General features: G+C 43.2%; 2 protein-coding genes across 9 annotated transcripts in view; both read right to left on the bottom strand.

Annotated features, from left to right (window-relative positions):
• Positions 1-16,005: 16,005 nt before the first annotated feature.
• On the bottom strand, positions 16,006-59,073 carry TRIT1 (tRNA isopentenyltransferase 1). 7 transcript variants are annotated; one of them, XM_078452048.1, is made up of 13 exons: positions 58,760-58,948; positions 33,444-33,584; positions 29,194-29,292; positions 28,335-28,480; positions 25,565-25,707; positions 24,845-24,979; positions 23,712-23,823; positions 23,230-23,342; positions 22,905-22,982; positions 20,007-20,116; positions 19,545-19,662; positions 16,893-17,089; positions 16,006-16,293 (listed from the first exon to the last, which is right to left on the bottom strand). In XM_078452048.1, exons 1-12 carry the CDS (start codon positions 58,931-58,933, stop codon positions 16,920-16,922), a joined length of 1,539 nt encoding a protein of 512 aa, XP_078308174.1. In that variant the 5' UTR covers positions 58,934-58,948; the 3' UTR covers positions 16,006-16,293; positions 16,893-16,919. The 7 variants fall into 7 exon arrangements, 6 of the variants coding, with proteins under 6 accessions (XP_078308174.1, XP_078308175.1, XP_078308176.1 ...); XM_078452049.2 differs by lacking the exon at positions 58,760-58,948 and adding an exon at positions 57,843-58,016; XM_078452050.1 differs by lacking the exon at positions 24,845-24,979.
• Positions 59,074-69,484: 10,411 nt separating this feature from the next.
• Positions 69,485-72,089, bottom strand: part of MYCL (MYCL proto-oncogene, bHLH transcription factor) — a 16,965-nt gene continuing 14,360 nt past the window's right edge. For both annotated transcript variants that reach the window (XM_081796431.1, XM_060626498.2), the window contains one exon: positions 69,485-72,089. This exon is cut by the window's right edge and continues 26 nt beyond it. In XM_081796431.1, the coding sequence (XP_081652557.1) occupies positions 71,517-72,089 (573 nt within the window). In that variant the 3' untranslated portion in view covers positions 69,485-71,516.

Here is a 72,089-nt window from a genome sequence, read left to right as displayed (position 1 = left end):
GCTGTTTGCAATTCTCGGGAGGAGTCTGGCCCAGCCTTGGGTCCCCCCACTGGGCTCTTTCTTACCACGAAGGGTGTTGGAGTCTCTGATCTTTTTTTTTCCCACAAGAGGATCCTTCATCTCCATGTAGATTAGCGAATGTGATTAGATAAACTGGGGAAGGGATGCCCCTATGTAGACAGACAGCTCGCATTAACCATTAACCTACCCCAAACTTCTGAGCTCCGGGCCTTGCTTCCAGCCAGAACATCCGTTTAAACTTTTTCCTGCTTCCTCATTCCACATCCTTATCACCTTACAATCTATTCTCTGCATAGCAGCCGTACTTTTCTTTTAGCATGTAGATCCCACTATATTCTTACCGTGCTAAAAACAGGCACACACACACACACACACACACGCACAATACAAAGCCTAAAACACCACCACCACCACCACAACAAAACCCTCTTCAATTCCTTCCAGTTGCAGTTAGAATAAAATCCTAATTCCTTGGGGCGCCCGGGTGGCTCAGTCGCTTGAGCATCAGACTTTGGCTCAGGTCATGATCTCAGGGCTTGTGAGTTCGAGCCCCGAGTCAGGCTCTGGGCTGACAGCTTGGAACCTGGAGCCTGTCAGATTCTGGGTCTCCCTCTCTCTGCCCCTCCCCTGTTCACACTCTGCTTCTGTGTCTCTCAAAAATAAATAAACATTAAAAAAAATATTTTTTTTTAAACTCCCAATTCCTGGGGCGCCTGGGTGGCGCAGTCGGTTAAGCGTCCGACTTCAGCCAGGTCACGATCTCGCGGTCCGTGAGTTCGAGCCCCGCGTCAGGCTCTGGGCTGATGGCTCGGAGCCTGGAGCCTGTTTCCGATTCTGTGTCTCCCTCTCTCTCTGCCCCTCCCCCGTTCATGCTCTGTCTCTCTCTGTCCCAAAAATAAATAAAAAACGTTGAAAAAAAATTTTTTTAAAAAAATAAACTCCCAATTCCTTATTCTGGCCTACCAGGCCTTACCTGACCTAACCCCTGGCTAATTCTCTATCTTTTACACATGTCTCCCTCGTTCACTCTGCTATAGCTACATTGGCCTTCTTGCTAGTCTTCCAATATGCCAAATTCGCTCCCACCTCAGGACTTTTGCACTTGTTGTTCCCTCTGTCCCATATTTTTCCACAGCTAACTCCACAACATTCTAGACTCAGGTGATGTCATCTCTTCAGAGAGTCTTCCCCAATCGTCCCACCTAGAGTAGCAACGCCTACATCAACACACACATAACTAGTGACTCCCTACCTTCTTTTCTGTTTTTGCTTCGTAGGACTTCCCACTTGTTGAAACTCTCTTAGTTGTTTGCTTACTGGCACATTTTCTTCTCTCTGTAGTAGAACGTAAGCTCTGCGTGAGCAGGGATCTACTCTGTCTTGCTCTTTGATATTTTCCCAGCAGCGGAACTGGCCCTGGCACTCAAGAGATGCCCAAAAAAAAGTGAATCATTTGGTTTCAACGCTCTGCCTCAGAGGTCTGCGGCTCAGCATTTCAGAGCAAAGGCCTTGAAGCCGGACCACCTGGGTTCACCAGCTCCCTCACCTCCTACCTGCATAAACTTGCAGAAGTGGTTGAACTTACTTGTGCACCAGTGTCCCTGTGTGCAAATGGGGAGGATCACAGCACCCACGGTATTGAGGAGTAGCTGAGCTCACACGTGTAAAGGGCTTACAGAATGCTTGCCACAGAATAAGCACCCGACGCGTTTTCATTTTTTTTTTTCTCATTATTAATCGTTAGTTTGAATTCTTAAAACTCATCTCTCATTGCTCCCCCCTCCGTATCTCCTCTTCTATTTTCATACCTTTCTCAATTTCCCCTGTGCTCTGGGAGATCATCTGAAGTCTGTTTTCTGTATTTAGTAAACCCACGGTGTTCATCCTGACATTCAGTTTTTAGTTCAAGAGACACACTTTTTTTATGTCTATTTATTTATTTTGAGAGAGAGAGAGAGGGAGAGGGGAAAGAGAGAAAGCACATACTGCGGAGGGGCAGGGAGAGAGGGAGAGAGAGAATCCCGACTGGCTCCTTGCTGTCAGCACAGAGCTCAATGCGGGACTCGTTCCTATGACCTTGAGATCAGGACCTGGGCTGAAATCACAAGTCCAACGCTTAACCCACTGAGCCATCCAGGCGCCTGGAGCCACACTTTCAATCTCTCCCTCATCCTTCCTTATCTCAGATTACTCCATTTGCAGGTTGGCTGTTTCGAAGTTAATGATGTACTCTCTCTTTGAAGCTTACTGAAATATCCATCAGGTATGCCTACGTTTTCTTCTGTTCCTTGAGTAGGTCTTTTTCTAAGGTAGGTAGCTCCTCTAAATCTTCAGAGAAATGATAGATCACACTCTCTGCAACTGCAGAATATTTCTTATTTGTCCTTATGGAGCATCCTGGTTTGCCCAGAGTGAGGGGTTTCCCAGGACATGGGCTTTCGGTGGTAACACCACAAAAGTCCCAAACAAACTGGACGAGTGGGTCACCCTACCTCCAGCTGTGGAAAGCATCAAGAAGGCTGCTCTGTCGTATTGGTACAGACATTCCTTCAACTCGTTCTTTTTTATTTATTTTCATATCTTATCTTTTCAAGTAACCTCTAGACCCAACATGGGGCTCAAACTCACGACCTCGAGATCAAGTCTCACGCTCTACCAACTGAGCCAGTCAGGCACCCCACCTCCAAATCTTTCACAAAGGGAGGAAACCATTTTCTAGTACTTGCCACTGCTAATCCCTTCCAAGTAGCATTTAAGTCTGGGAAAGTCTGTCAGCAATAAAGGAAAAGAACCTCATTCAACCCTAAACTTCCTCCAGCAGCCACCCCGTCTCCTTCCTTCCGTTCATTACTTGAGGAGAACACCCTCACTACGGCCGCTCTCCTCTTACTCCTCAAACCACTTAGATATGGCTTCCATTTTCCAACCATCAGCTGAGCCCTCTCTTACCAACATTAACACGATGACATCCTCATCACTAAAATCCACCGAATGCTTCTCATTCCTTATCAGACATGGCTTCTCTACACATTCTTCCCTACTGACTCCTCCCCTCTCAAAGCTCTTTCCACGGCCTCCATGATCCCAGCCTCCTGGTTTCTCCCTGCTCTCTCACTATGCCTCCGTTTCTGATACAAGCTCTCTTCCACGATTGTCGATGTTCCGCCAACTCTGTTCTAGACTTTTCTCTTCTCCCTACACACCCAGTGACTTCATCTTCCACAGCTTCAAATACCATCAATGCTGATGACTTAGAGATCTTTATCTCCAGCCCAGAATTCTCACTGGGCTCAACCTGAATATCCGGCTCCTTACTACTTTCCATTAGGCTTCTCCGCAGACACTTCAATCTCAACAAGTCCCAAAGTGAACTCATCCTCTGCCCGAGGCCCAGTCCTGCCCTGCCTCCGGTGCCCTCCATCTTGGCCAAAGGAACCACCATCAATCAACCGCTTGGGTGAGAAACCCGAGCGGGCCTTATTCCTGACCCCTAACCTCTCCCTCACCACCAATATTTAACCAAACATCAAGTCCCATAAATTCTACCTGCTGTACTTTGCCATCTGTCTGCCTCTTGGCTGTCTCCAGCCAATTCATTCTCTGAATGGCCCCAGACTCACCTCTCCAGTAAACACATCTGATGTTGTTATCTCAGGGTTAAGGGTTTACAGGGCCCTCTATGACCTGGTTCCTACAGAACTCTCCAGCCTTTTTCCCCTAACACTCCCCTACCTGGCTCACTCCCATTACTTTTTCTGCTGTTTTCTTAGATGCCATTTCCCCAGAAAGCCTTCCTAGGCCTCTGACCGGGGTCAGGTACAATCACGTGTGTTTCCTGAACATTGCTCTAATAGTATTTGTCACACCCATGGAAATGGCATGGAAGACTAGAACTCTCTGAAGACAGGAACTGTCTTGTTTGCTGATACATCTCTAGCACCTAGAATGGTGAACAGCAAGCAATCGTTGTCTGTTGAATAAATCAACAAACAGATGTTCCTGATTCTGAAGCTCTTATTTATTAGATGAGGCTCCCAATGACCCTTACTTGCCTTCCTGTTAGTTCAGCTCGTCCGCCTGAAGAAAGTATTGTGCACCTACTGTGAAAAAAAACACAACTACTTTGTTGGAGTGCTCCTTCAAAACAGCTAGAAGCGGCCTGATTCGAGAAAGGGCACGACCCCTAAGCCAGAGACCGGGGTTCCAGTCAGCTCTGCTACTATTGGTGCTCCTGTGGGTGACCCGCTTAACTCCCTGGGCCTTGATTTCCCCATCTGCGAAATCAAGTGGCTAATCTAGATCAGTGGTTTTCAAAAGTGTGTTCTACAGAGGAAAAGACTTGAGTCAGAGGGTCCAGAGGTCCCTGTGACCCGCCAAGACCCCAAGCCACTCTGCTTCGATCTATGTTAGGTATTAGGAGATTGGGTAAGGTTGCTACTTGATTGGGGTGGGGGGGGGGGGGAGGATCCATGGCCAAAGCAAGTTTGAAAACAATAGAACCAGATGATCCCTGAATTCCATGCACCCTTTACATGCTGACATTTAAAACAACAGAAAGCCAGGAGTGTTATTATCAAGAAGGTAGTTCATATGAAGATTCCGTGAAAGTTTGGGGAGGGTGGGCTGGCCTTTCCACCTGCTGTCAGGAGACCACTGGTTTTCATGCAGCTCTACCTCACTAGACACATCGAGTAGGACACAGAGGCATCTGCGAAGCCACCAATAACAGTTATACAAAGGTCTTTATCCCTCAATCCCCAAACATGAACCAGGAAGCTCAGGCAGAAGGCATAGGGCCTAAATGATTTCCTTTAAATCTCGCTTCAGATGGCTCATCACCCCACGTCTGGTGACTCAGGGGCTGGTCCAGCCGCACACCCGAGAATGCACTGTCCCCGGGCCTTGCAGAGACTGGGCCTTCCTTTTGTGTGGCAAGTACTCAGCCATCAGCATGTGCCACTGAGGGCTATACTAGATTCAGGGTGTCCCCTAATATGCCACTTGTTGGCTCTGGGTCGCAGTAATGGACACCTGTTGTTGGGTCCACTCGGCATCAATCTCCCACCCCCCCCCCCTTCTTAAAAGCTGTCTTTCCTGCAGCCCCATTCTTTCTAGTCACATAGTTTTTTCTGCTTTTGTTTTTTTTTTTAAGAATTTATGTCATTTTTTTAAGTTTGTTTATGTATTTTGAGAGAGAGAGGATCCAGGCAAGGCTCCTCACTGCCAGCACAGAGCCCGATGCAGGGCTCGAACTCATGAAACTGTGAGATCATGACCTGAGCCAAAACCAAGAGTCAGACGCTTACCTGAGCCCCCCAGGCGCCCCGAGATTTTAAGTGACCTCTACACCCAACATGGGGCTCAAAGTTACAACCCTGAGATCAAGAGTCACACGCTCTGCCGACTGAACCAGCCAGGTGCCACACTAGTCATAGCGTTCTACAGGGAGTTGCCATGTTCTTAGGTGACCGGCTCTCCTGCTGAAATCTGGGGGAACAGCAGAATTCAGTTCTGCTGGGAGTCCTCCCTTGGGATTTTTTTTTTAATGTTTATTTCTTTATTTTATTTTATCTTTTTTTAATGTTTATTTATTTTTGACAGAGAGAGAGAGAGACAGACAGACAGACAGAGCATGAGTGGGGGAGGGACAGAGAGAGGGAGACACAGAATCTGAACCAGGCTCCAGGCTCCGAGCTGTCAGCGCAGAGCCTGACGCAGGGCTCGAACTCATGGACAGCGAGATCATGACCTGAGCCGAAGTCGGATGCTCAACCGACTAAGCCACCCAGGCGCCCCTAATGTTTATTTCTTTTGTGGGGGGGCGGGGCAGAGAGAGAGGGAGACACAGAATCTGAAGCAGGCTGTGAGATCATGACCTGAGTGAAGTCGGACCGAGCCACCCAGGTGCCCTCTCCCTTGGAATTTTAAGCTTGAGAGTCAGCTCCGCTTCTTTGCTGGGGGGGAAAGCTTGAAGATGCGACGTGTGGCAGCTTCCAGTGACCATCTGAAGAAAACTTGTTTGCATGGAGAAAAAAAAGAAGTCAACACGCAGAGAAGAGAAAGGGGTAGAGTCAGGGCTGACGGTGTGGGGTCCCTGACGGCAGCGGCTCCTGATGCCCGGCTGTATCTGAGGTGCACTTCAAAGGGGGCTCCTTGTTCGACTTGTCCTTCCATGCGCCAATAAATCTTCCTTTATATCTAAATTAATTCAAATTGGCCCTTAGTCCCTTATGACTGACTGACCCCAACTCTACATTAAGTCACTTAAATAGCATGAGTCTGTTACCTCCTTGCAGAACCTACATCAAAGATTTTTAGCAAGGACTAAGGAGGTACACAACTTTGTTAAAACCCGGGGCGCCTGGGTGGCTCAGTCGGCTGAGCGTCTGACTTCGGCTCAGGCCATGATCTCACTGCTCGCGAGTTCGAGCCCCACGTGGGGCTCTGTGCTGACAGCTTGGAACCTGGAACCTGCTTCGGATTCTGTCTTCGTCTCTCTGCCCCTCCCCTGCTCACGCTCTGTCTCTGTCTCTCTCTCTCAAATATTAAAAAAAAAAAACATACATAACACCATACTGAGCTATAAATCTGTAAGAAGTGACTAGGACATGTCTGATGATAATAGCAAGTGCTGCCCAGGTGGAGTTTCGACTTAGCATAAGATCACCCTTGCTGCTAGGAAAAAAGTGTCTGCCTGACTAGAAGGCAATAACTCAGTAGTGGATACTCACTGCTTGTCTCTCTAGTTGTGCTCCCCTCCCACCCCACACACCCTGCTTCTTGGAATCACTCCACCACCACTCCATCCATTTGGTTTCCATGGGAACTGCCCTATTCTTTTCAAAACTGCATCCCTAGCCTAGTTGATGGACCTCAGGATAAGCACCAGACCCAATCTAGGCTAATGAATCCCTTTCCTGGGACTCTTCTTTTTTTTTTTTTTTAAAGACATTTATTTGGGGTGCTTGAGTGTCTTAGTTCGCTAGGCATCTGACTCTTGATTTTGGCTCAGGTCATGATCTCACGGTTCATGGGTTCAAGCCCTGCATTGGGCTCTATGCTGACAGCAGGGAGCCTGCTTAGGATTCTCTCTTTCTCTCTGACCCTCCCCCTCTTGGGCTCTCCCTGTCAAAATAAATATCTTTAAAAATGGGTATTTATTGATTTAAGTAATCTCCACATCCAACATGGGGCTCAAACTCACAACCCCAAGATCAAGAGTTGCACGCTCAGTTCTGACTGAGGCACCCTTCTTTTTTTTTAATTGTGGTAACATAAAATCTATGATCTTAAACCATTTTCTTCTTTTTTTTTTTTTTAATGTTTACTTATTCTTGAAAGAGAGAGTGTGTTGGGGCGCCTGGGTGGCTTGGTCGGTTGAGTGTCCGACTTCGGCTCAGGTCATGATCTCGCGGTCCGTGAGTTCGAGCCCCGCGTCGGGCTCTGTGCTGACTGCTCAGAGCCTGGAGCCTGGTTCAGATTCTGTGTCTCCCTCTCTCTCTGCCCCTCCCCTGTTCATGCTGTGTCTCTCTCTGTCTCAAAAATAAATAAACGTTAAAAAAAAAAAAAAAGAAAGAAAGAGAGAGTGTGAGCAGGGAAGGGACAGAAAGAGACAGAGAATCCGAAGCAGGCTCTGTGTTGTCAGCGTAGAGCCTGATGAGGGGCTCAAACTCACAAACTGTGAGATCATGACCTAAGCTGAAGCCGGACACTTAACTGACTGAACCACCCAGGCGCCCTTGATCGTAAGCCATTTTCCAACATTCAGTTCAGCAGTGCTGAGCATGTCACACTCTTGCACAACCAATTTCTAGAACTTTCCCATCTTACAAACTTGCAACCCTGTACCCATTAAACAACTCCACATTTCCTCCTCTCTCCAGGCCCTGACAACCACCATTCTCCTCTCTACTGTGAATTTGACTACTTTAGATACCTCAGATAAGTGGAATAATATACTGTTTGTTCCTTTTTTGGGGCACCTGGGTGGCTCAGCTGGTTGATCGACTCTTGATTTCGGCTCAGGTCTTGATCTCACAGTTTGTGAGATCGAGTCCCGAGTTGGGCTCTGTGCTGACAGGGAGGAGCCTGCTTAGGATTCTCTCTCTCTCTCTCTCTCTGCCCCACCGCCCCCTCAATAAATAAATGAATGAATAAATTAGGAGCCATCCTAATGGGTGTAAGATGTCCTGGCACTTTTGAACTTAGAGAAAGAGTGGGCACAATCTCTGATGTAAAAGCCCTAAGCGGTAAAGCTCAGGTGCTCCTGGCAACCTTGATTTCTCTCCCGCCATGTAGAGAAGGCCTGTGTGCAGGGAGACAGGAGTCTCCACAGCATCAGATTAGGTAGCACTGGTAACGCCTGGGGCTTTTCTGTCTTCGAATCTGAGAAGACACCTAAGTAAATTTATCACCGAGTCACCTTTTTTGCTTCAGTTAGAGTCTGGCTGATTTCATTTGTGACCGTGAGTCTTAACTAAAATAAGCAGCTTAGCAGAAGAGTTGCTTCTGCAGGAATCCTGTCTGCTTTTTCTTTTCTTGATTCCTTCTTAGAACTAGTTGGGATATAAATAATTTGTGCGTTTAAAAAGCCCTAGGGATGCCTGGCTGGCTCAGTCAGGGGAGCATGTGACTCTTGATCTCGGGGTTGTGAGTTCAAGCCCCACGTTGGGTGTAGAGATTATTTAAAAAATAATAATAAAATCTTAAAATAAATAGCCCTAAAGGAATGCCCTTAGAGAAGGAGCGCAGTGGTTAGAGCACGGGTTTGGAGTCAGCCCAAACTGGCTTCAAATCCTGGCCTAACAAATGTTGCCAGCAGCAGGCCCTCTTGGAAGTGCCAGGGATAAGGCAGTGAACAATGGACAAAACCCCTGCCTTCACAGAGCTTTCTTTCTAGAACTCAAACTCATGACCCCAAGGGCCAGACAGGCTTTAAGTACTTTACAAACTCAGCAGATAACCGTGTGTCCACTATGTGCCAGCCACCAGTGAGCAAAATTAATATATATGCCTGTTTATAAAATGGGGGATAATTACCTTGTCCATCTTTAATTTTATTAAAAAAAATGTTTTCTTAATGTTTATTTATTTATTGAGAGAGAGAGAGTGTGTGTGTGTGAGAGAGGGCACATGTGGGGGAAGGGCAGAGGGAGAGAGAGAGACAGAGAATCCCAAGCAGGCTCTGCACTGTCAGCACAGTGCCTGACGTGGGACTCGATCCCACGAATCGTGAGATCATGACCTGAGCCAAAGTCAAGCGTCAGGAGCTCAGCTGACTGAGCCACCCAGGCGCCCTGCTTGTCCATTTGTTTTAAGGAATCACGATAAGGTATGCGTGTGCTTAACACACAATGCCTGACACACAACAAGAACTCAATGAAAAGCAGCCATGTTTATGATCGGACACGAAGTCGTGCCTTGCAGGAACTAGCCTCAATATCCACTGGGAACCCAATGTATGTCCCACATCTGTCTCAAAATAGGACTGACATCTTGCCAGAATTGACTCTCCAATCAGAGCCAGAGATGGAATGTGCTGTGGCAGAGTAAGGTGGTGAAAGAATGTGGTGGGTATAGAGGCACCTGGGTGGCCCCCGGTGAAGCATCCGACTCTTGATTTAGGCCCAGGCCTTCATCTCACGGTTCATGGGTTCCAGCCCCACATCAGCTCCACACTATTAGCGTGGAGCCTGCTTGGGATTCTCTCTCTCCCCTCTCCCCCTCCCCCTGCCCCACTCGTTTTCTTTCTCTCTCTCAAAAATAAATAAACTTAAAAAATAAAAATAAATTTTAAAAAGACTATGGTGGGTAAGAATACAGACTTTGGAGCCACCCACCTAGTTTCAAACCCCAGCTGGCCCTCAGGAAAATCACTTAACTCTTTCGTTCAGTTTCTTCAATTGCAAAATAGGGCTAATAACAACAGTGACCCTATTCCGTCACAGAGCTGCTGTGAGGGCTAAATGAGTTCTTTGTAAAGTACTTAAAGCCTGTCTGGCCCTTGGGGTCATGAGTTTGAGGCCTACATTGGCCAGAGATGAAAGAAAGAAAGAAAGAAAGAAAGAAAGAAAAAAAGAAAGAAGAGAGAGAGAAAGAAAGAAAGAAGAGAGAGAGAGAGAGAAAGAAAGAAAGAGAGAGAAAGAAAGAAGAGAGAGAGAGAAAGAAGAAAGAAAGAAAGAAAGAAGAATGAGAGAGGAAGAAGAAAGAAAGAAAGAAAGAAAGAAAGAAAGAAAGAAAGAAAGAAGAGAGAGAAGAAAGAAAGAAAGAAAGAAAGAAAGACAAACCTGCTATGAAAACCCAGAAGAAGGAGAAACTAAGCCTCCTGAGAGATGCCAACGAAGCTTTGTCTAAGGAGAGGATATCCTATTTGGGTCTTCAAAGATGTATAGGAGCTCATTTTCCCAAGATCACAGAGACAATATGTCAGATAGGAAAGTGTTCAGCTGCAAGTAAAAAGCAGCAGAAAAGAGCATTTCAGATGAAGAACACAGTTCAAGTAAATGAGCTAACCCATGAAGAAATCATATGCGTTAAAAAACAATAGGGGCACCTGGCTGGCTCAGTCCACACAGCGTTTGACTCTTGATCTCGAGGTCGTGAGATTGAGCCCCACAATTGGCTGTAGAGTTTACTTAAAACAATTTTTTTTTTATTAAAAAAACAGGCAAACAACAACAACTAATCGCTGGTTGGGTGACAGATAATGCCTGAGGCACTGTTTTTGGCCATTAGCATTATCGGCCACTAAATTAATCAGTTTTGAGTCAGAGCTTGACCTGACAACTTCCGGGAACCAACACTTGAGTAGCATTAACAATTTTTCCACAGTGAAGCAAATAAATCCAATTTATACCTACCATTTACTGGACACTGTATTGCCCAGCAAATGGCAACAACTATGCTGTTTTCAAAAGGACTTCATTTAAACCTCACGATGTCTTCTGGAATGGAGCTAATAACTCCATTTTATATATGAAGAAGCCCAGGCTGCTTGAGCCATTTTCCAAAGGTCACAGAGACAATATATTAGATAGCAAAGAGCTCAGCTGCAGGTACAAATAGCAGTTTCTTTTTTTCCACGTAAAAAGAAGTCTAGAAGTAGCGACAGCCCGTAGTTGGCTTATTTCACAATGTCACCCAAACCCTATCATTCCTCCCCACCATCTTGAGTGTTGGCCATTGGCCCTCCGCGGCTCAGCCTCTTTCCTTACGCTTTTTTCAACCTGTCTTTAAAAATCTCACCAGCCAAGATTTTTGTCAAGCTTTACTTTTTTTGGAAATAGTTCAGCAGTCAGCTCATACAGCTCATTGACCTCACAGATGGGTAAATAGAGAGATTTGCCCCCAGCAAGATATCAGAGCTAATTAGTTACACCAGCCTGGAGTCCGGTGCTCTTTCCACGATAACAAGTATGTGTTTAGTGGAGACTGCAACTTGCCCACCCAAATCTGCTCTCCCATTTTTTTCTTGGCACACGGCTTGACTACATGTCTCAGCGGCCGTTGCAGGTAGTGTAGACGGCCATATGACTAAGCTCTTGCCAGCGAAAAGTGTGAAGCCTGCGTGCCACTGCAGGGTGTAGGCCTTAGGGTTTCGGGTGTCTCCTCTACGCTCTTTTTCCCCTTCTCACTGCCTGCAACCAGTGATGACCCAGTTTCAATCACGCAGGTGATGACAATGGCCCCCCTGAGGATGGAAAAGCAACACGATATAAGGAACCCGTGTCCTTGAATGACTGCTGGGAGCACGGCTGCCCCACTGACCCGGATGGTGCACTTCAGAAATGTTACGTGAGAGTTGTTCATGTGAAAAAGAAACAAACTTCTCTGTTCTTTAAGCCGCCGCATTGTTGAGTCTCTTTGTTAGAGCAGCTTAGCCTTTTATTCTAACCAGTACAATCATGCAGCTTCCTTTGTACGTATTCACGGTAGTTTTACAAGTGACCAGTTAGCCATCTTTTTAGAACAGAGCCCTAACCGCCCAAGCAGGTGATAATCAAATGATGAAAATTCTTTCCTGTGGCTACCAACTCAAGTTTTCTTCATCCTGGTTAAAGGCTATTTAATGATTAAAGCAGATCATTTATGTAGAGAACCACTTAGCTTTTATCCTTTCATGCGCTTAAGTCAACCAATATTTGACGTTTTAGATGTTGGGAATATATAGACAGGTTACTACATTCATAAAAGCTTGCCTTCTAGTGTTTTTTGTTTTGTTTCTAATGTTGTGCTGTGTTTTAAGCGGAAAAATCCTCTTTGTGGGAACTGAGGCTAAGAATACAAAGAGTTACTGAGGGTTACAAAGGATCAAACCGTGTAGACGGAACGGTTTCCTTGCTTAGTCTTGAAAACCAAGCAAAATATTTTAAATCTTTTTTAATGTTTATTTTTGAGAGAGAGACAGAGTGTGAGTGAGGGAGGGGCAGAGAGAGAGGGAGACACAGAATCCGAAGCAGGCCCTGGGCTCTGAGCGGTCAGCACAGGGCCCGACGTGGGGCTTGAACTCACGAACCACAAGATCATGACCTGAGCCGAAGTCAGACGCTTAACGGACCGAGCCACCCAGGCGCCCCATCAAGCAAAATATTGTAAAGACTAAGAATCCAGCTCCCTTTTCAGAGTATTTCCTACCGCTTCAAAGCAGCATTGCCTAAACTACAAGAAGTGTGAATCCTTGCCAAGATTTTTACTTTATGCGTCAATTTTATCTCAATAAAACCAGGGAAAAACTTTTTACCAACAGAGGTAGATGGACCTAATAGCTTGCTGAGTGTTGGAATTAATTATCAAAGCCATTTAGATAGCACTGCTGTGGACTGGGGACTCTTGAGCACCTGAACTAAATGGCTCTGCTTGTCTGGGGATCAGCTGAGGCCAGATGGTACAAAATGGCATTCCTCATCCTCCCTCCGGGCTGAACAAATAGCCCAGGGCTAGTCTCCGTGGTTCCTTCCAGCTCTCAAATGAGATCTGGAATGAGACTTGGTAGTAGTGAGAGAGGAGAGGGAAGCTGAAGTTTGTCCTGCTGTGACAATGGAACATCCATGTTTGGGGCCTCAGTTTCCCCATGTGCACAAGAAGGTGCCAAGGATCCTTTCATCTCTACACTTAGGACAATCACTAGGAGGAACTACTTTCCTTCCCTACACTCAACAGCAAAGTCATTCAGAAGGTAGCAGGCGGAGAAGGGGAAATCTACCCGAGTGCAGTGCCTCAGACCAGGGCACCAGGCTGATTTCCCGGGAGTGTTCCTCTTCCCTGAGCTCTCTCCTGATGGGGAAGGAGTTCCGTCCGGCTGAATTTATAGTTTCTAAGAATAGGGACAGTGGGCACAACCTCAGCGCCTTAAACGTCGTAGGTACTTCATAAATATTAGGCACTTGGATGTTTTCTTTCAAGAAATTCCTTATTTCCGATTGCCATAGAGATAGCAATGAGTTCCACCAGGTACTTCATTCAGATGAAAGGATTAAAGGCTTTTTGAGGTAGGATTATGAAAACTAGTTTTTCCTGCTTCTCCACTGAAACTTTTAAAGCTTTAAAATATATTTAGCAACTTGAGTGAAGTGCATTTCAGTGACTAAGGCTCCTCCTAAAAACAGCTAGCTTAACAGTGCTGTGAAGGCCTCACCTGGATTCCAGCTCCGGGGCTGGCTGGCTGTGCTCCTGTGCTGAGCCCCTTCCCCCACGGGTAATGGGAAGAGAAATAGCATCCCCCACCCCACCCCACCCCAGGGCTGTGTGAGAAGAGAAAGTATATAAAGCTTGGTCTTGCTTGACCCACAGTCAAGTATTCATCACCACTTCCAGTGGGGACATGTGGCTTCCTGCCTTGTTAGCTCCTGAAGTAGCTAATAAAAAACTGATTGGGAAAATTATACTATGTTCATTTAGTGTAAAGAACAACATGGGGTGGGGCGCCGGGGTGGCTCAGGTCATGATCTTGCAGTCTGTGAGTTCGAGCCCCGCGTCCGGCTCTGTGCTGACAGCCTGGAGCCTCTTCGGATTCTGTGTCTCCTTCTCTCTCTGCCCCTCCCCCGCTTGCGCTCTGTCTCTCCCAAAACCATTTTTAAAAATTCAAAAAAAAAAAAAAAAAAAAAAGGAACATGGGGTGGATACAAAGATAATTTCTTGGACTATAAAAAACTATTGAAATTCAAAGCAGTTAAAAATGGGTAAAGCTCAATAAAACTCAAGGGGCCCAAGGATATCCCACAGAGTGGGCAAGGAGGGAGAAGAGAAGCTGCCCAAGTCACGTGGAGAACCCCCGCTTTTCCAGGTCGCGCGCTACCATATCTGCAGGCCTGGGCTGACTCCTGCCCTAGTGTCCTGCTGTGCCACACCACGTGCCTCAGCACATGCCTTCCCCCAACACACGCGCACACTCCCCCGCACCAAGGCAGGGGCCGGCGGGGAGGTCCTCAGATTAGATTACTTGCTCTTACAGCAAGTGTCCTTTGTGTACACCCGCTGTAATTCTGTGATTATTTCATCAGTGTGGACCTGGATCACCCCTGTACCTCCTGAGTCTAGCAAAGCACCAAGCTTTGGGACATAGTAAGTCCCAGGGAACCTGCTGGCTGAAGGAATGGGCTGGCCATACCTCAAGAATTCCTCAGAGGCTGGTCTGGGCCTAAACACTGGCATCTGAATGAAGTTCAGTATACAAGGTAGGTGAACCCTGCTGGGGGTTAACTGGGGAACTCTCGGGTAGGTGGTTACGGCCCCAAACAAGAGACCTGCCAACAGCAGCAGGAGAAATCCATGCACACCCGGATATTGCCAGCAGGTAAGGTGACACATGAAGACAGTATGTGCTAAATGCTATCTTTTTGGGTAAGGGGAGGAAGAAAAGAATATATATTTGTATCTATTCATTTTTGCATTAAAAAAACTCGAGAGCTATAAGAAACTAATAAAGTAATTATGGATTGGGGGAGAAGGGGATAGAGACGGGAGTGAGATTTCTCAATGAATGTTTTTTTATACCATTTTAATTTTGGAACAAAATTTAGTGAAAAAGTTAAAACTTTTAAAAATTGTTAGAAGGGGGGGAAAAGGTAGGTGAGGCTATGGAGTTCAGCACTGTTTAAAAAAGTCAATCAAGTTCAATAGTTCTTTACCTTCTCCTCCTGTGGAGGAGAGTTAGCACATGGCTAACCAAGACTTGCTTTTTTTTTTTTTTTTAAGTTTATTTATGTTGGGGGGGGGGGGCGGTGGGGGAGAGAGGGAAGGGCAGAGAGAGGGAGAGAGAGAATCCCAAGCAGGCTCCACACTGTCAGTGCAGAGCCAGACACGGGGCTCAAAACTCACGAACTATGAGATCATGACCTGAGCTGAGATCGAGAGTTGGACACTTAACCGACTGAGCCACACAGCCACCCCAAGAACTGCTTTTAAGGTCCAGCAGAAATGCTCCTTCTTTCACCACCCCTTCCCCTCCTAAGTGCAATTCTACACACCTCTTATGGCCTTTAGATATTCTCTTCCCTAGACTGGTTGTTTGTACAGTATGAACAAAGCTCCCTGAAAGCAAGAATGACGTCTCATTTTATCTCTGTATTCCCTCTAGCCTCACATATGGCAGATTCTTAACAAATAAAATATTACTTGAGTGGAGTTACTGCTTAATGGATACGCCTTGTTTGGGGTGATGAAAAAGTTTTAGAAACAGAGGTGACTGTTTTATAGCATTGTGAACATAATCAATGTTGCTGAACTGTAAACACAAACATACTTAATTTTATACTAAATACATACATATACTCAACGTTGCTGGAAATCACAAATCTTCAATAAAAGACCCTCTCCAGAGGTCTTCCAGGAATATACTAAGTGCTCAATAAACATTTGCTAAATAATGAATAGACAGCACGAACATATGAAAGATGTCAAGACTGAGAAAAGGCTATCATGTTGATAACACAGCCTACTGTGTATAAACTAGACATGGAATATACATTTTTTAAGCACTAAAGAGACTCTTGGGAACTTTTTCTTTATTTAACTTTCAAAAAATATATAGACTCCTAAGCCAATAGAAAGACAGTAGTGACAGTAATTATCACCAGGAAGAGTGCAACAAATGTTGAAGTCTTTAGTTTTCAAGCACCACATCACGACCACCTCCTTCTCTCCTTCTCTGTGGAATTCCAAGAACTGGTCAAGTTCACTTAATCTTCTCACTGGGGCTGGTCCTTTCCTGCCATTCACTCAAATCCAGAACTCCTGATCTGTGGCTCACAAGACTTCCTTCATCTATAAAAGTATCTGGAAAGGAGATATTTTTAGCCAGAGTCAGGGACATAAAAACTTCTTTCTAAAGGGATATAGGGAATTCAGTGTTCATTACCAGAAAGATCCTCAAGTATAAAAAAGTACAATCTGCACCTCTTTTAAAAATAGAACCTTTAAGGTTAAAAGGGGAAAAAAAATCCCTTCCCAAAATCATCATTACCAGACACACCAGCCAAACAAGAAGCTAACAAGACCTGCTGTTTCCATGACAGAGAACGTGAGACTTTAAAACTACACCACAGGGGCGCCTGGGTGGCTCAGTAGGTTGAGCGAACGACTTCGGCTCAGGTCACGATCTCGCCCCGAGTCGAGCCCCGAGTCGGGCTCTGGGCTGACAGCTCAGAGCCTGGAGCCTGTTTCAGATTCTGTGTCTCCCTCTCTCTGACCCTCCCCCGTTCATACTCTGTTTCTCTCTGTCTCAAAAATAAATAAACGTTAAAAAAAAAAAATTAAAAAAACAAAAACAAAAACTACACCACAGAAGAAAAAAAATGGTGGGGGCTTTCTGCATAGCACTCCTCAGCCCAGACGGGGACACAGACATAACCCTCCCTCCTGAACTGGATCCCTACCTGTGCAAAGGCTCCGGGACATGTCTCTTAAACACTGGATTTCAGCTCTTTCTCATTCTGCTCTGGGGATCCTTTCTCTTTAAGCTCTTTGTCACAGTCTGGAGAAATACTCTGATTTTCTATTGCAGTGACAGCATCTGAGTCCAATCTTCTTCTTTTCTTCAGCTGGTGCAAGTGGGATTTGGATTTTATATGTGCTGAGACAAAACAATAACAACAACAAAAAAAACAATTCATTAGAACTTTCTAAATTTTTTTTTAAGGTTTATTTATTTTTGGGAGACAGAGCAGGCATGGGGGAGGGGCAGAGAGCGAGGGAGACAACAGAATCTGAAGCAGGCTCCAGGCTCTGAGCTGTCAGTACAGAGCCCAATACGGAGCTTGAACTTGCGAACCCCAAGATCATGACCTCGTGACCGGAGCCGAAGTTGGATGCTTAACCAACTGAGCCACCCAGGTGCCCCTCCTTAGAACTTTCTAGAATCAATCCTAGAAGCATAAGAATTAACTATACAATCCTTTTCTTTAACAATAACAGGATCAACACATGTGCTGGTATAGCTGCTTAGCATTTTTAAGGGAAGCATCAAGCATACCCTGCTGGGTCCTTTATTTACATCACTAATCCTCACAGCAATCTTGCAGGACGGTATTATTCAGCTCATTTGATACAGGACGAAACTGAAGTTCACAGAGGACTTACATTTTGTCCAAGGACACATAGCAGGTAAGTTCTTCGGCTCATCTATAGCTCAAAAAGAGCCCCAATTTTCCAGATTCGGGGCTGTAGATGCACTTTTCCAGCATGGGGCTTCCTGTTACAGATACATTACCTTTCCACTCACTCAGCTAAAAATGCCAAATCCGGGTCCTTGTCTGCATCAGCCCCCGAGCACCCAGAGCTGTCCTTTCCACTTCTTCCCTGCTCACACACGTTGCCCTCCTGGTCTGACATCCCCATGCCTGGGTCAGATAAGCCATTCGAATGACTAACTCACAAGCCTCACATTCTCCAAGCACACAATGCTCCAGAGAGATAACGGGAAGCATTCTTCTCTGACGATCCCTTTGGAGAGTCCATAGAAGCAGTAAAGCTGAAAGGCCACTGCTTCCTGGTATCAATCTCTGACCTCTCACCCCAAAGACTGTTCCCACCCTCTAACTAACTCATACAACCTTCTTTTTATTTTTTCTTTTTCAAGGAAATCTTATTTGGAAGCATTTGAAAAGAAGATGACTAGATTAAATGCTCTTTGATATATATTAAAAACATCATTTTAAAGGTTTTGGAGCAAAAAAAAAAAAGTAAAGAAGAGGTTAGAAGTCAAAGAAAAGTTTATGTGGGGGAAAAAGTCAGCTTTATTCTCCAGCTAGAGCCTAAGGCAAAAAAAGTGGGGGGAGGCGGGCTTCTGGCCTGGCTCTCCACGGCAGCAGGGGATGGGAGCAAGGACTTGACAGATGGCACTATAGAAGGGCTCACACAAGCTAAGCTCACAAAAGGCTCACAAATGTTGCTTCTTTAAGGCTATCCCTGAAGGACATTCGACAAATCGAACCACTAAGTTTCCTTTAGAAAAAACAATCAGACACTCTCTTTCTCTTCCCCTTTCATCATTATAAACCAACGACAATCGAGGCTTCTTCTGCCGCTTGAGCAAATCACAGCCATCCCCAGTCTCTGACAATGGCGTTCATTTTGCCAGCGTTACCAGTTAATAGAAGTAATCATTCTGTTGGTTGGAATGAGGAGAAAACCCCATTTCTATGAGAACCCCATGCAAGGCAGTACTCAGAACAGAAGGATTCCAGCCACTGGGTATAGTACAAGCCCTACTGTGCTCAAAAGGAGTGAGCTTTAAACCAGTTTCCAAATACAGTGTGAGCTGAAGGCTTGGAGGCCCCGGGCCTTTGTGGGCTCTGACCGGAGGACCAGAGGAATCGGACAGGGGAGTGCGGGTGTGAATCTGTGGCAGAGGTGGATCCAGGCTCTGAGAGGGAAAGAGAGCTTTAGGGCAGGGCCGCCGCTGGGTGGTCATGAGTGCCTTGAAAGAAGACAGCACCCTTTGATCACCGATCACCATCTTTATCCGTGTGGGACAGTCAGCTGCCACCACTCCTCTCAACACTCTCCATCACAGGCTCAGCATCACCACAGCTTCAACACAATACCCTAACAGTTACCAAAGAGACCCTGCTTGCAAAGGGTGTACTCAGGAGGAGCACGTCCTCCCGCCTCCCCACAGCTGGCTCTGCGTCTGGGTCTCCTGGGTGAGTTGGCTGGCTTCCCTTATACTCCTACCTCACCCGCACTGAGGTCTAAACATGAAGGGCCCAGAAACTCCTAGGAGGTAGGATCAGGAAAGTCAAAGGAGCTCTGGAAAGTTAACTGCAGTCCCCTCAGTATAAAATATCTACTCTAGCTGAAGTTGGAGGGCATACGACCTTCCTTTAAAATTCAGAATACACAGATAACTCTCCCACAGATATGGGAAAGTGTCCATGAAATTTGAGTACTTAGGCTCTTAGAGGAATCTGGCCGTCCCTTTATTAATAAGCAGACCCCAGCATTCAACCTACCAAAGACCTTAAATTGCATGAAGTCACTGTGAACCACCCTTAACAGATGTCTCCATGCCCTTCCCCAGACTCTACCTGCCCATTCACGGTCCCCAATGATGATTCGATCACAGAGGTCACACATGTGATAACTTCTCTTGTTCTCCATTTCATTGCATGGCATCTTTACTGGAGCAGCTAGAGGCTTGTGGCCCTGAAAGAACGGGGTTGGGGGAGTGGGGGAGTGGGGGAGATGGGGGGAAAAGCAACTGAATCAAAGAGATTTGGATGTTATTCTCTGATATTAAGGGGAGTGGGATTTTCCCAAGATTCCTTTTTCTCATTCCAGAGAGCAGGTAGATATGACGGACAGATTTTAGCAACAACCTTTCTAAATGTGAAAGCAGAAACACAGCCTCCAGGGATCTAAAAGCAGCTAGCGCTTCTGCTCTATTCCATGGAAAAGAAAACTTGGTTCCCTGACATACCAACAAAGGTGCCAGCTGAGGAAAGCCCTCTGAAAGCCAGAAAAAAGGCAGTACTGTGATTAATAATCACCTGGATGAAACTCTGCACGATTTCAAGAGCAGGTTCAAGAACAGATTCCTCCCACTTCGAGACATCAGATACTTCTAAGCCATAGACTGGGGGGACACTGGGACCAGGTCCTAATAATGACAAAGAGAAGACGTGACAGGTCAGCCTCTGACACCCAATCCATTCTGCGCCCAGGACTCCAGAATCCTCAAGAGAAATATATGGAGCCAAAGGAATAAACATGCTGACCATGCCATTCATTCTAACCAGAAATATGAACAAACAGCTACATGCAATTCAAAAATGACCTAGAAGGCTCACTGATCTGTAGTCAACAAGTCTAGCTGTATAATCCAGACTTCCAGAGACAGGATCTTCCAGATCAGTCAGAAAAACAGAATGGAGTAATAGCTCTAGTGATATAAAGACAGCACGTCACAGGAGTAAATAAACTAACAGCTTGAAGTAAATGCCTGTTCTAAGTTCCCTATCATCTTACAGTGATGTTGCTCTTGTGGCAAGAGAGTTCAAAGCTTTCTTGAGGAACAGGCACTAGTCTCGGGTTTGTATATATTCCCTCAGCAGTACGGCATTCATGAAACTCATTGACACCATACCGATAATCGGGGACCGGGAACAGAAGAATTATCAGCCAATGAGCCACTAAATCTGAGAACTAGAAAGCCTTGAAATTGAACTAGTTGAGCCCCTTTCTTTTAGGAAACAGATCTACAGGAGTATTCAAGAAAACATCCTTTGGTAAACACTTCTGAATGGAGAGGAGACTGGAGACTGCCTAGGGTACAGCTACAGGCGTTTCATCCACTGGAGCCAACCATGTTAGGTCTCCACTGGTAGCCTCCCCTATCTATAGACACACTACATTGCCTTCCACCGCTAGGTTAAGTCAGTTGCCTAAAGGCAAAGAGCATCTCCCCATGGACAAAAACATCAAAGTCCTTAGGATGCCAACGGCTGGCAGGTGCTGGCCTTTTGATTGTGCCAACCACAAATAAGATTCTTCATAAAATGGCCTGGGCTGCACCTGCCACCACACGGAAAGGTGAGACCAGGAGGGTGCAGGCAGCATCCACAGCACACCTGGCCTTGGCTAAGCTCTGCACCTGTTTTCAGGCCACTCTATATTTTCCTTTCCCCTCTGAGTCCTTTGTTGGGCTTCTGTGCCCTGTCTAAGCACCTTTCAACAAGTTCTCGGCTCCCAGCTGCTATTTCTGGCTTGGGTCCAAGGCCAAGTTGGGGCGGGGAAGTCCCTCTGGCTTCTTGCCAGAACCATATCCCCGCAGACTAGCCCTGGCCAATCACACTCAGCTCCTGGTTTACAAGGCAGCTGCGCCTTTCACTCTAGCACCAGGACTGTGCCGACATACACATGAATGAGGAATGGGCAGATGATGCTCTGGGCCATCAATCCCTCCGGACTCAGAGATGGGGGAGTTACTGTGGCTTTACCACAGGAGGAAGTTTCAAATCATTACAAAAAAAACATCTTTTGTTACAGATTAATTGTTAGCCCTGGGGAGAAGAGAAGCTGCATTAGAAATCTGTAGTAGTGAGTGTCCGTTGACGCAATTCAATTTCAATTTTAGCTGAAGCAAAGAATTCACCTATCTAAAAGGTCATGCAGAGAAAACAGGGTAAGGAGAAGGAAGTATATAGAGCTTGATGGTGCCAGAACTATGCTAGAGAGGTCTGGCAGAGAGCAAGAGCAGGAGAAAGAACTGTAGCGATCGGTGGTCAACAACATGGACCAAGGTGCTTGTGTTCAGAGACACTAAAGAGCAGAGCGGAGGCCTCAGCTGTCCTTATCTATAACTGAAAGCAGAAGTCTAATGGCAAAAGGTAAACGGGATGATTGAGAAGCATATTTAAAAAGTACCTATAAGATAGAGTTGGTGTTTCACTGGTATTCAATCTCTTTTAAATCAATCTCCATTTGGCTCATAACCACACCATTTCTTACCTGAGGCCCAATACCAATGCTGTCTAGCTAAAGTTATAGCTACAGGAAACAAGAAGAGTGCTATGAAGTACAGTGTGTGTGTGTGGGGGGGGGGGGGGGGGGTCAGGCCTGCATTCAATACAGCTTATTCAGCTGGCAGGTTTTTGGCAAGATATTTAACTTCTCGAAGCCTCCATTTCCTTATCTGCAAAAATAAAAGAATAACACCTATCCCGCAGGCTCAGAAATATATGTATAGCACCAAATTTAGCGTCAAGGACACAGAATAGGGTCAAATAAACAAGAATTTCCTTCCCTGTTCCTTAAAAGTGCTCTTCAACTGAAGCTAAGGCTGCAGCATTCTAAAGCACCACGTACCTGAAAATGAAGGCGATGCAGGGAGAGCTGGTGACGGTCTGACTCTACACTGCTCGTCTGGCCTAAGAACCATTTTTCTTTTTCTTTTTTTTAAAGTTTATTTATTTCTTGTAATCTCTACACCCAACATGGGGCCCAAACTCACGACCCCGAGATCAAGAGTCACATGCTCTTCTGACTGAGCCAGCTGGGTGCCCCAGAACCATTTTAATTAGGAGAGTGTTCCTATAGAAAGCTGACTGCACTTCAGGTACAAAATGTGAAGCTAAAATCAACCCTGAGCACTGACTCTGCTAAGATGTTGCTATTATGCTCTTGCCTGTTTTGCAGTCAACACCCATATGTTCAAGGTGTAAGGCGGAACACATGGGAAACACATCTTTCCTCACTGGAAAGATTTAATTTGTTCTCTGAGACATTACAAAAAAGTATCCCTAGACAGTCATTTATGCGGTGGACCCTCCCCCAGATCAGGTCCCCAAGTCTTAGAACAGGTCCAGAAACTAAAGTTCCTTTTCCGGGCGAGGTGAGGACATCTATTGGAAACAGACCCAGGGGATAAGGAAAAACATGAGACTTACTATTCAAAAAGCGGTTTTTAACCCATCGGTTTTGCTTCCGGGCATATCTCTTGGTCACCTGTTTCAGAGACTCAATACCTGAAAGGCAAAGTAGATCTAAGAACCTGTAAGTTCTCACCCAGATGAAAGGCAAGCCCTCCCAGCCCAGAAGAAGAGAAAATGAACCATAGCAGCACACTGGAAGACACCTGGTAGACAAGAATCTCAGTTCTGAGTTGAAGGCCATTTGGGACTCTTCTGGCCTCAGCTCTTTCTCAGACCATACCAGCAGGATACTGTGGCACCCAAGGATGTCCAAGGCTAGGTTTAATGGAGGAATTCACACCTTTCTTTAGGAGCTGGTTACTGGTCTCTGGTGTGCATTTTCCCTCAGTGACCAGGTACTCATGAAATTCCTTGAAGCCAATGGATTGGAAGATACCATGTTGATAGTCCTGCCTGGGAATAGGAGAGCATCAGCAGATGAGCCATTGCATCTGAGAGCTAGCAGGGGCCTTGGAGAGGATCTAGCCATTTCATCTCATAGATGAGAAACCGAGATCCTGCCTCTCTAACCACCTTCCTCCACCCCACCCCGACCCGCACCAGCTCCCTGGTTAATTCCCTTGAAAATTAACTCCCGAGAATGTCTGACAGATTAGAAAGTGCAACTGTTAACAAGTACACCAAACCTCCTTCCAACAAACCTTGCCAATGCCAAGGACAAAGGCTAATAATAAACAAGTAGATCCAAAGCCAGTACATTTATGGTCTTTTGACCATAAGCAAGGGATGGAGAGTAGGTCAAAGTAATAGCCAAATCCTCACCTGTTTTCTGCAACTTTCTTCTGATTATAGCGCCTGTGAAAGTCTCTTAGTTCATCCAAGAGCCCAGCAGCAAGCATGTCATCCACTCTCTTATCCAAGCGCTCATCTAGAACTTCAATCAAATTAGCCCATCAACCAGCAAGTCTGTCACAGGTGCCCACTAGACACTTACACGATGAATGGACGGGCTGCCACGAAGAAGAACATTTGTTCAAGTGGAAGAAAGGGTTCACACTCCAAAGATTATAGAATAATTCATATTATTTTTATCATACTTAAGACTCTGCACTTCAATAAAACAGCCAGAATGAAGCACGTGTCTTATTATATAAAGAGAAGCATACAATTATAGCTATTAGGAAGGACAAATATTTTATTATGGAATGTGTATTCATTGTTTACTTTAGAGGCAGCTGTGAGACCCCTGGTTTACTCTTCTTACTTTTTTCCATTATATTTGTTACTCTAACTTGGTGTTATTTCACATTTAAGAACTTTCAGATAACACCTTGGGTAGGAACAAAAACTTTAATCCAAGCCCATCCGAGGTACACTGTGAACTACTGAGCCAGACAAAGGAGCAAAGGGTAAGGGGTCATAATCATTCAGATGTGGAGGTCAAAGACAGCTTCACTATGAGTCAGATTCCATTATTTTATGCTGAACTGCAATACAGGTTTTAATTTTTAAAAATCCATTAAATATTATCTTTTTCTATAAACTTGCACCTGAGATTAATTTAACCACAAATTTTCATCATTTCCATCATGCTCTACATTATCTGCCATTGCTACTTCTCAGCCTGCAGTAACAGTAACCTTTTTTCCTATCTTCCTAAAAAGTTTGCATTTATTAAGGACTTATCACATGTTAAGCACATTCTGAGCACTTTGTGTGTATTATTTCATCTAATCTTCAATGAAGATGTATGTATTACTACTATTATTTTATTATCATTATTTCTACTTTACAGAATAGAAAACTGAGGCACAGGAAGGTACACTAACTTGCCTTAAAATTCACATAGCCAGAAGATGGTGGAGCAGGGATCTGAATCCAGTCTGGCTCAGAGACTGTGCTTTTAATCGCTACACTATACTGTTCACATATACTAGACCTAGCTCATAGGTTACCTTTAAAAATGGGTCCCTGGATGCCCCCAGAAGAGTGCTCATCATCCCTTATCTGTGGCCTCACAGCACTTTCTAGCCCAGCATTTATCACAATGTAGGATCTAGCTTGTTTGCACCCCGCTGGACTGGGAGCTCCTAAAAAACAGGCACTGTCTCATATTCATCTCTGAAATCCAAGTACTCTGCAGTGTACTTGACATTTCATTGAAAGCTTACTGAATGCTAGCTGGATGAAGTTAGTACTATCACAGGGCATGATCATCTTTAGCAAAAGAAAAGGAAACAAAACAAAAGAAACCCCATAATCAGGCTAGCTAACTGACTATCATACCCATTTCTCAGGCCTGCTGCTTCTAGAATAATCAGTGATACAACCTCCATCCAGCCAATCCAGGGAGTCAGACCTCCTACTACAGAGCCTTCCTTCTCTTTCTCTTCAGACCTTCCCTGGATGGCAGTCTCGTACTCACGCCACCATCTCATCTTATCCAGCCTCGCTATCTTAGCCTACTGCCAGCGCTATCCTTCTTTCCATTCCAGACAGACACCCAGGGGAAGGGAACAAAGTACCTCATTAAGTCAATGAATAATGGTAATTAAATGAATAGCTAACACTTGTTTAGTGCTTATTACGAGCCACTCATGGTTCTAAGTATTTTCTACATAGTAATATAATAAGCTCTATCTCAGATGGACTCTAAGGCATCAAAGGGCTTTTACCTGTCTGGTCAGCATGAAGCCAGAGGATGCAAAGGTTAGGGAACTTCAGAGGGCCTCCAAGGGGACCACCACCTTCCTCTGAGTGTTGACGATGAAGAAATTCACTATGAGAGATTCCCGTTTCTTCAAACACTTGCAAGCTCCTAAGTCATTTAAAAGGGGGGAGGGCACACCCATAAAAACCATTAGAAAATACTGATTCTCAAGTGAAACAAGGAAAGAGGCTATTTATTACAGAACACTTTCATTGCATAAGCTCCCAAAGCCATGCAGGAATCCTGGGACTCCTGGGTGGCTCAGTCGGTTAAGCATCCATCTTCGGCTCAGGTCATGATCTTGCGGTTGATGAGTCTGAGCCCCGAGTCTGGCTCTGTGCTGACAGCTCAGAGCCTGGAGCCTGCTTCAGATTCTGCGTTTCCCTCTTTCTGGCCCTCCCCCCACTCATGCTCTGTCTCTCTCTCTCTCTCTCAAAAATAAATAAACATTAAAAATATTTTAAAAAAAGAAACAATGCTAAAGAAAACTTAGGATAAAGTAAGAATAATACTATTCTTCCAAACATACTAAATTAACTCTTCTGAAATCAGTTAGGTTCAGAAACAACAGGCTTCTTCTACACAGATAGAATGGGACTCACTCACCCTCAGGTAAGCAGTAAAAGAGCTTATTTGGGAGACTGTTACAAGCCAACAAGCCCAGTCTCGCTGGGATGCCTTTCCCACAGTTACAAAAGTATGTTGTATATCCAGCTCATCAACTTTCTTTTTAAATACGTCTAAAGTTAATGAAGAACACGTCTAACTAATTTAGTACTCTACTAGCACAAAGATCATTGAAGAAAGAACTCACATGCTTATTCTTAAGCTACCATCCAGCCTGTCCGTATCTATTATGTTATGCAGCACTAAGTAATTTAACTCTCAAATTTATACTCTACCACTCTGGGTGATTGCAACATATTAGCTTGAAAGTGATCCTTCCCTTCCTGACCCAATTCTACTTGTGTGAAATTCTAACACAAGAATAGAGACCCCTTGCCTTTCCATACCATGGTCACTCAAAGAGGACTTATGAGGGAAAATATGTAGTAACAGATAATCTCACTTAGCTGGAGATTAGAATATAGTCTCAAACTAAAAGATGAAAAGTCTTCCAGTCCTCTCTAAAGAAGAGACTCTAGAGCTCTTGATTAGAACCTATTGACTCTTACTAAGACACAATTCTCAACTCATTACTAGTTTAGAAGTAGCAAAATGAGGAGACGTGATAAGAAAACTGATTAATAAAAGGAGAGGATAATAAAGACCAACCTCTAGGATTATGTCATAAAATAATATAAAAATGAATGTTCATCATAATATTTCCGTTTTCCAAAAATGTTTGAAAGATTTCTATTAAAATGCTTTAAAATAAAATGTTTGGATACTGAAAGTATAAACTTCATTTATCTAGAATGTGCATTACCAAGGGAGCAAAAACCTTAGATATTACAATGATGTGTGACACTTCAAGGGGTACCATACCTGAAGAAATATTATTCTTTAGTATTGAATTTCATGGAGGGCAGGGAGGCACAATTAGAAAAAAATTTCTAAAAAAGCTCTAGATGTGTTGGGAGTGGTAGGAGATAATGAAAAAAGGATTAACACTGATCTAGGGGTGCCTGGGTGGCTCAGCCGGTTAAGCATCTGACTCTTGATTTTGGCTCAGGTAAAGACCTCAGTTTGTGAGATCAAGCCCCATGTTAGGCTCTATGCTGACAGTGCAAAGCCTGCTTGGGATTCTCTCTCTCCCTCTCTCTCTGCCGCTCCCCTGCTTGCGCATGCACACGTGTGCATGCACGCTCTCTCAAATTAAATTAAAAAACATTTTGGGGGCACCTGGGTGGCTCAGTCAGTTAAGCGTCCGACTTCGGCTCAGGTCATGATCTCGCGGTTTGTGAGTTCGAGTCCTGCATCGGGCTCTGTGCTGACAGCTCAGAGCCTGGAGCCTGCTTCAGATTCTGTGTCTCCCTCTCTCTCTGCCCCTTCCCACTCACGCTCTATCTCTGTCTCTTAGAAATAAATAAATGTAAAAAAAAAAATTTTTTTTTTAATTAAAAAACATTTTTAAAAATCCCTATCAATACCATATGTTGTTATATTTAATCTGTATAACCAATCATCCATATAGTAGGTCCTTCGTTAGATCCTCTACCCTGTCAGATATGGTATCATTTCCAACACTGCAAAAAAAATAAACCTAACACGTGAAGCTGCAATTTCAAAACAACCTAAGAAAACATGACCTTATGAGTTCATTCACCACCTCTCTCTTTCCTTCAAGAAAGCCTCCATATGTAAAGGTGAGCTGGTCCAGGAGATGGTTTATAAAATCCACCTCCCACTGGGAAAGCTGCTGGGGCAAAACTCAGCATTGCACAATTAATTATGAAACTCAAATCACAATGTAAACCAATTGCATGCCAGAAAAAATTTACATGAAAACTGCTATACAAGGGGAGATCAAATAGAAAATGAAGCACGATTACATAGGCCCTAGGGAAAACTCTATTGTACTATACATTTTAAATTAACAACAAAGTTGGGTGCAATTATTTATTGAGGGAGGGGAACTGAGGCAGTAACTGGGGGCCTCACAAACTGTGAGCTGGAACACACCAATCTCCACCAACTGCTGTTGCCAAAGCCCTCTCATTACCCAGGCACACGGAACGACTCACTGCCCAATTCCAGAGGGATTCAAAGTCAGTGGGCCCAGGCTTTCTTACCGGGCCACTTTGCGCTTGTCATGTGGGTGCAGCTTGGCAGCCATTTCTGGGTCCACCTGGCTTAAGCGTTTGTGGAGTGCATGGCCATCCTCCTTTTCAAGCTCTACTTTCCGGTCAGTCACTTTCTCAGTGTCCATCTCCTGGGGCTATTAAAAGAAGATCTACAAGTAAATTTAATTTAACAGTTCAACAAGCACTGAGACAGTGTGTGTGTCAGGCACCTTGCTGGGAGTTGAGAATACAGAATAGAGAGAAATCAGAAGGTCCTGGCATATAGTGAGACAAAGACCATATAACAGAAAATTCCGATACACTGTGGTAGTGTTGTGAGGCTACAGCAAACAAAAGAGGACTTACTGCCTAGGGAAGTATTCAGGTACCTGCTTCCTCATCAGAAGTATAAACAGGAACCAGGGCTAACGCATCTGTATTAACATATCCATGAGTCTAGTCTTCTCAGCAAATGACCAGAGTGGACCAGAATTGCCTGCACATTACAGTTTGCAAAGTTCCACCCTATGCAATAGCATCTCCATTAGAAAGGTTAGTGTTGGACATCTCTCTGACATATAGATTGTTACAGCCAAGAAATGCTGAGTCAGACTGATGTACTGTTAACTTACATGGAGATGCTAATTAATCCACAGAGAAGCATTTTTCCCACACACAGCCCTTACCCTCAGGCCACACCCCGCAGGAGCACACTTCACATATGGAGGTTGCACTTGCTTCAGAATATTAAGTAAGAAAATTAAGTCGCTGAGTATAAGAAATAAGCAAAAGTCAACCTTCCTCCCACTAAAATTAGCTGGCAAGAGGAACCCATTTCCTCAGTGACTTACAAGTGAACTAAACATACCTTAGTACTGACAAGAACTTTCCAGAGCAGAGCCTCAATGTAATAATTCGTTCCTCCCACGACAATAGGAATTTTGTCTCGGGCAAATATATCTTCAATGTGAACGTTAAGAAAGATTATCACAATATTTAATATCAAGAAGAGCATCCTGACTCACCTGAGAAGGAGGGTATTAGCAAGAAACCACACTCATTTATTCGTCTGGAGAACAGAGGGGAAAGGGTGGAAACCAAGATGAATGGATATCAGTCTTCACTGTTTCCCATGAGTTCTCAGAAGCATTTCCTATTAGTTCTAGAGGGTCTTGCATAAACCGGAGACAAATGCATGATGGTAATTCCTTCCAGTGCTAAAAATGTTTAGGCCTTGCTGCTAAAATTCAAAGCTTGCTTGGTATTCCAAATCAGTTTAATGAACACAAGCCCAAGGGCTCTCAGAGAACCGAGTGTCAGCTGCTCAGGAAGCCACCAAGGTGACGCCCATGGTGTGACTTTACCTTCTAAGGCAAAATACAAGCTGGTTTCTCTAAGCCATGGTTCTTGGACTCAGTCCCCACCATTATGTGGTAGTAATGCACATTTTGGCCACTTGAGATTCCACCAGATAAACTGAAAAGCATGGGTTCCAAAGATAAATAGATTTCAATGACCAGCTCCAACTCTCTGGCAAGTTACTCAGTTTTCTCACCTGTAAAATTCTCCAGAATTCTTCAGAGCATTAAATGTGACAAGGCATATAAATCCCCTACCACAATGCCTGAAATATTTGCTTTCAATTGAGTAAGTACTGAATTTACTTGAGCCTCTATTGTTTTTATATCCCTGCTACTTTGAATTCTTCTTTAGAATCTCTGTTGAGCAGATAATTATCTGCTTTATGAAGGGCTTTGCTTCTAAGGATAATTGATAAAGAGACTTTCAACCTAGACAAAGACTCATTTACATGCTTCTTCCCCCTGCCAGCCTGTCTGTGGGCACAGAGATAGATGACCTCTTTTCTATCAGAGGCCCACTAACCCCGAAGAGGCTGGGGTGGGGTGGGAAGAAAGCTGTTACCGATCAAGGATCATAAAGAAGAAACACTGTCTATTTGTTTTTTAAAAGAGAAATTCTATATTCCGCCTTTAAGCATAGGGAGCACACAATTACATAGTAACTGTAATAAAAATTCAAATATATAACATGATTAACAAAGGGAAAGGGAGCAAGGAAAGTAAAAAGAGAAGGGTAAAATGGTGAGATGCCAAAAAAAAGAGTGGAAAAGAGGGAGGGACATGGGATAGGTGACATTTGGTGGGGAAAGGTTTGACTTGTTTGCCCAAGCCATGAAACAATTGTGATTCTGGGCAAAACCCTTCTCCTCTCTGGGCCTCAGTATCTAATATCTTCACCTGCCCAATCAAGAAAGCTAACTAAGGGGGCACCTGGGTGGCTCAGTACGTTGGGCATCCGACTTCAGCTCAGGTACTGATCTCATGGTTTGTGGGTTCGAGCCCTGCGTCTGGTTTTGGGCCGACAGGTCAGAGTCTGGAGCCTGCTTCAGATTCTGTGTCTCCCTCTCTCTCTGCCCCCCACCCCTCCACTTATGCTCAGTCTCTCTCTCTCAAAAATAAATAAATAAAAACATTAAAAAAAAAAAAAAAGAAAGAAAGCTAACTAAGAATACTTCTTAAAGTACTTTCAGTTCTGACATTCTGTTTCTAAGTTCTTACCTTAACTCAGAAATCTCCATTCCTGTAAGTGATGTGATTAAGTCATCCCATGCTGCCCTATATGAAAACTCCATTTTCTATCAGTTCTTTCTGAACCAAACTGTCTTAAAGCAACAATGGACATTTGGTGATATGTTTTAATTTGCCAAGGGCTTTCATATACATTATCTCATCTGATACAATTGCCTTGTAAAGCAGGTAGAGCAAGAATTATTATCTGCATTTTAATCTCTGCCTATTTGATAGGCAAAAAAATATGATTTCATTATTTTGATTTGCATGGCCTTAACAGCAAGGGTAAGCCCTTTGTCATGTTTACCATTATTTATGCTTCTTCCTTTGTGAATTACTACTAAGGCCCTTTAAGTATTTTTCGTATTGATCCATAGGCGTTTTTTATAGGGGCGTCTGGGTGGCTCAGTCAGTTGAGCGTCCAACTCTTGGTTTCTTGGCTCAGGTCATGATCTCATGTGTCGGGCTCTGTGCTGACAACGCAGAACCTGCTGGGGATCCTCTCTCCCTGTCTCTGCTTGGGATTCTGTCTCTCTCAAAAAATAAACTTAAAAAAAAATGGCTAAGTGGGAAGTTTTGTGTGTACTTTAACACAACAAGGGAAAAAATTAAGTTAAAAAGTCCATTAGGGGCACCTGGGTGGCTCAGTTGGTTAAGCAGCCGACTTCAGCTTGGGTCATGATCTCACAGTTTTGAGCCCCACAACAGGATCTGCACCATCAGTACCTGCTTGGGATTGTCTCTTTCTCCTTCTTCCCAACTTGTACTCTCTCTCTCTCTCAAAATAAACAGACTTTTTAAAAAATCCATTAAAAAAATGTTTTTTAAAGACTAGATATCTACAAAGTCCTTCCCTACTGTGTGTAGTTAAAATCACATAAGTACTCAATTATATATTATCCCATTTGTTTTAAAGTTTCATTAAGAATACACATATTTAGGGGCGCCTGGGTGGCTCAGTCGGTTAAGCGTCCGACTTCAGCTCAGGTCACGATCTCATGGTCCGTGAGTTCAAGCCCCGCGTCGGGCTCTGGGCTGATGGCTCAGAGCCTGGAGCCTGCTTCCGATTCTGTGTCTCCCTCTCTCTCTGCCCCTCCCCCATTCATGCTCTGTCTCTCTCTGTCTCAAAAATAAATAAACGTTAAAAAAAATTAAAAAAAAAAAAAAAAAAAAAAAAAGAATACACATATTTAACTCTGAAATCCATCTGCAATTTATGTCATATATAATGAGGTTGTGATTTTATTTTTTTCCAAAATAATTAGCTGTCCTAGAAATAATTATTTTTTTGATGTTTATTTTGGAGAGAGAGAGAGAACACATGTGCACAAGCAGGGGAAGGGCAGAGAGAGAGGGGGACAGAGGATCTGAACAGCAGAGAGCCGGATGCGGGGCTCCAACTCAAGAACTGTGAGATCGTGACCTAAGCCAAAGTCAGACGCTTAACCAACTAGGTCACCTAGGCACCCCAAGTCCTGGGAATAATTATTAACTGCTGCTTTATTTTTCCGCTGTTCTAAAATGCCACCTTGATCATAAGCTAAGTATGGACATTGATTTGAATTTGTATTCTGCGTTTTCTCTATTCTGTGCCATAAGACTGTCTAGTGTAAGTTCCATGCTATTATAATTATTATGAATTTTCATTATGTTTTAATATCTAGCAGTCCAAATATATTTTTTAAAGTAATCTCTATGCCCAGCATAGGGCTTGATTGAACTTGTGATCCCCGAGATCAAGAGTCTCATGCTCTACCGGCTGAGCCTGCCAGGAGCCCCATCTGGCAGTCCAAATATTAAAGGCAGTCTAAAGAGTTAAAATACAAGGGCAGTTCCCTTATACTAGTCTTTTCAAAAATTTATTGGCGTTAAAACTAATGTAACACTATATGTTAACTATATTGGAATTAAAATTAAAAAAGTAAAAGATCACTGATCACAGAAAAAAAAAAATTAGAAAAATTAGAAAAAAAAAAATTATTGGTGTTTTGCAGTCCTCCCTCACCCAACAATCCCTATTAAATTCTAACTGTAACTCCATTATATTTATAAACTGATTTTGTAACCTCATTTAAAGGGTGGGAAACTGAAGCTCCGTGGGGTAAATGCTCTCTACCCAATAAAATCCACTTGGTCCAAAGAGGTAGTTCTGGGACTAGAACACAGATTTTCTGGTTCCTAAATCAGTGTTCTTGCCACTAAAACAGCTTCTCAAATTTTAACATGCCTATGAATCACCTGGGATTCTCGTTAAATGCAGATTCTGATTCAACAGGTCTGGAGTGAGGACCAAATTCAGCATTTCTAATAAGTGCCCAAGGGATGCTAAATGCTGCAGTCTGAAGACAAGGTTCTGAGTAGCAAGGGCATTGTATCTTTCAATCCATATAGTTCAGATGGGGATGCTACCTATGGGTTGTTAGGTCTTGGGTGCCCCTGTTTAGAAGAAACTGTCACTGAAAAGAAAACTTTCTGGCTTGGGCTGCCTTGCACCCACAAGCCTAGCTGCTGTCTTTCCTAAGGATATCAGAGCAGTTGCCTTGTTCCTGAAGTCCACAACTGTGTAATTTGTCACAAGAGGATCCACAAAGCTGATCATGTGGTGCTGGCACATTCTCTGCTCTTGGGCAGAAACCTTGTTGGTGATGATGTCTAAGCCTTCATAAACCTAGGGGAAAGAAAATTAGCATGAGATAGTCACCTGCTTCCATAAAAGGCACATTTGAGGTAGGAATGGTGATCCGTACCTCCCTCCAGCCAAACACGTGACTGATGCAAAGCACCGGAATAGATGTGCTCTAAGCATTTGTGTTCAGGGCATAGGGGACCCACCCAAGAAACCCAGGACAAAGGTAGCGGGAGAAAACAAAACACTGGCTTTCTTATCAAATAGTGGCAATTAGTTTAAACTTAAAGATAAAAAGTGTATGTAAATCAGTGCTCAAGTGAGAACTAATTCTGCAAGATTAACTGGAAGTTCTTTAGGCCTGAACTTTAAGCATTTAAAAATGGGCAGGTTGTTTTATTTATTTTACTTATCATAAGTCTCCAGAAAGGTAACATTTTGCATTGCTCATAGTTCTACTTCAAATGCTTAGATATTTCTTGGATTAAAATGCTCTGAAACATTTCTAGGATTTGTATAGCATTGGCTCCATTTGTGAAGAAGTGGCCTATTTACAAAGATACATATAAAACACACACATACACACTTTGAAGTCAGAACCCCTAATACTGCTACACTCTAGTGGAAACATTGTGATCTAACCAAATTACTGCTTCAGGGGGCCAGCATATACAGTCTAAATACTCAAAGGCAATATCCTGTCTGTAAGCTCTTGATCTGCCAATTCAACTAAAAAGTTCAAATGTACTTTTTCTAAATGCAAGGTCTCGGAGTGCAGATCTGAAAATACTAGTTTGAAAATAGGGATGAATGCTTTGAGATTAAATGTTCTCTCTGTAATCACTGATTCTACAGGGAGCATTGAATGAACAAATAATAAGTTCCATAGAGCCCACAAAGATGTTAAAAGCATTTTTTATCTCACATTTCCCTTTACTTACATGGGTGTCGATTAAGTACAGCACAGTATAATGGTTAGGAGGAAGGACGCTGGCGCCAGGCTGCCTCAGATCAATTCCTAGCTCTGCCACTTACCAGCTATTTGTACCAGTGGAGTAGTCAGTTACTAACTTCTCTGTGCCTCAATCCCTCATCAGTAAAATGAGGATAATAATGTCTATCTCGTGGGGTTGTTGCATGGATTAAGTGAGTTAATACATGCAAAGCACTTAGTTTTTGCCTAACTTTGCAGATGCTATGAAGGGTTATTATATTACTACCTGTATTACAACAACTACTATCACAACAGAAGGATAATGGGAAATAAATTTAGTGTTATTATTTATCTCTCTGAAGCCTCTTTGCTGGTAGCTACTGAGGTTTTTTACCCAACAGGGACAGAAGCTATCTTCAGGTAAAATAAAATTGTTAATTAGTAAAATAGTGCACATAAGACATATAAAGAGCCACCAGGAAAGAATCAGCTCTGCCTTTAACTCATTTAATCTGTGCCCGACAACAAACTTGCATTCTTACACCTGAATACTGGTGGAATCTTAGATCACAGGGTGTTCTCTCTGTGTATCTTGAGCAAGACTTCCTTCTGATGTTACAAAGTGCTATAGGATATACCCTACACCGCAGTCTTCTGCACAAATTAAGAAGACTACAGGAGAAAAGGAGTTAACAATTGCGTGTTCCTCTCCCTCTTTTCCCACAAACTTTAGCTGGCTCTGTTGCATTCCAAATGACCCAATCAACGTGAAAGAACTCAAACAGCAACAACTTGATTTTGCCAGTGGAAGATTTCTGAACCCTGTAAGTGGATTCTCGTTTTTAACATTGAGATTAATGTTAAGGAAATTATCGCTGCAAATGCAAAATTACCATCCCCAACTTACAAAAAAACCAAAATGTAAATATCCCTACCAGCATGTTCTATCCGACATATAGATAAATTTGTAGATAAATTTTCATCCCCCCCCCCCACTTTTCTTTAAATTTTAAAGAGAAACCGAGCACAAGAGGGGAGAGGGGCAGAGGGAGAGAGAATCTTTAAGCAGGCTCCACACTCAGCGCAGAGCCTGACATGGGGCTCAATCCCACAACCCTGGGATCGTGACCTGAGACAAAATCAAGAGGCAGCCACTCAACTGACTGAGCCACCTAGATATCTGGTAAATTGTCATTTTGAGTCTCGTCTTTAAGGGTATCTTCTAGAACTCCTTAAAATAGTAAGCTTAAACAAATAAACACATCAACATAAATCAAACAGAAGGTAACCCCAGAATGAGGCTCACCTTATTTTAAAGGAAGTAGACTACTACACTATTTATGGTATATGCAAATGCCAACAAATATCAGAAAGAAGTACTCATGGTTTAAGGAAAGACTTCTTGCTCACAGAGTTAACAAACTAAAAACTGTAATTCATACAAAAGTACTACATCTTGGTTACCAATGTGAATTGTCATCTTTGAGTGATTTGTCAACTTTTGTTTCCCATACCATCAGACTAAAAGAAACTGGGCATAAAGATATGGGTGGTACTAAACAGGTATCTGATAATAAAAGGATTGTTAATGTTTAGGTATCATATGGCTTTATGGTTTTGTGTTTTGTTTTGCTTTGTTTTGTTTTGTTAAAAAGGAGAAAATAAAAAAGGAGTCACTGGGGCGCCTGGGTGGCTCAGTTGGTTAAGTGTCCGACTCTCAGTTTTGGCTCAAATCATAATCTCGCAGTTTGTGGGTTTGAGCCCACATCAGGAAAGAACAGAGCCGGTTTGGGATTCTCTATCTCTCCTGTCTCTCAGCCCCTCCCCAGCTTACTCCCTCTCTCAAAAAAAAATAAATAAACTTAAAAAAAAAAAAGGAGTCTTTAACTTTGAGGTATACAGTATACTGAAGTACTTATGAATGGAAGTATATATATTTTTTAAAGAAATGAGAGCTGATCCAAGGTTATATCAATAATGATGTTGCTTCACTCTTCCATTCTAATATGACTTCTTTTGACAGTTAGCGATGTGCTGTTAAAGTTGAGCTTACAAATGACTGTGCAACTTGTGATCACAGCTACTGTGTATTTTTTTCATTTTACCCCTGAATAAATTTTTAATAAGCAAGAAGGCAAGGGTAGATGAAGGGCATATGTAAAGTACATCTATAGCTGCACTGCATGAGAGCAAAAATGACGCTGAAAAGACATTTGTTAATAATGACACAAGAATTACGATCACTGGGGTGCCTGGCTGGCTCAGTCATTAGAGCATCTGATTCTTGATCTCGGGGTCGTGAGTTCGAGCCCCACATTGGGTAGAGATTACTTTAGAAAAGAATTATGATCACGAAATGAAAGGGAGAACAATGATGCAAGTAAAATTTGCAGTAACATTCATAACATTAAAATTTTATCTTTATTTTCTGTTTTTAACCATAGGACAAAAAAAAGAAAGTATATGACAACTGGGATCTACATTCCAATAATGGTGGAAGAGGGATAGACTAAATGAAACAAGATTGGCCAAGTGTTCCTAACTTACTGAAGCTAGGTGACAGACACACAGAAGTTCAACTGGTACTCATTCTATTTTTTTTATATGTTGGAAAACTTCCCTAACAAAAAGTTCCTATAAAAAAATCTGGATGCACTTCATACACAGAGATAGCTATTATCAAAAAACAAAAAATAACAAATGTTGGTGAAGATGTAGAGATATTAGAACCCCTGTGTACTGTTGGTGGGGATGTAAAATGACATAGCTGTGGATGGAAAACAGTACGGTGATTCACCAAAACATAAAAAATAGAGGGACACTGGCTGACTCAGTCTGTAGAGCATGTGACACTTGATCTCAAGGTTGTGAGTTCAAGCCCCACAGTGAGTGTAGATTACTAAAAAATAAAATCTTAAAAACAACACATAAAAAAATAGAATTACCATATTATCTAGCAACTCCACTTCTAGGTATGTACCCCAAAGAACTGAAAGCAGGGAGCTGAACAGGTATTTATACACCCATGTCTATAATAGCAGCATCAATCACTGAGGCCAAAAGGTAGAAGCAACCCAACAGTCCACCATGAATGAATGGATAAATAAAATGTGTTATTCCATTATTATTCAGCCCTAAAAGGGAAGGAAATTCTGACACATACTATAACATGGATGAACCTTAAAGATATTATGATAAGTAAAATAACTCAGTAACAAAAAGCCAAATATTGTATGATTCTACTTACATGATGTAACTAAACTAGTAAAAATTCAGAGGCAAAAAGTAGAATGGTGGTTGCCAGGTGCTGGGGCAGAGAACAATGAAGAGTCCATATAAAACGGGTACAGGGGCGCCTGGGTGGCTCAGTCAGTTGAGTGTCTCAGGGTTCACGGGTTCGAGCCTTGCACTGGGCTCTGTGCTGACAGCTCAGAGCCTGGAGCTTGCTTCCAATTCTGTCTCTCTCTCTCTCTCTCTCTGTCCCTCCCCCACTCATTCTCTCTCTCTCTCTCTCTCTCTCTCTCTGTCTCTCAAAAATAAATAAATGTTTTTTAAAAAAATTTTTTACTTAAAAAAAATGGGTACAGAATTTCAGTTGGGAAGATGAAAAAGATCTGGAGATAGAGGGTGAAGGTTGCAGAACAATGTGAATGTGCTTAATGCATGGTAAAATGGTACATTTTATGTCATGTATATTTTACCACAATAACAACGAAAGACTTGGATGACAGATTTTCAGCACAATGAGAAAACAGTGAATATCTGCAATGAAATGAAATTTTCAAACATTTGCTGAATTTTTCAATTCTTTTAAATATACACCCAGAAGTGGAATTGCTGGATCAAATCACAATTTTCAAAACTATTGAGAGGACTGGTAACGTTCTATTTCTTGAACTGAGTTGTGGTTACACAGGTATTTTCACTTTTTAAATTTTTTTATGTTTCATTTTTTTGAGAGAGAGAGAGAGAAAGAGAGAGCAAGCTGGGGCAACAGGGAGCAAGGCAGCAAACTCACCAACTGTGAGATCGTGACCTGAGCTGAAACCAAGAGTCGACGCTTAACTGACTGAGCCACCCAAGCACCCCTACACAGGTATTTTCACTTTTTGTACACTTACGAATTATGCATTTAAGATTTTACTTTTAAGTAATCTCTACACACAACAGGGGGCTTGAACGCATAATCCTGAGATAAAGAGTCACATGCTCCACCAACTGAGCCAGCCAGGTGCCCCATGAATGATGCATTTTAGGGCATACATTGCTTATCAATTAAAATCATACCACCCAGCCAAAAAGCAAAAACACAGCAACATTTTACACATTGGCACTAAGGATAAATATCTAAACAAATTTAGAAACCAATCAATTTTTGTAAACGTCACATTTGGTCCATACAGATATTTATATTGCAAATGCCCCAACTGGGCTTATTTTATTACCTGCCCACAAAACAACATTCCACCAGGGTAAGTTAGGTTTGTAGCTGATTGCTTTACATTTCACCTATTTTCCAGCTTCAATTACAGTTTCAGTGTGACTTTGCCTATAGAACAGGCAGCCCTGGGTGCTAAGAAGAGCTTAAAGGGTTTGTGTTATCTTTTAAAGGCAGTATGCCACTCCGTTCCATCTCCTACTCTCCCAGAAGACACCTGTGATCTGTGTACACAGAAATGACTGGATAAAATGCTTCTCTCTGCACAAATCAGATTCTGTCAATACTAAGGAGGCTCTGGCCTCTTTGTGAGGTCTGATAGCTGAAATATTCTGAAAAATCCCAGGTTTAACCTACTTAGCCAATTATCAACATAACTGACTTATCTCTGCAAACATTTACTGAGTCTATTATGTGCCAGGTAATCTGCAAGATGTTAGGCATGCAAAGAAGATTAAGAAAGGGTCCCTGTCCTCAAGGAGTCCAGGCTAGCAGAAACAGAGATACAAGTAACTGTACTATAAAGACATACGTGATTTAAAGTTTCTAAGAGACATTAAAGTGTGACTGTACCATCTTCTTTAAATATCATAACCAGCAAACATTTAATGTTCTAGGTATTTAACTGGATACTACAAGGAAATATGAGCTCACACAGCAAAAAATTATCCCAACCCAAAATGTCAACAGTCCTGAAGTTGAGAAACCCTGGTCCAAAGAAATTTCACCATGGAGAAACTCCCCAAAATCCCTGGGTAGTTTTGGTTTAGGTCAGGATATCACGGTTTCATGGGTTTGAGCCCCTCATCAGGCTCTGTACTGACAGCGTGGAGTCTGCCTGGGATTCTCTCTCTCCGTCTCTCTCTGCCCCTCCCACCCTTGTGTTATCTTTGTCTCTCTCAAAATAAATAATAAACATAAGAAAAAAAATCTGAAGCACAGAGAGGTTGCATAGCTAGTAAGTAGTGGGGCTAGGACTTAAAATCCAGGCAACTTGGCTCCAACCCTTTAGGGTTTTTATGCTCTAGGGTGGCCCTAATAAGTGTGTTAATCAGCAAGATCCTGGACACTGGGCAGATTGTGGAGCTCTGTCTGAGTTCAGGTTGGCTATGATGCCCCAACATAGCTGTTTATAAGCAAAATGAAAAGCTGCCCTCCTTGTTTGGTTTCTTCCTCATAAGTTATCTTCCCCCTTTTAACTTCATTTCCTTCCCAATCCAAATTAGATCCTGAAATCCTTCAATCGCTTTCCTGGCTCTATCACCAAAAGTTGATTTTCCTTTTTGATTAAAAGAATTTGAATTTGGGGCACCTGGGTGGTTCAGTCGGTTGAGCATCCGACTTCGGCTTAGGTCATGATCTCGCGGTTCGTGAGTTCGAGCCCCGCGTTGGGCTCTGTGCTGACCGCTCAGAGCCTGGAGCCTGCTTCAGATTCTGTGTCTCGCTCTCTCTCTGCCCCTCCCCTGCTCATGCTCTGTCTCTTTCTGTCTCAAAAATAAAGAAAACATTAAAAAAAAAATTTTTTTTAAAGATTTTGAATTTGATTATTCAAATGAAGAGATGTGGAAAAGTAGAGAAAAGGTCAAATCTCTTGCCTAACTTCCTTCCCTCCCTCCCTCTCCCTCCCTCCCTCTCTCTTCCTCTCTTTCTTAGTAGGCTTCACACCCAGCACGGAGCCCAATGTAGGGCTTGAACTCACAACCCTGAGATCAAGACCTGAGCTGAAATCAAAAGTCAGACACTTAACCACCGACTGAGCCACCCAGGCACCCTATTTAACTTTTCTTTCTTAATAAAAGGATAACTTCTTAAAAAATGTACACTTTATTAAGAAAGAATGAATTAGCTGCAGGAACATGGCAGGCAACTACTCCTTTTAGCTTTGCTTGGCAGAAGTTCAACTGCAGACATGCTGACTAAATCAGACAGATTAAGACGCTCAGAAAGTGGGAGAACCTGTACCTGATGTGTTCAGTCTAGTGAGAGGAGTGGTTTGGAATTTGTAGTGCAGATAGAGACTTTTGGTCCTCCAATGGCTATCTCTATTTAAGGGAAAAGGAACTACAATCATAATACAAGGCCATGCTTCTCAAACTGAGAGGTGCATACATAATAAGTACACTATGCATTCTTCTTAAGCACCAGATCTTCCTAATTGGTAAAAAGAACGTAAAACATGAATTTTTACATCTAAATAAATGCAGACAGGGGCACCTGGGTGGCTCAGTAGATTGAGCATCCGAGTCTTGATTTCTTTGCCTCAGGTCATGATCTCGTGGTTCGTGACTTCAAGCCCCACATCGGACTCCGTGCTGACAGTGCGGAGCCTGCTTGGGATTCTCTCTCTCTCTCTCTCTCTCTCTCTCTCTCTCTCTGCCCTTCCCCACTCGTCCCTCTCAATAAATAAATAAATGTTTAAGTAAATAGATAAATAAATGCAGACAGCCTGCTTGGGATATTCTCTCTCTCTCTCTCTCTCTCTGCCCTTCCCCACTCATCCCTCTCAATAAATAAATAAATGTTTAAGTAAATAGATAAATAAATGCAGACAGATCAGGGCAGAGAATGCAAAACTGGCATACTTTAAAGTTAAGATACTTTTGGGGCGCCTGGGTGGCTCAGTCAGTTAAGCAGCCGACTTCGGCTCAGGTCACGATCTCGCGGTCCGTGAGTTCGAGCCCTGCGTCAGGCTCTGTGCTGACAGCTCAGAGCCTGGAGCCTGTTTCAGATTCTGTGTCTCCCTCTCTCTGACCCTCCCCCGTTCATGCTTTGTCTCTCTCTGTCTCAAAAATAAATAAACGTAAAAAAAAAAAAAGTTAACATACTTTTAACATACTTTAAAGTTGAAGTATGAGAAACTCCGCAACGGAGAGCCTCTGCAGTGGCTGCTTAGACGTCCACCTGCAAGCCCTGGCAAAGCATGGATGTAAGGAAATTCCGAGATCATCTACCCGGTCCGATCACCTGAAATTTTATACTTGAGAATACAGAGGCTCAGGGAGCTCCTCTGCATATATAATTGGCTGGCAATAGAGACACGACTAAAGCCTAGATGCTCTGCCCATAACACAAGCTGTTTCTGCTGCCTCTCGTGAAGAGTTTTTATTCCCATTTGACTCTAGTCTGTTTGCTTGATTGAAGTAATGAATTCCTACTAAGGTGAAATTAAATTCCAGAAACTGAGAAGACAGTTTCCATACACTGAACCCCTTCAAGGTTTTGAAGAGTAAATATGATAGAAAGCTGAAAATATAAACAAAGACGATGCCATGTGACCATAATGCTGGGACAGAAACAAAAGGGCTCTTTTGAGAAGATAAAATCAATAATAAAGCTCTTCTTGTGGCCAATTTTACAGCCTCCAGATTGGCCCGCTTTTGATAGTTTCAGTGAGATTTTATTTTAAGATACCTGAGATAGAGCATATATTATTTGGAGGTCTGTATCTAAGTTAGGGAAAGCCAACAGTGTATGACGGAGCCAGAAGCACGGGTTCAAATTCTGACTCCACTACCCAACTTCATTTCGCAGGTTATTTAAGTATCTTAGTTTTCCTTGCCTCAAGTATCCTAATCTATAAAATGGGAATAATAATAATAATAATAGTACCTACACTCCTCACTATGTTATTCTGGAGATTAGAGTTAATATAGATGAAATATTTAGAATAATGGCAGGCAAATGGTAATAAGCACTATAGAAGTGCTTGGTATTATCTATATTTAATTGGTGGTGATTAAACAAGATTTTTCTTGGTGTTTCGAGGTGAGACCCCTGGCTAGGGTTTGAAAGAAGCGAACCACAAAATACCAGAGCTAAAAGGAGCTTTAGACACCATGACAGACAGGGGAGCCTGTGTGGCTCAGCTGGTTAAGTGTCCAACTCTATTTCAGCTCAGGTCATGATCTTGGGATTCATGGGGATCAAGCCTGGCTTCAGGGTCTGTGCTGACAGTGTGAAGCCTGCTTGGGATTCTCTCCCTCCCTCCCTCCCTCTCTCTCTCTCTCTCTCTCTCTCTCTGCCCCTCTCACACACAAGCATGCCCACTCTTTCTCTCAAAACAAATAAAAAATAAATAAAATAGACACTGACAGACACCGTATGACCCACAAAGCCTAAAATATTTACTAACTGGACCTTAACAGAAAAAGTCTGCCCACTCCTGATCTGATCTAATCAGTCCCCCCTCACTAATATAGCCAAAGAGGAAACTAAAGCCCAGAGAGGGCAGTATCTTGTCCCAGGTTATAAGTACAGCGAGTTAGTGGCAAAGCTGAGACTAAAACCCAGTTTTCTCAGTAAATAAAACTGCCTGCTAGGCTAAATACGCTAAATGAAGACCTCAGAGTAAAGACAGACTATAAATTAGGAAACATTTGCCTATTAGGCAAATCATCTAAATCTAATTCTAATCAATACACACTTTCTGAATACTATAAGCCTGAGCATCAATGTTTTTTAATGCTACCCAGGTGATTACACTGTGCACCTGGGAGTGAGAACCACCGTTACAAGTTATGATGCTAGGCACTAGCAAGATGTAAACCAAAAAAAAAGGAAAGTAAGGAAACTGGGTAGTGGGGTAGCTAACCAAAAGTACCCACCTGGACAACACAGAATCCCGTATTCCATCTGTAATTATGTATGTAGGGGACTGCAAGGAAAGAGCAACAGGCATGCTGAAGGCAAGGAGGCCTGAGTATACCTTCATTTACACCAGAGCATCAACAATACTTTTTGTTCACATCTGTAAGTTCCAACAGTTCAATACATTATAAATCTATTATAACATTCTCATTTTTTTTTTAAAGTAGACTCGGGGCACCTGGATGGCTCAATCAGTTAAGTGTCTGACTTCAGCTCAGGTCATGGTCTCACTGTTCATGAGTTGGAGCCCCGTACTGGGCTCTGTGCTGACAGCTCAGAGTCTGGAGCCTGCTTCAGATTCCGTGTCTCTCTGTCTCTCTCTCTCTCTCTGTCTCTCTCTCTCTCTCTCTGCCCCTCCCTGGCTCACGCTCTGCCTCTCTCTCTCTTTCTCTCTCTCTCTCTCTCTCAAAAATAAATAAACATTTTTAAAAGTTTTTAAATCTTTAAGAAAAAATAATAAAGTAGGCTCTATGTGCAACGTGGGACTTGAACTCATGACCCAGAGAGCAAGAGTCCATGTTCTACTGACTGGGCTAGCCGGGTGCCCCTATAATATTCTCTTTCTAAAAGAATGTTAAAACCAACATGTACTCACAAAAAGTATGAGAACATACAAACCTAAAACATTTATTATGACCCCAAAAAATCACACAAGTCAAAAGACAAATTACCAACTGAAAAAAATACTTCCAATACATGAGACTGCATAAAGGATTCAAACTTACAATACACAAAAAACTCTTAAAAACCAATAAACACAAAAATGAAAACCATTATATAGAAGTGGGCATAACAGGTATGAGCAAGGAATTAAAACAAGCAATACACAAATGACCAATGCACCCTTGAAAAGACAATTAAACAAAGAAATGAAATCAAAATGAAATTCATTTGTTTACCAAACTATAATAATGAAAAGATAGGTAATACACAGAATTGCAAGGGTGAACAAAAATAGACATACCACTGATACAAACTTTCTTCAAACCAAAAGTCTGGCAATATGTATCAAAATGTAATGTGTGCCAACCAGCAACAAAAAGACAACCAACCCAATTTAAAAATGAACACAAGAGGCGCCTGGGTGGCTCAGTCAGCTGAGTGTCCTACTTCAGCTCAGGTCACGATCTCACGGTTCGTGGGTTCAAGCCCCACATCCGGCTCTGTGCTGACAGCTCAGAGCCTAGAGCCTGCTTGGGATTCTGTGTCTCCCTCTCTCTCTGCCTCTCCCCCACTCATACTCTCTCTCATCTCAAAAATAAACATTAAAAAAAAAAAAAAAAAATGAACACAAGACCTAAATAGATATCTTTTCCAAAGAAGATATTACACAAATGGCCACTAAGAAAATGTAAATCAAAACTGTAAAGTGATACCACTTTCACACCCACTAGGATGCTAGAATTTTTTTTTTTTAAGGAAAATTTTATTAAAAAGGAAAAGGGCGCCTGGATGGCTCAATCGTTTGAGCGTCCAACTCCTGATTTTGGCTAGGTCATGATTTCACCGTCATGAGACTAAGCCCCATGTTGAGCTCAGCATGGAGTGCAAAGCCTGCTTAGGATTCTCTCTCTCTGCCTCTCCCCAGCTTGTGCCCTCTCTGTCTCAAAATAAACAAACCTAAAAAAAATAATAAAAGTTAAAAATAATTTTTTAAAAGGAAAAATAACAAGTATTGGAGACAAGGTAGAGAAATTGATACCCTTACACATTGCTGGTGGGAATGTAAAATAATATAGCCATTGTGTAAAAACAGTTTGGCAATTCCTCAAAAAGGTAGACATAGAATTACCATGACCCAGCAATTCTACTCCTAGGTATTACCCAAAAATAACTAAGAACAGATAATCAAACAAATACATGTACATATACATACAAGTTCACAGTAGCACTATTCATAATAGCCTAAGGTACTAATGCCCATCAATAGATGGGACAAATTGTGATCTATACATACAAAGGAAAATTATTCAACCATAAAAAGGAACAAATTACCAATACATGCTAACAGATTATATGACTGCATTTATATGAAATATCCGGAATAGGTAAAATCTATAGGGACAGAAAGCAGACAAGTATTTGCCAGGAGCTGGGAGGGAAGGGAAAATGGGCAAGTAACTGCTTAATGGGTATGGGGTTTTCTTTTGGGGTGGTGGAAATATTTTGGAACTAGACAGAGGGTATGGTTGTACACCACTGTGAATATACCAAATGACACTGAATCATTCACTTTAAAGATTTGATTTTTTAAGTAATCTATACACCCAACATGGGGCTCAAACTCACAACCCCGAGATCAAGAGTCACATGCTCTACTGACTGAGCCAGCCAGATGCCCCAGAATCATTCACTTTAAAATGGCTGATGCTGGGCACCTGTGTGGTTCAGATGTTTAAACGTCTGACTCTTGATTTTGGCCCAGGTCATGATTTCACGGTTCATGAGATCGAGCCCCACATCCGGCTCTGCACTGACAGAGCAGAGCCTACTTGAGATTCTCTTTCTCCCACTCTCTCTGCCCCTCTCCCATGTGTGTGCTCTCTCCCGCAAAATAAATGAACTTTAAAAAACAAAAAACAATTTAAAATGGCTGACGTCATATGAATTTTCCCTCAATGAGAAAAATAATATAACCTCTAATAACCTCAGAAAATTGGGAGGAAAAAAAGAGGTAATGTTTACATCTTACCCAGTATTTCCATTCTAGGAATTTATCCTGAAAAAGGAATCACACAGTCCAAAAAGATGTATGTGTAAAGATGTTCATCTCAGCATCATTTATTATAGCAAAAAACAACCCTTTAAATGTCCTTCAGTAGAAACCTCATTAATTATGATACATCTATAAAACAGACTTACACAGATGGGGTGCCTGGGTGGCTCAGTCACTTAAGCACCTGACTCTTGATTTCAGTTCAGGTCATGATCTCATGGTTTATGGCATCGAGCCCCACATTGGGCTCCGTGCTGAAAGCGTGAAGCCTGCTTGAGATTCTCTCTCTCTCCCTCTCTCTCTGCCCCTCCTGTGCTTGTGCTCTCTCAAAATAAAAAAAAAATAAATAAATTAAAAAAAAAATAGACTACCTGGAGATTAAAAACAACCAAGTAGAAAGTTGGAAGGCTTACACTATCCAATTTCAAGACTTATTATAATGCCACTGTAATCAAGACAATGCAATATTGGCAAAAGAAGAGACACATAGATGAATGGAACAGAACACAGCCCAGAAATAGACCCGCACAAATATAAACTGGCTTTTGACAGAAGTACAAAGGCAATTTAATGGAGAAAGGATAGCCTTTCAAAATCAGTGCTGGCACAACTGGATGTCCATAATATCATACCTTATACAAAAATTTATTCAGAACAGCTCACAAACCTACATGTAAAATGCAAAACTATACAATTTTTCTTTAAATAATACTTCTCTTAAAAATGGTGAGGGGCGCCTGGGTGGCTCAGTTGGTAAAGCTTCTGACTTTGGCTCAGGCCATGATCTTGCGGTTCGTGAGTTCAAGTCCTGCGTCCGGCTCTGTGCTGACAGCTCAGAGCCTGGAGTCTGCTTCAGATTCTATGTATCCCCCTCTCTCTGCCCCTTCCCCATGCTCTTTCACTAGCTCTCGCTCTCTCTCAAAAATAAATAAAACATTTAAAACTTTTTTAAAAAATGGCAAGAAAATCTGCATGACCTTGGGGTTGCCAATGAGTTTTTAGGGTAGGAAACCAAAGACACAATCCATAAAAGAAAAAAAAAACTGGACTTTGTGAAAATTTAAAACTTTTGTTCTGTCAAAGACAGTGAAGAAAATGAAAAACAAATAAGCCACAGAGCAGGAGAAAATACTGGCAAATAACAAATCTAATAAAGAATTTGTACCCAGGATATATAAAGAACTCTTAAAAGTCAAGAATAAGACAAACACATCCACCAAAAAATCTGACAAACACTTCAAAGACACACCGATGGCAAATAAGCATATGAAAAGATGCTCAACATCATTAGCCTTTAGGGAAATGTAAATTGACCACCCTGAGATACCAGTACATACCTATTAGAATTGCTAAAATTAAAAAAAAAAAAAAAAAAGACAATAGCAAATCCTGGGGAGGATACAGAGGAACAGAAATTCTCATTCACTGCTGGTAGGAATGCAAAATGGCACAGCCATTTTGGAAAATCCTTTAAGGGCTTCCTATAAAGTTAAACCATCGGCACATGAATGTTTATAACAGCTTTCTTTATAAGTGCTAAAAACTGGCAATTCAGATGTCCTCTCTTAGGTGAATGGGCATACTATGGTACATCCATACAATGGAATGACACTTAGCAATAAAGAGTAATGGACTTGGGAGATTTAAAAGGTACTTTTTGCTAGGTGAAAAAGTCAGACCCCAAAGGCTGCATATTGTATGATTCCATGTACATTACATTCCAGAAAAGGCAAAAAACAAGGGGATGGAAAACAGATCAGTGGTTGTTGAAAGGTGGGGTAGGTAGAAGAGCTGACTACAAAGAGGCCATACAAGAAAATGTTTAGAGTGACGGAACTGTTTAGTACGGTACTGTGATGGTGGATACCTGACTGTGCATTTGTCAAAACCCATAAAACTGTACTCAACAAAGAATGCACTTTACTGTATGCAATTTAAAAAAACAAAACAGGGGCGCCTGGGTGGCTCAGTCGGTTGGGCGGCCGACTTCAGCTCAGGTCACGATCTCGCGCTCCGTGAGTTCGAGCCCCACGTCGGGCTCTGGGCTGATGGCTCGGAGCCTGGAGCCTGCTTCCGATTCTGTGTCTCCCTCTCTCTCTGCCTCTCCCCCGTTCATGCTCTGTCTCTCTCTGTCTCAAAAATAAATAAAAAACGTTAAAAAAAATTTTTTTTTAAATAATAAAATAAAATAAAAAAACAAAACAAAAAAACAACTTCTGGGGAACCCAGGATAGAATGCAGACTGCAATAAATGAATCTACCTGTGTTACAAATGCACAGCATTACCTCACTGAAGGGCAGTGGAGGGGGAAAAAAAGGAGCTTACCTAAATAACTGTGTATAACATTATGACTAGATACTATAGGCTAAAATGAACAAAAAGAACCGTACACAAACATTATACCTAATTGGTAAATTGTTGGGGCGGCTGGGTGGCTCAGTCAGTTGGGGCATCTGACTTTGGCTCAGGTCGTGATCTCACAGTTTGTGAGTTCGAGCCCCGCGTGGGGCTCTGTCCTGTGGGACTTTGTCCTGAAAGCTTGAGCATGGAGCCTGCTTCAGATTCTGTGTCTCCCTCTCTCTCTGCCCCTCCCCCAGTCGTGCTCTGTCTCTCTCTCTCAAAAATAAATAAACATTAAAAAAATTTTTTAACTGGTAAGTTTCTTACATAAGTAAAAAAAAAAAAGTACTGAAACTACTTTACAGGTTGCATAAATAAATAAATTATAGCCAAAGAGAAGCCAAATTTCTTACTCTCTGAGAAAGAGAACACAAATAGAGAACATTGGGATGGATCCTGTGGTGCCAGAGTAGAGTCAGAGATATTTGTATAAACACATGTTTATTTTCATATATATGTAGACAGATACAGATATAAACATAGATATTTGTGTATACAAGGATTAGTGTACATAAGCATGTTTCCTAGCTTTTTCCACCAAAGAGACAAGAAACAATGATATCCCAATAGCAACAAACACACCCAGCATCCAGATTTTGGTTTCATTTTTTTTTTTATTAAAAAAAAATTTTAATGTTTATTTTTAAGAGAGAGCGAGACAGTGGGAGAGGGGCAGACAGAGAGACACACATACACACACACAGGATCTGAAGCAAACTCCAGGCTCTGAGCTGTCAGCACAGAGCCTGACCGAGAGGCTTGAACTCACGAACCCGTGAGATCATGACCTAAGCCGAAGTTGGACGCCTAACCAACTGAACCACCCAGGAGCCCCAGATTTTGGTTTCTAAATACCATTCACACAAAAAAACAAACAAAAGAAAAGAAAAACATTCACCAATAAAAGGAATCAGGGCTCCTTGGGAAAATGGCTGATTCTAGGGCTGGGGCAAGACAAACATAAGCTGGGAGCATCTTGCAGTGCCAGAAAGGAAGTACTAAACAAACAAACATGGAGGCATGCCAAAGGACACAGAGTCAATATGAAAGAGCGCTCAATAACCAAAGTTGGAATAATCTGAGCAACAAAACAACACTGTATTGGATTATAACCCAAAGAATAAAATAAATATCCATACTGATACAAGTAAATGATGTAAATAAGTGAGGAAAAAGGACAAATCATTCCACAAAAATTACAACTCATAAAAGTAGAAGGAATGAAGTAAATTATCATAGTAACTGCAGCAGGAATGATCAACTGACAAATCCTAAAATTAGTGAGTGAAACTTTAAGGAAAAACAGGGCATCTGAATTGTCTCAAAGTATCTCCTCTAAAATATTTATTAATTATTGTGGTGCTTTTAACATACATCCACACATTCTTGGATATTCCTCCCTTCAGGAGGTAGAGATTAAATCCCCTCCCCTTCAATGTGGGCTGGACTTAGCAAGTCATTTCTAACAAATGGGGCTTCACAGTGGCAAAATCTGGCAGATGCAACCCAAACCAAACAATCAAGGTTAACGTTAACAGCACCAGAAACAAGTCATGTTGACATCATACCCTGATAGGATGTAATGAGAAGGGTATGCTTTCCCCAAACCCGTAATGCCAGTGTAATCATGAGAAACCCAAATTAAGAAGCATTCTACAAAACAGCTGACAAGTACCCTTCAACAGTTTTGAAGTCATAGACTGGAAGAGTCTGAGAAACTGTCACAGATTGGAGGAACCTAAACAGACACGAAAATGAAATGCAAAGTGGGACCCTAGATGGGATCCTGAAACAGAATAAGGACATTAGTAGATAACTAGTGAGAACCAAGTAAGGTCTACAGTTAACAGTACTGTACCTATGTCAATTTCTTAGTGTTGGCAAATGTACCATGATGATGCAAGATGTTAATTTTAGGAGAAGACAGGTAAAGGGTATACAAGAACTCTACTATCTTTGAAACTCTTGTGTAAATCTATAATTACTTCAAAATTTAACAACCAATAAAGTAGAACAGGGTTTCTTAACCTCAGTACAATATATTACTATTTTGGGCCAAATAAATCTTTGTTGTGAGGAGCTGTTTTATGCAAAGTAGGATGTTTGGCAGCATTCCTGGTCTCTACCCAATATATGTCAGGGACCAACCTCCCCAGTTGTTACAACCAAAAATGTTTCCAGAAATTGCAAATGTCCCCTGGGGGGCAAAATGACCCCATATTGAGACCACTGATGTACAGTTGTGTAACATTAACACATAAAGTTATCCATAACATACTGCTAAGAGTGGGGGGAGAGCAGGACACAGAAGAATAGCAAATGTATGAGTCAATTTATGTAGAAACATACACACATAAATGGAACCTTCAGGACATTATGCTAAATGAAACAAGCCAGTCACAAAAGAGACAAATATTATATGATTCCATTTATATGAGGTACGTAAGAGCAGTCAAAATCATAGACATAGAACGTGAAATGGTGGTTACCAAGGGCTAGGAGGAAAGAGGAACGGAGAGGTACTGTTTAACGAATACAGAGTTTCAGTTTTATAAGACAAAAAGTTATGGAGATAGATGGTGTGATTATGGTTACACAGCATTATGAACGTACTTAATACCATTAAGCTGTACAGTTAAAAATGGTTAAGATGAAGGTATCTGGCTGGGTCAGTTGGCCAAGAATGTGACTTTTAATCTCCAGGTCGTGAGTTCAAAAGCCCAATGTTGGCCGTAGAGGTTCTTTTAGTTAAAAAAAAAAAAAAAAATGGTTAAGGTGGTAAATTTTATGTGTATGTTACCACAGTAAAATTGGGAATAAAAACAAAAAAAACACATAAGCACATTTGCAAAAATACACAAATGTCTGAAAGGATGTGCACCAGCATATTAAAATGTTGAACCTTTGATGCCAAGACTATGGTGACACTTCCTTTGTACTTTTCTGTTATTTGGATTTTTTTTTCAAAAACCAAAATCCTATTGATTCTGTCTCTAAAATGTCGAAATGGTTACTTCTCCCCAGCCACAGACCAACTCCAGCCCCTCTCACCCAGGCTAATGCAACCAAATCCTAAGCTGTTTATCACTCTCTAACCCACTCTCCATCAGAGTTACCCTATGTAACAGATTTGCTATCACTTCCAAATTTAAAACGCCACGCCTCCTGGCATTCCTTTCAAGGGCCTCTGCAACTTGTTCACAGGGTCCTGTATTTTTAGTTTTACCTCTTACTACTGTTCCTCAAGTATCCTCCATGCCGGATAATTCCTGGTCATTCCTTGAAAACATACCATACACTTTTATTCTTCCTTTACTTTGCTCATGCTGTTCTTTTGTCAGGAATAGTCTTCCTCCTCTGTCTGATAAAATGTATACAGTGGGTACAGGGGAAAAGAATGGGATGCAGGATGAATGGATAAATAAGTAAGAAGACGTGGGGGAAAAATATAGAAGAGCACAGAGACAGAATTCAAGAAAGGAATTTTCTGGATGGGTGAGATAATGATAGTGCCTACCTGATAAGGCTGTGATGAGACTAAGTGAGATAATACGTGTCAAACTTTTAGAACAGTACCTGGCATACAGACTATTATTGCTTACTACGTTGCTGCTATTATTATTATGACTGTTCATGGTGTAGTGGTATGAGCCTGAACTCTGGATGCCACAATGAGGAAGCAGCAGTGGTGAACCTGTAGCTCCGAACCAGGGCTCCAAAGGTAAGCAAGGCGGTAAAGAGGACCCCAGTCTGATTCAAGTTTATCTAAAGAATTCAAACTACACAAGAAACCAAAACCAATTTAGTTAAGACACATACAAGTAGATACGAATCACATACGTGAATTCTTACATACCCCAAGTAACTTTTACCCCTAGAACATACATTCCTTTTGAAGAAGAGCTATTTCAACACCCTGCCCCAGGCCCTGAAGCCTCAGGGCAGCATCTCACCCTCACAAATATGAACCTGCAAGTCCCATTTGTGCCCTCCCACGATTTCTCATTTGGCCAGTAGTGACTTCTCTTCCCTTACAAAACATCGAAGGTTTGATTCCAAAGTTCTTCCCATCGCTGCAAAAAGGTGAACATACAGTATATGAACAACCCACCAAGCTGAATACTTTAGCCAAAGGAAAACTACATTCAGTCACAATGGAGGTGAATCAAGGAATCTAGAGACGCAGACAGATTTTTGGGAGGAGGCAAAACTTTTGAGACTTCCTTCTTAGCTTCTTGTCATGCTCAGTTGTTTTTTTTTAATGTTTATTTATTTTGAGAGCAAGAAGGAGCGTACCAGTGGGGGAGGGGCAAAGGGAGAGGGAGAGAGAATCCCAAGCAGGCTCAGCACAGAGCACGACATGGGCTTTGATCCCACAGACTGTGAGATCATGACCGGAGCTGAAATCAAGAGTCGATGCTCAACCAACTGAGCCACCCAGGCACCCCCAGCCTCAGTCTTTTTTTTTTTTTTTTTTTTTTTTTTTTTCTTAAAAGATCGCCTCTGTTCAGTTGTGGCAAGCAGCCTCCAGACAGCCCCCATCTCTCCTGGTTAACAGGTTTTTGTGGCTTTTATATCGTGTCCTACTAAGCCACCGTGATTCACACTCCCTTCTCTCCTTTCATATCCCTCTCCCATGCATCCCTGATCTCCCTTGAGCACTATCAGACAAACAGTCCTTTGGTTTAAAAAAAAAAAAAAAAATACTGCTCCTAAATTATGTCCCGAAGCAGACAAAAAGAACCCAGACTCCACATCTATTAGATGACACATAGGCTGCTCACTAGTCAGACTGCCAAAAATCATTTGCTTCTGCTCTTGTAGGTTTAGACAAACATAAAGGGAACAGTGCTCCTATGTATGACTACTGCTTCTCCACAGGACTTGAAGAACTAAGGCATTAGGGATACTTCCTCTCTATAAACCCAAATAGAACACTTTGTTTATTTATCTCGTGGCATATAGTTGGCAGTCTGTATTTCCAGGCAGTCATTGTACATCTTTTGGCAAGTGCCTTCATGTTTCTCAGTACAATGTTTCATCCAGTCACTGAAGGCGATGCATTGTACCTTGAATTTACATGCCAAGAAAAAGACTCAGTCTGAAAAGAAGACCTTCAGTATCATCTTCCTGCAATATATTAGACACTACAGAGGAGTTAGAAGACCCAGATCCAATTCCCAGGTGTACCAGTGTCTTGCAGCGTGATCTCTAGTGTGTTCTTTAATCTTCTGTGCCTCAGTTTTTCCATCCTGGAAAGCAGGGATTGTATTACCTGACCGTCCTTAAATTTAGACTCTTACTGCTGACTAACAATATTCATGTTTCTATAATTTGTGAAATCGGCACTTGGAAAACTCAGGAAATTAAGCACAAATGTTGTTTCTCACTATAATCACACCTGCCAGGCAGAAATCCAAAGTAGAGCCCAGCAGGAGTCCCTAAGCAAGTAATCCCTCAGAGAGTGTTTCTGACTTCCCACTCAACAAATCAAGTGCATGAGAATGGGAAGCAAGAAGCCAGGCAGGACCTTCACATGCTACATGGCTACAGAAGCAAGTCATTATCTGTTGGGCTCCAGGACAATATTATCACCCTAGATATACTACCCTAAACATTGTGGTTTTCCGTTGAAGAAGCTACCTCGATATACTTACTCAATGTTCACAAAAAAACAATCACTTTCCCTGGATGGGAAATGCCCCAACAGGGGTTGCCTTGGGATCACCCTACAGTTAAGGCAGAACAAAAGGATAACGAAACAAGTATGAGGTGCTAGACAAGTTAAGATTTAAGACAGTGTTTTACAATCCTTTTTGAATTACTAGTATACTTGTGAAATATGAAATTCTGGACATCATTCCAAAAGTGATTATTAAAAAGCAAATATTTGTTTTTTAAAAGATCAACTTGGAAGCCTGAAAGAACTTTCTAATTATCACACTTTCCATTTGGTCATCCTTTGGTCTGTCTGTGTGGCTGTACAACAAAGTTTACGTCTCCGACTAGGCTCTCCACAAGGCCAAGTTTCTCCTTTGTTTCAGTAAACATTCTCTGCCTTTAGTATCATTAAATTATTGACATTAAATTATACCTCTTAGTTGCAGCAAGTTTTATCCCCATAGGCAATGCCTCGTGTGGCCACCACTCAGCTCAACACTCCATTTGACAGACATCACTATGAATTCACACTATGATTCACAATATGAATCCTCAAATACATTTTACATCCTGATCAAAATGGAGCACACTCCTGTGAAAGAAGAGTGGCGTACAAGTTAAGAAATACTCTCTAATGACTGAACACCACAGCTCCTGCCTCATCTAAAGGGGATGGCTTTGTGTGGATAAGGCAGTAGACGTGGAAAGTAAACACCTATGTTCAACTCCAGGTTTGCTACTTACTGCCAGACCTTACTGCAAGGCCTGTTGTCTTACCTGTGAAATGACAATGATATTTACCTTACGAGGTAAGGTAGAATAAAAAGCATATGTAAGTATTTTATAAACAAATTTGCTATGCAAATTTAAGTTGTTATTATCATTCTGCCTGTGTATTTATTTGAAATTGAAAATGCTCTTTCAAGGAGCTGGTAATCCAACATTAAGAACGTCCTTTTGTACACCTGAAACTAATGTGCCATTGCGTATCAACTATACTTCAATTCTTTCTTTAAATGTCCTTTTTGTTCACACACTTATAAAAATTCTGAGTCAACCTCAAGTCACTAAAAAGCACCATCTCCCTCCACTGGATAAAAAAACACGTAACAGGGGCATGGTAAGCAAAGGTAGAATGAAGAACTGCATATAACCCCATAAATGGGGCAGAGATACTTTATATCATTATTTGGACTGAAAAGTAAAATCAAAGGTCAAAGTTCTCCAATGGGAATCAAGAGGAAATGATACAAATATCCACAGTACAATCAAAACTAAACACAACCTATAGCCAGTTCAGGAGGCTCAATAATCTTCAAAGTGTTTTCATACATTAATTAATCCTTGTGGTGTCCCTAGGACAAAAGAAATGTAATTCCCATGCTCTAGTTACTTATATAACCACACGAAAAATCTGAATGGATCAAGATGTGCCATTTTAATACAGCAAGTCAACAAATACTTCATCAAATATTAAGGGTCTGCCGTATCATCAGCACTATATGGGGCTCATTGTCCCATACACATGACCTGTTTTACAGTCAACAAAACCTCTAGCAACCTCAACCTTACGGCACACAGCTATGAGTAGAGAAAGATTTCTGAGAAATGGGTAATAGCTATTAAAGAGCTATATACAACACTCATTGCCAGAACCCACTAACTTACTTAAAAATAAATGTAAAATTAAGGGGTGCCTGGGTGGCTCAGTCAGTTAAGCGTCTGACTCTGGCTCAGGTCATGATATCTCACGGTTTTTGAGTCTGAGCCTCGCGTCCAGCCAGCTCTGTGCTGAGAGCTGGAACCTGCTTCAGATTCTGTGTCTCCCTCTCTCTCTGCCCTTCCCCCGCTCACACTGTCTCTCTCTCTCTCTTTCAAAAAAAACAAACATTAAAAAAAATTATTTTAAATAAATGTAAAATTAGGACGACTTACTGAGAACACTCTCGACAGGGCTACGTGTGGTGTTTGAGGAAGATGGGAACAGGGAGCAGTGGTGTGTTTTTTAAATAGGAGGATCAGAGAAAGCCTCATAAGGTGACATCTGAGTAAAGATGTGACTGAAGACAGAAAGCAAGCCACGTGGTTAAACAGATGAAGAAGTTCCACCAGGCAGAGGCAGTCAGTGCAAGAGTCCTGAAACGGCTCATACCTGTTACACTCTCCACCCCCCAACAGACTTTCCCCTTGGAAGTCCTGTTGCCACCCCCACTGTGCCGTGCCAAACCTTCCTGACTTCCTGCCCTGCTCACCATACTCTCCCAGGCCCACAAACCTGAATCCTGAATCACATGGTGTGCATTATTCTTTCAGCGATCAGTGGTCAACTCACTTTGACATGATGACATCTTTCTTTTCCCCTGCATTCCTAACACCCACCCCCAAATCCAATTCATCAGGCACACTATTCACAGATGAATGCTTCTTACACACTGCCTTCCTTCATCATATTACTCATCCCCCATTCCACAATATCTGCAAAACCTAACGAACAGCCTCCTTTCACCATCCTACATACACACATGCCCATTTCACCTTCTAAATCTTCCTTCATGTTCTCTCCTTTGACATAATGCCTTTCTTCTTTCTTATCTATCCAAACTTCACCTTTCAAGTCCCTTTTCAGAGAGCTTTCCGTGACTAACCACACGTCTTTGTTGACTTCTTCTCCCTTCTCAGAAACTGTATGCTTTAGCATAAAATCTAACATTTGCAGTCTCTCTCCTCCCTGCCCCATCCACCTTGCAGAGCATCATTAGTATCACAGTTCAAACAATACTTCTGCTTTATTTCATGTTTAGCTGGACTAAAACTCCTTGAGGAGAGGCATTATGGTTTTTCTCTCCAAAAGGGCCTTGCGGAAAATAGCACCTGTCATGTTTTTAGCACTCCGTGCCGTACGTTGTATTAAGTGCTTTACACACTCTATCATGTTAATCATCACAATTATGTTGCGCTGATACTCTTCTTCCTATTTTACAGAAGAAACAAAGGCGCAAAGAGTTCAGGCTGAAATCACATACCTTAGAAAAGACAGGGCTGGGATTTGAGGTGAAGTCTGGATCTTGAAGTTGACACATCGTAGAGGTTGCAAACAAACATTTGTTGAATTATACTAATCATTTCATGTGTGTTGATGGGTCATGTCCCCCCAAATGAAACCATGCCCCGAGGTTTACGGGGTGCAGTGGGAAGGACTGCCCTTCCTTGCTGAGTACCCATCAGGTAGGGGCTAGACTCAGTGCCAGGCATTTCACACTCAAGCACCTCATTTACTCCAAAACCTCATTAACTGTAAATTATCCTCAATAAATAGCGTTTGTAATTCCTCCATCACAGATTTACCCCAAATGTCACCCACTCTCAACCCGAGGCCAAATGCACCCAGGTGCTGTGTGTAGTACACACTCCTTCTGGGCTTTTCCTCTAACTCAGGGAAGAGGACAAAGCCTCCCGACTCCCATCAGCCAGAGTAGGTTAAAAAACCTCTAACCTCAACTTACACAAATATTTGCCAAGTGCATGGCCCCCGCCTTCTTCAGGACCCTGCTCTTCATTCTAAAACTCATGATCTCGGGGCGCCTGGGTGGCTCAGTCGGTTGGGCGTCCGACTTCAGCTCAGGTCACGATCTCGCGCTCCGTGAGTTCGAGCCCCGCTTCGGGCTCTGGGCTGATGGCTCAGAGCCTGGAGCCTGCTTCAGATTCTGTGTCTCCCTCTCTCTCTGCCCCTCCCCCGTTCATGCTCTGTCTCTAACTGTCTCAAAAATAAATAAACGTTAAAAAATAATTTTTAAAAAAAATAATAAAAAATAAAACTCATGATCTCACCTACTAAGCACCACAGCCCTGAGGGCAGGTGGCATTTTTTCCACTTTACAGATACGTTAAGCTCACGTGGCCGACGCAGATCCGGAACTAGAATCCAGGTCTCGATGAATATCCATCCTGTTCCATACCCTCACGAGGCACTCATAGATGGTAACCAACTTAAACCGGTGTCGCTGAATACTCTAAGTAGCAAAGGCTCTGCGATAATTTTCATTCAAAAGATATTTATTGGACGCCTGTCAACCTTGTAGGTTCAAATGCTATCTCCTCCCCTTAGTCGCTGTGTGACACAGAGAAAGCCATTCCATCTCCCTAGGTGAATTTTCTCACGCGCAAATGGAGAGAACAGAATCTACCAACAGCAACGTCGTGAGAAGTAAATGAGATGAGGAAAGCCAATCAATCGCCCGGCACTACGTCTGGCACATGGTGGGTGGGCACCTAGTAATTATGGGTTCCCTTCACCTGCCCACTCGGTCCCACAAGCCTCAGGGTTCACCCACTACACCCATGCGACAGGGTATCCACTCCGCCAGAGGCCCGCACGCGGCCTCTGGGTTTCACAGGCCCGTGGACAGCCGCACTGTCATACCTGCATGGAGTCAGCGCTGACGATTTCGCCACCGAGCCGCTGGCCTAGCTGCAACGCCAGGGTGGATTTGCCGGTGCCGGTCGCCCCAAGAATCACTACAAGAGGCAGTGTCCGTTGCAGACCCCGTAGCCCGGAACCCACAGAAACTGCTCGTGCAGCCGCTACCGCCGCCATCTTGAAGATATCTGCGCTTGTGCAGGAGCAGCTGTCCCCATGGCAACCGTCAGTGCGCCTGCGCAGACCTAGGACTCCGTTAGGATGAGTGGAGAGGTGGGAGCGGCGCGACCAAGACTTCGGAGCTTGAGAGGCTTTCGACCTGACTGCCCTCAACTAGCTGGTGCCAGCGCCTCAACTCTCTCCTCTCCCGTTTTTGTTGTTTTAACAACTGGTAATCAATTTATTAAAAAGATTTTTTTAACCCTCTCCTCTCTTAAATGGGGGATGGCAATCCTATCTCAAATCTATCCCTGTTATTTCTTCCTTTCACGGCAGCTAGTTCTTTTCTTCATACCACTAATTACAGTATAAAATTATATACTGACTCCTATGTATTGTCTGACTTCCACCCCAGGCTGTTAGTTCCATAAAGGCAAGGAACAGATTCTGCCTAGGTCTAGGTCACTGCTAATATCTCCAGTGCCTAGCACAGTGCCTGATGCAGAACAGGCATTGTTAAATGGAGAAGAGAACGGTTTGCCTACCTAGTGCTGGAGCCACTGAACTAGAAGTGTGGTGTTCTCCAGAATCAGATCTGCCTAGTTCTTAGGCAAGGGCAGCTGCTCTAATGTTTTTATCCCACAAAACAAACCCAGACACAGAAGGAAGGACAAAATCTTCCATCTCTTTAGCAAAAGGATGCAAACGATGGATTGAGAACAGAGAAAAGCAAGTAAACAACCCACAAAATATGAACAGGAAGAATAAGGAAGGCAGAAAGTATAAAGTAGGAACCCTCAGATGAAAGTGAAGACCAGGGGCACCTGGGTATTCAGTGTCTGACTCAGCTCAGGTCAGGATCTCACAGTTTATTGGATCGGGCCCCATGTTGGGGCAGTCTGTGCTGACAGCTGGGAGCTGAGCCTGGAGCCTGCTTCGGGTTCTCTGTCTCCCTCACTCTCTGCCCCTCTCCTGCTTTCTCTCTCTCTCTCAAAAATGAATAAACATTAAAAAAAAAAAAAAAAGAGGCAGAGACCAGAAGACCGAAATTCAAGAACCACAACCTTTAAGAAAGGGCTTCGAAATGATAGAGCTGGGTTCAAATCCCAACTCTGCTACTTACCAGCTGCTGCATAGCCTCACTTTACCTCTTAGCCTCAGTTTTCTTTTGTTTAATGTTTATTTATTTTTTTAAGTTTATTTATTTATTTTTGAGAGACAGAGAGAGAGCGCAGGGGAGGGGCAGAAAGAGAGGGAGTCAGAATCCCAAGCAGGTTCCACACCGTCAGCACAGAGCCTGATGTGGGGCTCGAACTCACAGAACTGTGAGATCAGACACTTAACCAACTGAGCCACCCATGTACCCCTTAATGTTTGTTTATGTATTTATTTTTAGAGAGAGAACACGCATCAGCAGGGGAGGGCTGGCGGGGGGGGGGAAGACAGAGAGAGAGAATCCCAGAGCAGGTTTTGCACTGTCAGCACAGAGCCTGACACAAGGCTCAGACTTGCGAATCATGAGATCATGACCCGGGCCAAAATCCAAGAGTCAGATGCTTAACCAACTGAGCCACCCAGACGCCCCTTAGCCTCAGTCTTCTTATCATTAACTACCTCTCAGGATTGTCATAAGGATAAAATGAAGTTATATCCAAAATGTGTCTGCCACAATACTCTAACACATAACAACCACCATTTGCTGAACACTTGGTGTTACTTTAATGGTAACACCCCATCTGCCTCACTAAAGAGGTAAGAGCAGAAGCCTAAGGGCAGAGAAATTTTCAGTACTGTGTAAAAATACCTAAATATGTATTTTCCTAACCCCTTGTTAGCCAATTTAAGGGTTAACTTTTTTTTTCCCTGAGATTACTTGGCTCCACCTAGCTCTCAGGTCATATCACCAGGATCCCTTGGGCCAGAGGAATTACCCTTGGAAATTTAGATTATATGATAGTCCTGCCTGGAATAACTGCCAATACATTTCTCAATCACTTGGATCACTGCTGACATAATGGGCACTCTTGCAGGCCCAGCCTGAACCCTGTAGCCACATATATTGTTTGGAGAACATCAGAATCCAGGGTCCCCTATACCTCCTTTTCTCAGTCCAGTCTGCTTTGATCAAAAGCCTGTTCTCTCCAATTTGTGGTACCTGCCTGGGGCTGGTTTTAAAATCGAGATGTGTGGCCATATATTGGCAGACACTCTCACATGATGGTTGTTAACTGTAGAGCCTTTGCCTGGAGACTTTCAGAGGGTACGGTTACCATGACAACCCCTAGAAAGACGGCAGGCAGGAGAAACGATGCAAATAAAGCAAAAGAGAGGCTAATTTCATGATGACAATCTGACCATGACAGAGTGCTCACTCACAGATGGGAAAGCACTGTCCAAGTCATGACCAGGTGACTGTTATGAGAGAGAGAAAAAAGAGAGGAGTGGAATTTACCACTGAGAGACCCAAAGAGGGAGAGGCTGGTTACCAAGGCAACTGGGGAGAAAGGAATGAAAAAATGAGGCTTCACCACAGCAGCAGAAAATTGCTTCTAGCCAAGCAACACGGGACTGTTGCTATAGAAACAAAGAGAACAGGGATCCTATAGACCATGGGGAGAATTATCACTGAAGTGGTGAGCAGGAAAGACTCCTAAATCAGAATGGAGCCCATGATTCAAAACAAATCAGGAGAAGTGAAAAAAAAACATACCATTTCTATTTATTTTTATTCTACCAGTCTTACCAAAAGAGAATAGGAACATATTCTGTAAGTATCTTCAGGCTATTCCATTTGTACCTCTATTTGTCTCCCTAATGATCTTCTGAACTCTAAATTATATTAAGAATAGTTCCTTCAAGATAGCTGTAACTTGAAATCCTAATTGGAGAGTTTAAGTTCAAGGGAAAATTAGGAAATTGAAGTCTATGACCAAGAGTTAATAAGAATTTCTAAAAACAACAACAAAAACAACAACAAAAATAATAGAAAATCCTCTAATGGGAAGCTTTGCACAAAAGGTACAAAAGAGAGTCAAGAAAGCTATTTGTAGTCATGCCCAGGTATTAGCCCTGACCCCCTCTTTGCCTTCTGTGATGCCAGATGGGAAGTGGTTCAATCTATTCTGAAAGATAACCCAAGAGGTAAGAGGGTCTTTCATTTAAGGTCTCTGCGTATATCTAGAGGTGGAGGAGGCAGAAGCCCATTTCCAACATACTCCGCTGCTTACAGATTATTGGGGGTAAAGAATTTCTGCTGGAAAAGGCAAAATTTCTGGGGATAGGTTCGGTCCAGAAAAGCACAACTAAAATGTAAGACTAGGGATGCTCAAATTACTTGGAAGATAATAATTCTTTGCTTCCCCTCCTGAAAGTCCACAACCAGTCACCTAATTATTATCCTTCGTGTGTGCGTGTTGTACGGTGTCTGTAGGACCGATGTATAGTCAGGCTGGGCAACCTATGCACCTGCCTCACCTTCTTCAGGAAATTGAGAGCATGGGGTGGGATAGGCATGGGAACATGGCAAAAAAGGAGAAAGGGAGTAATGCAGAGAGGTAGAGGGGATATTGGAGTGATGACCCAATAGTGTTCATTATATTATTTCCTGCCCTTTGTATATTTTAAATAATTTATTTGAAAAAAAATTTTTAGAGGGGCTCCTGGGTGGCTCAGTCAGTTAAGTGTCTGACTCTTGACTTCGGCTCAGGGTATGATCTCCCGGTTCATGAGTTCAAGCCCTGCATCAAGTTCCATGCTGACGATGTGAAGCCTGCTTGGGATTCTGTCTCTTCCTCTCTCTCTCTGCCTCTACCCTGCTCGCTCTCTATCTCTCTCTCAAAATAAATGAAAATAAACTTTAAAAAATACCTTCTTAAAAACATTTTTCTTTTTTTTTCTTTTTTTTTTAATTTATTTATTTTTGAGACAGAGAGAGACAGAGCATGAATGGGGGAAGGTCATAGAGAGAGGGAGACACAGAATCTGAAACAGGCTGCAGGCTCCGAGCTGTCAGCACAGAGCCCGACGCGGGGCTCGATGCGGGGCTCGAACTCACAGACCGTGAGATCATGACCTGAGCCGAAGTCTGATGCTTAACCGACCAAGCCACCCAGGCGCCCCTTAAAAACATTTTTCTTAAAAAATGTAACGTTTATTTATTTTTGAGAGAGACAGAGAGACAGAGACAGAGTACAAGTGGGGGAGGGGCAGAGAGAGATTGAGACACAGAATCCAAAGCAAGCTCCAGGCTCTGAACTGTCAGCACAGAGCCCCTCTCGGGGCTTGAACTCACAAACCGCGAGATCATGACCTGAGCCAAAGTTAGTGCTTAACTGACTGAGCCACTCAGGCGCCCCTTAAAAACATTTTTTTTTTTAGAAAAAAGAAGAAGCATAGGGAGATGGTTAAAGGTGAAGCCATTCAAAGTGACGCATCCAGAAAGTTCAAATGTTCAACATGGAAAGCTAGGGATGTTGTGATAGGACAGGAGGAACATGCCATGGGAGGACTGAAGCATCTGTTTCCAAGGTAAGAGAAGAAAGTCGAGTTGAAGACAAACACTAGCTTTTTATTCAACCCAAGGAGCCCGAGCAGCCTGACCCCCATACTAATTAGGTATCCCAAATAAAAAATATTTCCTGTAGGATTATTTCACAATAAATTTGGTGCCTGTTTTAGGTTCCAAGGGCTGCCATAACAAATTACCACAAACCGTGTGGCTTAAACCAACAGAAATTTATTCTCTAGCAGTTCTGGACCCCAAAAGCCCAAAATCAAGGGGTTAGTAGGGCCATGCTCCCAAGCTTCCCTCTAGGAAAGAATCCCTCTTTGCCTCTTGTAGGTTCTAGCGGTTGCTGGCATTCCTTGGTTTGTGGCAGTGTGACTGCAATCTTGCCTCTGTCTTCCTATGGCCATCTTCTCTGTGTGTGTCTCTTCCAAAAATTTCCCTCCCTAGGACCTCAGTCATTGGATTAGAGCCCACCTTAATCCAGTATGACATCATCTTAACTTGATGACATCTGCAAATACCCTATTTCAGGTCACATTCATAGGTTCTGGATAGACATGTATTTGGTGAGGGACAAAACACAACCCAGTACAGTACCTGAGTAATCATAATATTTTCCATTGGTTGCTCTTTCCATTAGCAATTGGCGGATTCAAATTTGGGAGGCCAGAATTGCTCACAACAATTAAGGTTCCCCTCACAAGAGAGTAGAGCTCACCATGTCGTATAGTTTATGTTCCAGCTAAGGTTGAGTTATTGGGCTTTCTCCAGAGCATACCAGAATGTTCTCAAAGGGGGCTCACTTCCAGTCTTCTCAGCTCTCTAAGAGGGCCTGCACACCCACAGCAGATCCCTGAAGGCTGCAAAATCAGAGTGGGGGAAGTGCAAAAAGGAAGAAGATACAGAGCCATAAGAGCTCCTTGCCAATCCTAATCTCATGGCTCTTTCAAGGCCTATGTCTCTGGCCCCCTCTCTTTCTCAAGGCTTGGCATGTTGGGCCCTCATCATCTTTATATTCTGATGAGTCTCAAACCTGTACCATCATTTCAAACCCCTTCCTAAAGCTTTAGTATCACATCCTCAACTTCCTGTTGGGTGCTCTATTTTGTATGACCCCATCACCTCAAATCTCAAACCACAATCAGTTTCTTTCCCTGACTTCCCTATTTCAAAGAATCACAGAGAATGTTTGCTATTGAAAGGAACCTCTTAGAAATCCAGTGCAACCCCTCTTGTTTTGTAAGAATGAGACCACCCAACCAGCACATCAGACCAGATTGTTCCCCATTCCCCAGATTCCATACAGCCTTCCCACAATCCCCTCTTCCCCAACACTAGTCCCTCGGCCTAGAACACCTTCCTCTTCTTCACTTAGCCAAATGCTTCTGGGACTTCTGGTTCCAGTTATAGTCACCGTATCTCCAACAAGAACTTTCTTGACGACTCCCAAGTGCTCTCTTCCCCTTCTGAGACTTGTAGCCCTTGACTGAGCCACACACTGCCTTCTTTTGTGACGGTGTTTGCACGCTCATAAACTTCCACAAGGAACCATAGCTTCATATATCATTGCTCTCACTATTATATACACTTCAGAGAATAAGGAAACTTCTAGGACTCGGGGATATTAAGTGATTTGCCCAACATCACACAGGTACTAGGGATCCAAATCCCTGTTTTTATTTTTTTTATTTTTTTATTTATTTTTTAATTTTTTTTAACGTTTATTTATTTTTCAGACAGAGAGAGACAGAGCATGAACGGGGGAGGGTCAGAGAGAGAGGGAGACACAGAATCTGAAACAGGCTCCAGGCTCTGAGCTGTCAGCACAGAGCCTGATGCGGGGCTCGAACTCACGAACTGCCAAATCATGACCTGAGCCGAAGTCAGACGCTCAACCAACTGAGCCACCCAGGCGCCCCCCAAATCCCTGTTTTTAAACCGTTATATTATGCCATCTATACCACCTCCAGTAATTTTTTTTTTTAATCTCCATAGGATCTGGCTCCAACTCTTTATTCCAATATTCTTCTAAGTGTGACCTCAGGATTCCGCCTTCCTGCTTGTTGTCAGCAGTGTAGATTCCCAGCTCTGACCTACTGCATCAGGTGGGGTGGGTAGATTCTTAACACATACTCAAGTTTGAGAGTCACTGCCCGAACAAAATAGGCATTTGAGGGTTTAACTGGCCAAATGGAGTCCATTGACTCCTGCTCAGTTTGAAGACACCACAGTCAGTGCCCAGGAGGACAAATGGAGGGCCCATATGTGCAACAGCATCGCAGGCTCACAGCTCCTGCCTGCTGTGGGTCATGGGATGCTACGGACCAGACAGAAGCTCAGGTCTGTGCCTGCCTTTTCTCCTCTGCCTAGCTCAGTCTCCCCAAACCCTCGCTACTCTTTCCCTGATGACCTATTGCCTCTTGAGGCATCAATATGTGCACTCCAGATTACTTTAAGTACTCCTTGTGGGAAGGCTCTTTATTTTACCACTCTCTTCTGTCACTTTTTAAATATGACTAATCTGTATTCTAGGTGTGCCTTGCTAAATGGTTTGAATAACGCTAATCATTTACTGAGCACTTACTATTGCTCACCACAACTCAATGAAGTGGGTGCTATTATTTATACCTGTTTTACAGAGGAGGAAACTGGGGCTGGGAGAAGGTAGTAATTTGCCCAAGGTGGTAGCAAAGGTGCAGCTGGAAAATGCAGGGCCAGACTTGGAACTAAGATCTGTTGGGTGAGGGAGACCACTCAACCATACTGTTTCCCACAAGTTGAAAGGCAATCCAACACTTCCTAGGCACCTCCTAGGCCCCTGGCACAGAGTGTAATTATTTAATAACTCACCTGATTAGAGACTTTAAGACCATATTTACATTTCCTGGTCCGAAGAATGGGTAATGTTAAGACAGTTGATCTCTTTGGCAACAGTTCCAAATAAAGACATTAACAAGGGCTGCCCACTGGGCTTAAAGTAGAAATGCTCACACCCCAACGGAACTTTAGCTGACACATTTAGACACCTCTCGTTCACCCCTGCCCAGTCACCCACTCATCAGTCATCTGCCAACGGGTTATCTTCTCCTTAGAAAAGAACCTCTTTCTCAGTCCCTCTTATCACCTTCTAGATCAACAAAGCCATCCCCATCCTCCCCTTCTCCTTCTAAAGTGAATATTCTGGAATATCCTAACCCTGGGAGTCCTTTAGACAAATTCAGCACATCTAAGATAATTCAACCTGTCTCATTCCCCCCCCCCCCCCAATATTCCCTGCCAACAGAGGCAAGAATTAGCACACGCTTTAGCTTTTTATTGTCTAACACAGAAGATGGCCTGTCTTTTCTATACTAAGTGTGGCTTCTCAGCTGCCCCTTATTGTCTATGTGAAGAGTCCCTGAGGTATACTATTCCCAGTCAAACCTAATTTGTAGAAATTGTCCTCCAAAATCCAGGAATAAACTCCCAGCTATTTTCAGACAAAGATAGAGGTAGGAGTCTGTAGAAATGAGCTAGGAAGGAGCTTAAAATACTTCACATTCCAGAAACACCCTCCCTTCCCCCCAGGAGATGGCTTTATTCCCTCTCCTTTCTCAGCAGAGTTACACTCAAAAGAGCTGAAGTTTGGAGTCAGGCAGCTGGCACTAGCTGTGTGGGCTTAGACAAAGGATTTCAATGTCTCGAGTCTTCAGTTTGTTCATCTGTGAAATGGAACCGACGCCACCCTGTTCTCCAGGTTATTGCGAGAATTAAGATATGTAAAACAACTAACACTGGGGGTCCCTGCTGTTTTACAGAGGGCTCATGATTTCTTTCGAGGCCTAGGAAAGGGAGAGGAATCCTACAAATTAGTCGTTTGACAAATGGCATCAAAAAAGAAGGATGAATATACTGGGAGCAGAGTGACAAGAACTGAAAGAGGGAACTGAAGTTTTAAGAAAACAGTCCCAAGAACGCAAGTCTATGTTTATCAAACAGCTACTTACAAACTAGGTTCCCTGGCTTAGAGACAGTGGGGGGTTGAGTGGAAAGTTTACCTGACAAGAGACTGGGTTTGGGACTCTGGTTTTGTTATGTGACCTTGAGCAAGAAACTGCCCTAGGCTCCAGTACTGTGTGGCAGAGGTTGCATACTTGTGATGAGGGTCACTTTGTAAACGTGAGGAATTTATAGGAAGTTTTTGACTCTACTCAGGCTCCGTAAGAGAGAGGGAGAGCAACCAGGTCTCAGCTGTAAAGGATTAGCCGAGGCAACGTGGCCTTCTTCCACCATGATGTGCTCGGCCTTTCTGAACAGCAACTGTTTGCTTTCACAGTCCCAGAAGGGGCCTCGTTGGGGCAAGATTAACCCACCCAGCCCACAAATGTGGCAGAGTGACTGGTCATGGAACATTTGCTCCACTCCATCCCAATAAATGGCAGGCGCAATGGCCCCACGGAGAGACAATTCCAACAAGCAGTTAAGTGATGAAATTCCATGTTTCCCTCCTCCACACACCCCATGCTAACAAAACCAGCTGTCATTATTATGTAGTGGTTGAGACCTCTGGCTGTGGAGATAGGCAAAAGCGAGTTTAGATCCCAACTCACTGACTTACTAGCCAAGTAACTGAGTAACTTTGGGCAGGTTTGTTTTACTTTTACAGAGGTTTTTGTTTTTTTTTTTTTTTTTTTTTTTTTTAATGTTTATTTATTTTTGACAGAGAGAGACAGAACATGAGACGGGGGGCAGGGGCAGAGAGAGAGAGAGAGAGAGAGACAGAATCCAAAGCAGCCTCCAGGCTCTGGATGCGGGGCTCGAACTCACAGACTGCGAAATCATGACCTCAGCTGAAGCTGGATGCTCAACCAATGGAGCCCCCCAGGCGCTCCAAGTTTTATTTTGCTTTTAGAACCTCAGGTTCCAGGGTGCCTGCGGGACTTGGTCGGTTGAATGTCCGACTTTGGCTCAGGTCATGGTCTCATGGTTCTTGAGTTTGAGCCCCGCATCAGGCTCGCTGCTGTCAGTACAGAGCCTGCTTTGGGTCCTCTGTCCCCACCCCTCCCTCATTTATGCTCTCGTTCTCAAAAGTGAATAAATATTTATTACGGAAAAAAAAAAAAAGAACCTCAGGTTCATCTTCTGTAACCCTGTCACACAGTTGGTCGTGGTGTAACATGAAGGAGGGGGCAGAGTGCTTTGACATAGGCAGTGTTCTATCAGGAACAGCTGTTATTCAATTCTCCCCTCCTGCGTGTAGGGCAAGTTTAGGAAGACTACGGGAGGGAAGAGGAGCCTTCATTTGCTTTCATTGAGGGAGAAAGAAAAAAAAATCGTATTACATCACAAAATCTTAGCGAATTTTTAAGATATCCTGCATGGTCATCATACCACCAAGGTAAGAACCTGGTACCACCCAAAAGAATATAAGGCTTCACACTTTAAGAAAGGGGTTTAGGGGCGCCTGGGTGGCTCAGTCGGTTAAGCGGCCAACTTCGGCTCAGGTCGTGATCTCGCGGTCCGTGAGTTCTAGCCCCGAGGGGGCTCTGTGCTGACAGCTCAGAGCCTGGAGCCTGTTTCAGATTCTGTGTCTCCCTCTCTCTCTGCCCCTCCCCCGTTCACGCTCTGTCTCTCTCTGCCTTTCAAAAATGAATAAATGTTAAAAAACATTAAAAAAAAAAAAAGAAAGAAAGGGGTTTAAAAATCTACTACTTCATGAATACTTGTCACCCCCCTGGGCAGGAGCATTTATCCCCATTTTACAGATAAGGAAACTAGGGCTCAGAAAGGTAAAGCTAAAAGGCACAGAGCAAGTGGTGGAGCTGGGATTTCAAACCTTCTGAAGCTCAAATTCCACTCTCTTTGCAATTCACAAGAGAATGCCACGTTCACGGACTATACCACGGACCGAACCTACATTGTTTAGACATGTCTGAAATGGCATTTCAGGAACCCGAAGTGGAATGACCTGGTTAGCAACATGGTTAGAGAAATGCAACCCTCTGGATCGCTGGTGGTTACCCCGAAACTGTTTTCCTTGGCTCAGGGGGACTTGGTTGGCATAAGGTGCCCCCACTCTGACATGTTTGAGAAATCTTTTATTAGCAGAGGTCTCAGAAGGCAACATTTTAAAATCAGGCAATTGATAACCACAACTAAATACAAAATTTCAGGTAAACTTGCCTTTCAAAATAAACCAGACTCTTGCAACAGGAGAATTGCCCAAGAGATTTTTGTGTTTTTTTTCTTGTACAAAACAATTAACACCACTTTGCAAAAGGCATACAAAAATACAGTATTAAAAAAAAACAAAACAATAAGACAAACCACTGCTCCCAGCCTAATACCCAACAGCAGCTTATACACAAGCTATTCAGGTGATACATCAGTAACCTACGTCCCACCTGTTCTCCAAAGACAGTTCCAGAAGACAGTTGGCTCCCGAAAACCATACTCCAGAAGGTAGAGAGATTTTTTCCAAATTTCCACTGGGGTTCTCTGAGGCCAGAAAACGACCTCAGAAACAGACCACTGTGCATAATAAGTTTGGAAGTAGCAGCTGGCTTTCCAGAGCCACAGACAGTGCTCTACCCGCCCCCCCCCCCCCCCCCCCCAATTTCAAAACCACAGCCAGTAGGCACCTGCTGCCCTGGGCAGAGTTCTGGAGGGGTTGATCTTTCTTCCAGGCCAGGCTTTGGGGCTCCTGAGTTGCCCACATGACACCTGTTGGGTTAGAGGTCTTTCCAAACTGGAGGCTGCACCTGGAGTCCACTTGGAGGTGGGCTGTTCACCTGGGGCAAAATCCGTCATGGTCAGCGAAGCAGAGCTCCTGGAAGCTCCTTTAGAACCCAGCAGGAAACTAGTCCACCTTCTGGAGCACTGGATGAGTCCCAGCAGCTCTCCCAGCAAGAACTGCAGTAAGGCCCGGACTCTGGGAAACAGATCTGACTCATATCAGGCTGGCAAGGGGCCCAAGGTGGGTGCAGGGCCAGCAAGCTCTTTGGGAGTTGCACTAGGACAGTTTGCAGGGTTCTAGTAGAACTTCAGACTTACCAGTCAGAGACTGAGAGGAGAGGGAAGTAGGAAAGAGGAAGTGGTATAGTTCTCCCTCTGGATGTGCCTGACATCTGCCTTGAGAAAAGATTCCAAGATGGAAAACACCTGGGCAGATCACAAGTTCACAGCCAGGACTCCAAGCCTTCCTCAGGCCGCAGGCTAGGACCCATTTCCCAGTGTCTTAGGGAAATATTTCTGACCTGTGGGAAAGGGGTGCAGGAGAGCCCATTGCATAACAAAGGCAGAAGAAAACAAAAAAGTCCCTTGTGAGGACAGAATGGTTTCTCCTTCAGAGGAAAGGGCCCACAGGGCTTTGAGACAAAGAAACTAGAGGCCAAGCTCTTTAAATGTTCTCAAGGTCGCAGCATTTAGAGTGGGAGGAGGGGTGTCAGCTAACATCACAATATATATATGTATATATGTGTATATACATATATATACACACACATATATATATGTATATACACATATATATTAAAGGTTTCCAACTCCTCAGCTACTGTAAAGTGTCTGACAGTGAGGTAATGGTCCGTGTTGATCAAGTCTGTGAGCTTGTCTTCACCCAAGACAGCTCGCGTGTCTCCTAGAAAAAAGAGCCTCAGGGAGAGCGTCCGGGCCCAGCTGTCCTAGCATCACCCCAGAGACACCAGTGGGAGCATCCTTTCCCAGCCTAAAGCTCATCCGGAGTGTGAGATTTCATGCAGGCTGGAACCCACCCCCCTCAACGTCCACCACCTGTTGCATAGCATCTGCCAGGCTTTTCTTCCGAGCTAGTGAGCTAGGCACCCCAGGCTCCTCAGTCAGCTGCCTGCCTGAGAAGCCAAAGGCGCCAGAGAGCACCCAGTGCTCCCCTGAGTCAGGGAAGAGGGAGAGCTGGGTTCCCAGGTTTCCAAGAATGCAAGCCCTTAAGAGTGTGTGCACCGGCTGTTCTGCATTCTGGAATCTACTGTTCAGACTGTCCCACCGTAACCAAAATGTGCAAATTACTAAGGGGGAGAGGGCAGGTTAAAAAATAAACTCAGGTCTTTGTAAGACAGAGCAGTCAGGCTTTTTGGTCACTTAGTAGCCACTGAGGTACGCAATTCTCTTCTGCAGTTGCTGCTGCCGACATCGGAGCTGCCTTTTCTCCGTGGCCATCCTCTTCTCGGCCCCCACCAGGGCTTGTAAGTATTCCAAGGCCTTACTCAGGATCACCACTTTGGGGGCCTTGGAGCAGCTGGCCAGGGTGGGTACCTGGTCTCTCAGGGCCAAGAACCTAGAACGGAGGTCATTCCGTCGTTTGCGCTCCAGGAAGTTGTGATTCTTCCTCTTGGTCACGTCCTCGGTGTCAGAACTGACAGGTTTGGGGTGGCAGGACTGGGGAGCCTCGCTTTCTACAGGTGGGGGACTCACAATCTCTTCATCTACCTCCTCTTCCTTTTCTTCTGGGGCATCTTTCTCCAGAGCCTCTTCTTGGGGACCTCTCTCGGGAGCCCCTCCTTGGGAACAGCTTTCTGGAGGAAAACGGGCGGCATAGTTGTGCTGCTGCTGATGGATGGAGATGTGGAAGTGTTTCATGCAGGGGTCCAACGGGTCTGCCCGCACCGTGATGGTGACTGGCTTCCGTACGCCCAGGGACTGTCTCTTCTCCAC

Source organism: Panthera onca, chromosome C1, assembly GCF_046562875.1.
Source record: "Panthera onca isolate mPanOnc1 chromosome C1, mPanOnc1 haplotype 2, whole genome shotgun sequence".
Lineage (NCBI taxonomy): Eukaryota > Metazoa > Chordata > Mammalia > Carnivora > Felidae > Panthera > Panthera onca.
The sequence above is the reverse complement of the archived record's forward strand: the minus strand, read 5'-3'. Positions and strand labels throughout refer to the sequence as shown.

Coding starts and splice junctions, on each gene's coding strand:
- TRIT1 (XM_078452048.1), bottom strand. CDS start 58,933: ATGGCGGCGGTAGCGGCTGCACGAGCAGTTTCTGTGGGTTCCGGGCTA. Junction 25,708..28,334: donor GACAAGCGCAAAGTGGCCCG/GTAAGAAAGCCT, acceptor TAAATGACTTAG/GAGCTTGCAAGTGTTTGAAG. Junction 17,090..19,544: donor TGGGGACCGTGAATGGGCAG/GTAGAGTCTGGG, acceptor GTTTTGTCTCAG/CACATATAAAATCCAAATCC.